At 39.5% G+C, this 72,089-nt stretch overlaps 2 long non-coding RNA genes across 2 annotated transcripts; one reads left to right on the forward strand and one right to left on the reverse strand.

The window, feature by feature from the left end:
• Positions 1-24,746: 24,746 nt before the first annotated feature.
• LOC132680111 (uncharacterized) lies at positions 24,747-26,613 on the reverse strand. Its single transcript, XR_009610521.1, has 2 exons — positions 26,542-26,613; positions 24,747-25,053 (listed from the first exon to the last, which is right to left on the reverse strand). It is a non-coding gene; the product is annotated as an uncharacterized LOC132680111 (long non-coding RNA).
• Positions 26,131-35,783, forward strand: LOC132680110 (uncharacterized). The gene is made up of 3 exons (XR_009610520.3): positions 26,131-26,367; positions 33,636-33,789; positions 34,892-35,783. It is a non-coding gene; the product is annotated as an uncharacterized LOC132680110 (long non-coding RNA).
• The last annotated feature ends 36,306 nt before the right edge of the window (positions 35,784-72,089 follow it).

Raw genomic sequence — 72,089 nt, forward strand, 5'->3', positions numbered from 1 at the left:
TGTGACAGAGTCTCCTCAAGGAGACCTCACCTCTCCTTTGAAAGAAGAACCCTCATTTGAAAATCGGGGATGTCACTGTTAGCAATTTAAAGGAGATCTGGGTCTCAGACCAATTGCCATCACGGTGATTCACCACCTAGAAAATGGCTACCCAGAACTCTGGATCATGTGACATACAGGTTACCCCACACTTATCATGTAAGTCTTTCAGAATTACCAGGGAGAGGCTGGAGTGGACACGACACTAGCTACTTTGTTTGCTGGCCTCGTGAGAAGTGACTACACAATGTTCAAAATGTTCAAAATTCTGAGATATTCAAAAATTATTGAGAATTTCAAGAGGGCAAGAGAAGAGCATTAAACCAACAAACATTCAGCCCTTCTAAACACAGGGTTCTGTGTGACTGCCTTGGCTTTATCTATAAAAGGAGATAGTTGTTAAGTAACCAATCTCGATGCAATCTTCTAAATTCAACATTTTATCATTCTCATTATAGCTTCTTATTTGATCTGGCTGTTTACAATTCCAAGATTAAGAGATGATTTTCCCTAAAGCCATTTCTCCCATCCACTCCCTACTGTATTTCCTTCATGGGTACTACTGTCCTCATACTTTTCTGGCGTCATCTTGGTTTATTTGTTTCCCTCAACTCCTTTTGTCAGTAAACCCCTAAGTCTTGTCCCTTATAATCTATCGGGTTTATTCATTCCTTAGCATTCTCATGGCCAGGGCCACATTCCAAGTCCTAGGTTATGACAACTTTTTTTTTTTTTTAAGGCTACCCTTTCCGTCTGCACTAATTTTATAATTTTGTGTAACAAGTCATTCCTGAGCTTCTCTTTGCAGTTTTTCTGTCTCAGAAATTCAGACTAAGTTAACTGAGGGGTCTGGCTCAGGATCTGACTCATAAAGCTGCAATCAGGAGATCCCCAGGGATGCAGTCATCGGAAGGCTGGATGACCTGGAGGATGTTTTTCCACCGTGGCTCATGCATGTGGTTGGCAGGTGGATGCTAACTCTTGGTAAAAGGGCTCATTTTCCTCCCTGGATAGGCCCTTCCAGTGGGCAGCTTGAGTGTCCCCAACATAGGGGCTGATTTCCCCAAAGCGAGGGGTCCAAGAGAGACTGTCAGGCAGAAACTACAATTTTGATAACCTCACCTCAGAAGTCACACACTGTTCTTTCTGCCATATTCCAGTTGTTAGCAGCGAGCCACTTAATTCAGACCAAATTCAAGGGGAGAGAATTAGGCTTCACTTTGTGAAGAAAGGAGTGTCAAAAATTTTATGAATGTATCGTAAAGCTATGACATCATCTTTTTTCTCTACTTGCTGTAAGCCGCTTATATGTTCCATCCAAATCCAGCTTCCTAAACCAAGGCTTTCATTGATTTGGTTGATTTAGTTGATACATTTCTGATCAGAAAAATATAAGGGACTTTAAAGTATAAAAGGACAAGTAAAAACATCCCTTATCATTCTGTTCGGCAAATCTGTGATCCATCGTATTTCTGGACCTTGTCGTCTTCTCCGGCCAGGCCTGCCCACTCCAGCCCTATACACACCTGGATCGTTGTCAGGTGTGGACATCGTACTTTTGTCTCACTATTCCTCCCAGTTTGAATGCTCTGTGCTTCAGCATCTTCAGGTTCAGAATAAAACCCATTCAGCCATTCTTTCAAATTTTCTGTGGCAAGTCTTCCAGTATCAAGGAACACACAGTGTTTCTTCTCCCTTTGCCTTTAGTTTTTAGCCTATCAGTGACAATTTATTGGACATCAATCTTTGAGGATCCAGGCAGTGTGCAGAGAGGTGAACATACAAAGGTGAACTTGTTTTACAGTTTGGAACATTCCTATCTAATGTTCATAGCTGTTTCTTTCAACTTTCCTTTTTGCAGATTTTTTAGGGTTCTTCTTCACTGGGCCCAGTCCAGTACTAGGCCTATGCTGCATTTTCAATAAATATTCACTGATTGAAGAAGCAAATAAAAATTATAGAATTAATAGGGAAGGCTAATTCTCTCTACCGAAGTAAATATTTTGCTTTTGTTTCCTTAAACAAAACTGATAGCTGTTTTGAAGGACTTGAAAGAATTAAACTTTTTTGTCTTAAGCTGGGATTTTAAGACTTGAACATTTAACTGATTACAACAGCAAAACAAGTAATGGCTTCAAACTGATAATGGGTTTCCTGCTCCTTCTTCAGCTCATTTACTAATCTCATATCTGGTTGTAATATTGTTACTCCAACTTGAACTTTGTTTGATACTCAGAGTAGTCCGTTATGAATTCAGAATTATCATACAGTATAGTCAATATTATAAGGAAGAAGGACCTTTGTGAAAGTTTTGTGGGACCGCACCACAACCCTCTATGTAAACATTCTTGTAATTGACTGCCAAATGGCCCAATGACTCTTGTTTTGATTTTCTATACGTACTTAATATGACTTAAGAACAAATTGTTGTAGTGAAATATTTCAGCTGGCAGAACTCTGCCTTCACAAATGTGCACTAAGAGCTTAGAAGCTAATCATGAGTCTGACTCCAGGAAAAACTTTGGCCACATGGGTGTGAATCACTCCTCTTGAGAGAGAAAACAAGGTGCTAAACATAACTGCCTGATGAAGAGCTTACAAGGGATTTTCTGTTGGGTAATCCCAACAGAACCCAATTTTCTGTTGGGTTTTTTTTTTTTTTAAATCCATACCTCCTGTAGGCAGCAATAAATGGGGGAAGTTGACATTGACATTACTTGACCTATAGGAAAAAATCTGACCAGCTAAAATCAAGACTGGATCCTCTATGCTATTGTGGAAGGAATCTTGTTGGGCACACTGTATGCACAGGCTGAATGAACTAATTATGAACCCTTATTGTTAAAATAAATAAATATAGAGATCAGAACTGTGGATATTTCTGAAATTAAGGCTTCTCCACCATAATCAAAGACAACAACTGTGTCTTCGGATTTCCTCCCTGGGAAGTGTTGCATGGCTATTTGGTCCTTACTAAAGTTCATCTTGTTAAAAAAATCAACCATCGATTAAGAAATGACTTGATATTCTCTTAATGTCTTACCTACACAAAGGCAGTGTGGAGTTGAATGATATGGTTTCAAAGGCATACTTTCAAGCTTAAGCTGCCTTGGGGTTGGGTATGGAGTAAAATTCTTGACTGTGTATGAGCTAAATCTTATGGAAATTAGTAAGTTGGTCTTTAAAACCTTAAAAATATAGCAAACAAACAAAACCAGGATAGATAATCATTAAACCGGGAAGGAAACAATATAGTTCTTTCTGCGGTAGAGGGAAACACTCAAAACTTGTTTTAGAACATGACTTGATGACCAGCCTTACTGCATTTGTAAGAATGCTCTGTGGACTTTCTCTTTCTCCAAAAATGGATTGCCACCTTCCAGTTCTGTTCTGAGTTGTCTAAAGATTCCTATGCCCATATAACCAAACTTAGGTAGCGCTACGGTAATATGATGAGGCAGGCATGAAATAACCAATCTTGTAACACTAGGACAGCAGGACATCCTGCGTTGGCCATTCGTAGCTGGAGAAACAGGAGGTTGGCCTCTTTGGAGGGCATGCCCATGGTGCTTCTGTAGGGCTAGCTCACTCTGACTTCTGACCTCAGGCTCCACTTATGACTCCTTCCTTCCCACACAGTGATTTGGCCAGAGAGGCAATATGCGCTAGGGACAAGCCAGGTTCTCAAAACTTTTTCTGGGGAGATCCAACTAATGGATGAAAGGAAGGTCACCTGTAAGGACAACTTCTCATGGGGACTCATGATTTAAAAGTGTTTTTAAATCAGTAGCACATATAAGAGTTTGTGGGAAATTTGAGGTGTAGTCTAGTTGTTACCTCATTCCTCTCTCACCCACTGATCTGGGTCACAGTTATCTTCTTGAGAATCCTCACTAAGCAATACATTGGCATTTGTGACTGTTTATGTCACTGCATGTATCCTGGAGACATGGGTTGATGCAATAAACTGAGGTTCTGAGACTCCTCTGGCTTTAATAATCACTACTTATTACTACTAATAATCTTGAAGAGAATAGTAAAAGAATATAACAAATGAGCCTACTGGGACCTGCCCATCTGGGGGGCTTACTACCATCTCTGTCACCAGCTAACTGTGACATCAGGTCTAATTTAATCTACACCTCATTTTCCTCCTTTGTAAAATTAGGGCACTGGACTAAATGTCCTCAAAAGTCCCTTCACTCTATTTTTACTTTTATAGCCTTTGTTCTTCATGATTATTAAAAGAATATTTTCCATGAAGAAACTTCCCAATATTAAATTTTAATTCACTTATTTCTACCATAAAGCAGTCTGGACCATCACTTTCTAGAAAGGCTATAATGAAAAGAAAATTGACTCCAGGAGACTGTTGCCCCATGGAATATACAGAGGTTACATAAGGGAATTCACATAAAGGTTTGGCACTGTCTTCAGCATTTAGTAAGTCCTCAATAAGTGGAAGCAATTCTTATTGTGGGTATCATAATCACTAATTCGTTCAATACATGTTAGTGCATATATGACCTAATGGAGCTAGATAAAATGTCAAGTAAGACACAAGTTTATAATCTTCACTATTAATATGATGGAGCCATAGCAATTCCCAAGCTGACCCAGGAGGGTTTAGAACCTGATGAACATGTGTTCATGACTCCCCGTGCCCTCTTTTCTTTGGTCCTACCCTGTGGTGGGCCAGGGAGCAGCTCCATAGATGGAATGAATCTGGGGAACTGCATCAAGGGAAAGAACCTTGTCTTTTTTGCTGAAGAGTCATATGGAAGTTTCTTATGTTCTTAACAAAGTCCACTGCAGGCTTATGTTAACAAGTCTTTGGTTTTCTCTTCCTCCTTTCAGAGTATAGGGGCACTGGGCTTGCCTAAGGTTATGTGACTATCCTTTCCTCAAATCACTTATGATTTTTATCCCTCTTTAAAAAGTCATTTATTATTTATTTATTTTGAAAAAGAGAGTGAGCAGGAGAAGGGCAGAGAAAGGGAGAGAGAGAGAATCCCAAGTAGGCTCCATGCTGCCAGCACAGAGCCCAAAGTGGGGCTTGAACTCACCAACTGTGAGATCATAACCTGAGCCAAAACCAGGAGTTGGACCCTTAACCAACTGAGTGATCCAGGTGCTTCATGGCTTTTTGTTTTGTTTTGTTTTTTGTTTTTACCATTTTTAAGAGCTAAGAAATCATAATGAAGTGTAGCAAATATTGCCGGTAAGTTCCATGGATGCATGCTAGTTAATCATTCTATACTTCCTGGATTCAAGTCATATGTGAAAACAAAGTGATCCTCTGACCTACGCATTTAGAAAAACTTTAATTTGGTCACATCAATGATGGAAAACTTGACAGTGAGAAATCATTAGTGACAAAGTTGACTAAGTTTCTGTTCAGTTTTTATTGAGGTTTTTGAAAGTTCAAAAGGACACATTTATCTTTTATTTCCTGGTGAGATTCTTATTTAAAAGTCTTCCTGGCCTTTAAAATATATTGACTAACACTTAATAAAACACTTGCTTTTCACTTTCCTTCCCTCAACATATGCACATGTTTGGCCATAGATGATGAAATTCAGTTCCTAGGAACAACCTAATAAAGGAGTTTGAGACTTTGTGATGCACAGATACTCAAATGGGCTCCAAATCACATGTAACGCTGAGATTTTTTTCTACTCTTCTTTTCCTCCCCTACTCTTTCTAGTCACACCCCAGGGAGGAATAGAAAGTTGGCAAGTGGGTGGGAGAGAAGTTTTCTTTCTTTGCTGCAAATGCCAGTGCAAGGTAAGAAAGGGAGCATCTGTGATGACATTGGATGCTTTCATGAACAGGAAGAAACAAGAAAAGTTTTCCTAGTGTTGTACAGAGACACCCTTAGGGATTTTAAACACCTTTCCTTCAAAAGAGCAGACATAATGAGTTATGACCATTTTAGAAAAAGTACAAAAGTCATACTTTTATTGTTAGCATGTTTTGGCTCCCATGGAAATATGTGCGCTTCTCTCTCAGAGCTCCCATGGAAATACGTGGTCTCATGGTGGGACCAAACCATGCTTAGGACCTTTATTCTCCTGTTGCCAAGCTCTGACTTTCTCTTAAAGTCAACTATTAATTTTGCTGCTTGCTAGGCTCACTTCTCCCTCTTGCATAAGGGTCTGAGGAATTTAAAAAGGGACAAAGAGGAGTTATCACTTTCTTAGCAGAGTGATAGAAAAAAAGAGTTGAAAGACAGTGACAAAGTTCCTTGAACTTGGGCCAACTTTTGCTTCTTTGCCCACATCACTACCTATTTTGTCATTGATCATTATTTATTGAGATAACAGTTTGCCACGAGCTGTGGGGGACCCAAAGATGAAACAAGGAAAGAAAGATATGTAAACAATATAATGAAATATAATATATTCTTTCAATCAAGCATTTATTTTGAAACTTCTATTGAATTCTGACTACAAGCTATTTTCAGCTCTAGGTGTTCGTGATGCAATGATTACACACTGTCTTGACTCTCTGTCATAAAAATATTAAAAATAATACAGCTAAAGTGCCTTAGAATTTTAGGAGTGAAAAAGTATAAAAAATTAGAGAATTTTTTTTAAGGCAGATTGAATGCTGATAAGGGAAATAAAATTATAAAGATGTGAATTCAAAAATTATGTCCAGGGCCATAGATATTGAAAACAAAGGCATTAACTATCATTTTAATTTTGATTATATTTGTTCTTCAGCAGAAGATAGAATTATTTCAAAAATTCATTAACTGTAAAGCAGCTCTGGGTAATAGTTCCCGGATGTGTATTAACTAATAAAGGACATAACAAGTAGACATGAGTAGGGAAGAAAAGTACTTGTAAATCTCAATAAATCTCTGGGAAATGAGGCAAGTACTAAAGTTTCATCCTGAAAATTTCATAATGAAAATTTGGGGCTTGGCAGTAGGAGGAAATAAACTGGATTGCCTACCCAGTTCTACTGGGTCCTACCATGACCTTACCTATTTAATACTAGAAGAAAACCTAATTCTAATGCTCTGTATATCAAGAAGGGGAAAATTCCAATTAAAAGGGATAATTACTTTCTGGCACAAATGTAGTTTTGATTCTGACTGTCCAAAGATTGATGACCACAGTCCGTCATGCCTGGCCTTTTTCCCCAGTAGCTTGCACACTGTGCCTTTATAAATCTCTTTTCCTATCCAAATAGGAAACTGTGAGATTCAGCAGACCTCATGGCTCTTGGCTTCTTGCTGTCTGGGCAATAGATCTCTTGGCATTAGCAACAGGAAAAGCTAATTAAGTCTTTCTCCAACTCTCAGGCCAGAATGGAATTACTCTTTTAGATCACAGCATTGTTAAGGGCTTCATTACATCTTTGCACTACAGAAATAATATTTCAACTGCTAATTTTGCCCTAAATCCACAACCCAGGAAATCTGTCTTTCTCCAAAGTAGGGAATAGATATCTAGAAGCGTGCACATGAGCCCTATATCTCTTGATCTCTGTGCTCCCTTTATTTTTCTCTACGAGAGAGAAGCTGTTCAAATGACCATAGAAATTAGGAATAACCTGGACTGAAGAAAAGACAGTGGACAAATTGATGTCTGAGCTTCTGAAATTGCACTTTGACTTTGAACAATGAATGTAAAAATATTCCATCAAAATTGGTTTTGTCTTCCAGGCTTAATGTGGCTGGAACTTAGAAGGTAGCATTTGTATCCAGCAGCCAAAATATTTTGGCCATTAAGACATCTGTGCATTAATATTTGGAAGCATCTCAATTGACCCATAAATGTATGGTCACTGAAATGGATTTAAAATGGGAAATAGGAAAGATCATACTCTTATCAAAATCTGATCTGTTTGTTTTTAAATTAGGCTTACATGTAGATCCCATTTTCTCCCTGTTGTATAATTTTTTTCTATTAAGGTGATGAATCTAAGAGTTTTCCGGAAAACTCTTAGAGGAGCTTACCACTTTAGCAGTCAGGTAGTTTTCTGGTACACCTCTCTTAAAACAGATGTTATTTATGAAGTCTAGATTTTTAGAAAATTTAAATAGATGTTATATACTTTACAAGAGACCCCACTATATTATCCTATTAAACATCAGTCTCCTCTTATGTATTAAAAGTATTCTTCAGACTTTCAGCATGAATCTATAGTTTAAAACTTGATTCACCAGAAACCAACTAAACAGGACTTTAAACTATTTATTTTTTTTCTCTCTTTTTTTCCTCCCTGTTCTTCTACTATCACAACAAGACACTTATTTACTTACACATTTATTCACATTTACATACTTATTTACACATTTGCAAAGCAGAGTGATTGTGCTCTAACTTCCTCGTTCCCCTACTCTCCTTCTTCCCTTCCTCTCCGAGCACATAAATATTTGCCAACACCACCTGTTTCCCAACCTTGTGCTCCTGGCAGCAAGGCAATGGTGACCAAGGCAAGCTGGATCCCAGGGCTGTTGGAGGTTGCATTCTGCTGGAAGTATAAACCAGCAAGCGAGACATTCCAGTACCTCCCAGGGACCACAAAGGAGGGTAACCGTCCTCAGACTGGGAATCAGGGCAGGGACATCAAAGTCAAGATCTCCGGGATCAGTCGCAGGTGCCAGCCAGGGAGGGTACAGCTCGTGGGAAGGCCCAGCTGTAAGGGAAAGAAAGAAGACAATCTTTGAGGAATTATAAAAACCTAGATACAATTGAAAGGCCCTTCTGGAGGGGTGGCAGGGGAAGGGCAGGGATAGAGACCAAAAGACTAAGAACAGCCATCCAAGTTAGCGATGATAGGACTTGAACTGTGTGGTGGCAGTGGGGATGAAGCATAGGATTTGACTTCAGAGATATTTGAAAGGTAGTCAGTAGGTGGCTTTGGAGAAGTGAGTGAGTGAGTGAGAGTGTGTGTGTGTGTGTGTGTGTGTATGAGCATAGGTGCATGTGTGTGTTTGTGTGTGTGTGAGTGCCTGGGTGTGGTGAGTTGATGAGAAAGAGGGAGAGGGAGAGAGAGAGAGGTAAAGCTCACTATAGAATTTCTGGTTCTTTTTTTTTAATTTTTTTTAATGTTTATTTATTTTTGAGACAGAGAGAGACAGAACATGAATGGGGGAGGGTCAGAGAGAGAGGGAGACACAGAATCTGAAGCAGGTTCCAGGCTCTGAGCTGTCAGCACAGAGCCCGACGAGGGACTCGAACTCACGGACCGTGAGATCATGACCTGAGCTGGAGTTGGATGCTTAACCGACTGAGCCACCCAGGCGCCCCTAGAATTTCTGGTTCTGACAACTATGGCAGTATGATGATACCTGAGATACAGACCCCAGAAGGAGGAGCAGGTGTAGGAGAGATTGTGAATTCAATTCAGTGAGAAGTCAGAGTCAAAATGACTGGTAGAGAGGCCAGTGGTAGGAGACGCAGAATTGGGGTCATCAGCACAGCAATGTTGATTATAGCTAGGAGAGGGAGGGAGGCCACAAGAAGCATGTGAGGCTAAGGTGAGAATTTAGTGGGATACTCGTCCATTCTGCTCATCAGCAGACAATCCCTGAGCTATTAATGTTCCTCTCTTGGGCCTCTTCTCCTCTGCAGAGATGTCTGATTATGATTCCCCCTAGGGCCTTCCGCAATGTAGTATAGGGGGAGCTACTTTGGAGACCGTCCAGATATCCAGGCGGGGTATCCACCCCAGAGTCCTGGCTCCATCGTGGTTGGCTCAAGGGCACACAAAAAGTGTTGACCCATTTCTCCAACAAATTTGTTCCTGTGTTCCACAGAGGTGCAGGCGGTTGTGGAAAGAGTCACATCATTTGGATGCAAGGTACTTTAAAAACAGCCACTTTTCTTTGTGCATAATCACATCAGTTACATTTAGGTAACAAGTTTCAAACTGAGGAGAGAAGGTAGGATTGTTTCCCGTTCCAATCCATACAGAACTGTGGGTCTGTTTTCTGTAGAATTCCTTCTCATGTTGGCCATCCTTTAGTTCACACAGAGCTCTAGACTTTTCATTTTTAAACTAGACATCAGGTTGCTCCAGAAAAAAAGCTAATGGCAGATATGTTTGTATATGGTGGTGACTCTCTGTGTTTAATAAGGTGCAGGAAGGGAACAGCACTCACAAACTATAAAACCAAGCAATTTCATACCGAATAGTAAATAGAATTATGTGCCTTTATTTCTCTACAACCTGTGTACTCTTTGAGAATGCCCAAAACTATTGAAAAGAAAAAATGGGTCCATTAGAAGCACATTGGAAAATGTTAACTATAAGAAAGGGCAGCCATCTTCATTCAATAAGATTTTCAGACAAATTTCAGGTAAAATTTACAATGATTCCCTTAGGACTTTTGTCCAAACTGCAGTCCAGAAATTCATTTGGGGGAAAATGGCTTTGAAATAATGGGAGCACTACAAACGTGGCAAAGCTATATAATTCAGGTTAGTGAAATAAGTATTTAGAAAGATACATACTAAATTGAAAGTAAAAGCATGTGGTGAAATGCCTTGAGGATATCTAAAGGCAAAGAGGAAAAAAAAAAAACAAACAGAAAAATTGGTTATGCCGGAAAATGGTCAGGAAACTAGGACTTGGCTTGTCTGATACTGAACATCAACACTTAAACTACACTGTTAAATTCCTGTCTGAGGAATAAAGAAGTACATGCGTACAATGAATGACATGCCTACAATGCTGTGAGGATTAATGAGTATGTATTTAAAGCCTCAGAAAGAGCCCTGATGAAAGACACTGTACATAAACAAAGCATCTGTATTGTTTAATGTAACCAGGGCTGAAAGCTCAGCAATATCACAAAAAAGTATCTGTCGACATGAAAGAACTTGAACTTCAAAGAAAGGGAGACAAGGGCTTAGCATAACTGACACATCCTAAATTTCCCTCTTCCAGATTTCCTTGAAGGCTATGGCTTTTTCTTTTACAACTCCCTGGATTTGAAACAATTGAAGAACATTCTCTCCTTATTAAATAAAGCTGGTTTGTTCTGAAATCACAGAACAGGGTCCAACCTCTTCCTTCGCTTCTGTATGATGCAACAGCACACTCCTTTGGAGCTGTGGAGGGAATGCACTGTATCGCCCAGACCATTCTCAGGCATATCCAAGACACTCAGGTTTTCACATGAGAATAATTAACAGTGAAATACTAAAGAGAAGACTTCAGGCATTTTGGTGGAGACCTAGAGTGTTAGTGTCGTAATAACTCGTAACCTAGTAACATGAGTTACTACAACACTAAAGCCTTTTAATTTGTAATTTGGCCAATTTCAAGATTGTAAATGTGGAATCATGGATGAACCTGTTGCCCACCTGCTCTACGAGCACAAAGTGATAAACCTGGACCTTTGTTCTTCAAGAGCAGGTATTTGTGCTGGCTGATGGTCTCAGTTTGGGTTCCACACAGGAACCAAAGAAGTGGAGAACCAGAGAAGTGGAGAAACTAAAGAGAATATGCCACCAAAGAAGACACAAGTAGAAAAACATTTAGGCAAGAGAGAAGCAGAGAGCTACAGTATCACATGAACATTTCTGCTCACCAGGAAAGGCAGCAGCCAGTCTTGTCCAGAATGAATTAGAGGAAAACAGAACCTTCCACAGAAACTACTGATGCACTGCCTGAATGCAAAATATTGAAGAATGGTGGGTGATTTTAAGTTTTCTGAGGCAAGAAGCAGAGGTCCCCAGAAGAGGCATGGGAGTGGGGAGACCATGAGGAGGTTTGAAACGCATCAGAGGCCAGGTTCTTCTCTTCAACACAGTGGATAAGGGACATCGCTCGATTCTTAGGGGAGAGAAGAGTAAATGTATATAAAACTCCCTTAAACCTTTATAAACCATCACATATATAAGTGTAGATCTCAATAGAGAGTGTGGTCCAGGCATTCTCACAAATCTGTGAAGATCCTGTTAAAGTTCAAGGACACATGGACTGAATTATTCAAAGAAGTTTATGGTGGCCAGTGGGGGATTCATCCAGGTAGGAAACACTCTTATAAAATTCTGTGTTAGTGAGGTACGCTTATGCCTGTAAGAGCTGATTGTTTCAGGAAGGTTCTTCTTTGCCTTTATCACCTGTGAAATAACTATGGAAAGTAGACTCCACTTTGTATGAGTGTTGTGAAGACAAGAGGAGAAGGGCACATCAAGCCTGGCAAACAGAGAGTGTTCGATAAATGTTTGTTACAATTATTCGCCATCACCCCTCATACATATGCGTGTTTGCACACACCCCGGTACATAGACATGCAAACAAACCATAATACAGTTTTTACAAAACAAGAGTCTTGGAAAAGAAAATGCAGATCAGAATGAAAGCCGTGTGTTTCCAAGGCTTTGGAAGAGTAAGGGATCATTTTTTTTTCTTCTCCTAACATACAACAGATTGCATTACCTGATTCAGTGATCCATAAAGATAAATACAATGATAATAACAAACTGGCTGGTTTTTTCTTTCCATTTTGAAGAGAAAGCTTCTGCCTTTGAATGATGGTATCTGGTTAATTTGCGGGGGGGGGGGAGGGGAATAAAAGCATTTTTATTCCCTTAATGTGCATTTTTCATTTATGTTGATTCAATCTCATGCTAAACTGCATAAAAAAGCTAGTAAACGTTCCTGTAAGAGAATTCAATTCTAACATTCATATCCTGGTTATGTTGGCAGTGATAAAATATTTTCCAGAGTATGTTACTCACATCACACATGACTCTTAGAAGGCTATGCCCATTTGCAGCAAGAAAACTTGGTAGCAATTTGAGTTGGAGTTAGTTTGGAAATGTTTTGCTTTCATTTGACTTTTTACCTAAGCTACGCCCACTGGGAAAATCTTTTCTTTGCTCCTGTATTTTCTAACCCTTATCTTCCCTGACTCTTTTCCAAATATGTAGTCGGTTACATTAGAGATTTAGGCAATTACAGTCCACATGTTTCTCCCTAAAGTGGCTGAGAAAAGGGTTAGGGCAGGAGGGTGGCTGCTTTGTCCTAACAAATAGCTTCCCATTTTTGTTCCCTTTAACAGCAAGGATTCATAGGTGGTTGCTCGGGGCACACAAAGTTAATGGTGTTAAGGCTATTCCTGACAGCACAATATTTCTACACAGCATATTTTGCCAGTCTTTTACAAATACCTGCTGGCAATGCAGAATTTGTAAAGGTTGCTGGCAGCCATTACCAGGTCTGAGTCAAAAGGACAGTTGCAGGTTGCTATTCGTGGACCATGGTCTGACGTGGGCCTCAGGGAAACGTGAAGGTGCCAGGCAGTTTCGTGTATCTGTAATTGAATACCCAATAATCCAAGCGACAGAGGATGTCTGAGTTCATAGTCTTTGCGTGCTTTTTCAGCTGGGTAAGAAAACTGGCCAGCTTACTTAAATTAAAAGCACAGCAGGTGGTAAAAAGAAGTTTATTGGAACCCTACAGAATCCGTGTCTCCAACAGCAATAATTGATTTAGTCTACAGTCGACCTGTTTGTTGTTTCTCACTGTGAGTGTCACATAGTTTTCTGATTTTCTTTCAAGATTTGTACAGATTTTATAATGTTTAATTAAAAGAGCATTATATTCCTATGGTGTGCATACCCACAGGTGCCCGGGCATAAAGAGGGTTCCAAATATTCTAGTGCTACAATAATTATTTGATTCTACAGAGCTTTGCCTAAGCAAAATTAAATGGAGGTAAATCCAAGGACGGGCTGTTTTTGATTTTTAAGGAGAGACCACTCACAGCCTCTACTATTAAAGATGGTCTATAAATATATTGTCATAATATAACAAAACATGATGACAATGAACATTTACGATTCAGAATAAATGCCAAGCACTTCAGTGCATTCAGTCATGTAAACCTTCAACACGTCCGTGATGGGGGTACTTTGATTATCCTCATTTTATATATTAGGAAACAGGCCGGCAAGGGGCAGAGGAAGAAAACAAAGTTAAGTGTGCTTCGCTTAGACCTATAGACTTAAACGCTAGTTATACTGCCACTACCTAGCCCCAGAGAAAGTTCTAGAGGGCTGGGGAGATGACACAAGTAACCATTGTAGTATCTTGTGCTGAGTCCTGCTTAAGAACCATGGCAGTTGTTGGCAGTAATTCAATACCAATATTTTCTCAGCATTGAATTGACTTGCCGTCACCTTGATGCTGGGTTTGAGGGAACAATGATTTGTTAACCCCTCAGATTTACAGGTGACAGGTAAGCACACACAGCTATCTCTGTCAAAGAGGAAAAATAGTGAAGAACATAGAGTGATGGACTGTGGGTCATGAGATAGGGATTTTGACTCACTTTTCTGCTAATTAACTGTGTGCCTTTGGTCAAATCACTCTACCCCCCCTTTTTTAAAACCTCACTTTCAGTTACACTTGTCTGCAGGTGTAACTGCAGTCCACAGGACAGGACTACCCGTGATTGCATTTTTACTTGGAAGCAGAGATGACGTGACTTTCTACTTCCAGAAGCTCTTGGTAGGAATTTGGGGACATGGGAATTTAGCCAGCTTAACCTGTGGTGTTTGCTGGATTCTGGCCACATCAGGCTTCAAGTCCTCCAAGGCAGGGTCTAGGCCTGCTTAATTATCCTTTGGCAGCATGCACAAGGCCATCTTTTTAGTAATGTTATTGGATAATGACAGAAATAAATTGTGCGGGTAGAGGGCAGTAAAGTATGTACGGAATACCAGTTTTAGACATTGGACATCAGGTACACATGACAGTAATTCGTGAGAAAAGGGAAACAAATGCGGTGAAACCCATGTTTACAGGGCTGGTTTCATTCTGAGGCTTCTTGGCTTGTAGATGTCATTTCACCATGGCCTTACACAGTCTTTCCTTTGTGCGTGTTTATGTCCTTATCTCCTCTTCTTATAAGGACATCAGATATATTGGATTAGGGCCTGCCCTAGTGACTCATTTTAACTTAATTGCCTCCTGAAGTAACTTATCTCCAAATATGCTTACATTCTGAGGTCCTGAGGGTTAAGACTTCAACATATGAATTGGAGACACAATTTGGCCCATAACACAGGTTAATGATGTATCAGGTGGGATTTGGAAGAGTATTGAATGAAGGGAGACTTATGTAGGTGTGGGCAGTGTTACAAGATGAACAGGGATGATGAGGACCAACCTGAAGCTGTTTGTCTCCTACAGACCTGCTGTTAGTATGTGAAATTAGAGCTGGTTTTGTGAACTAGTGGCTTCATGATAGGAGCTGTGGTCAGAGGAGGCCTGAGATGTAGCATCCTGTGGGGAGAAAATACCTTGATCTTCCTCTCTCACCTATGAATTTCTTGTTCACATCAGCTAAACTCAATATGTAGCTGAGGGTAAGGGCACTTAGATAATGCAGTTCTTAGGGCCTGGCCCCGCCTAGAACACAGATCCTGGGAGAGACAGGCAGACAACAAGTCTAGATGACAAGAAAACAAACACAAAACACAAAACAAAAAGTGAAAAAAAAAAAAAAAACAAGAAAAAAGATGAGCACATCTCCAATTCTTAATGCTGAGAGATTTTATTTTGAATGGATTTCCATTTTATCGAATCTTTTTTCTGCGTATGTTGAAAAACAATCATGCTTTGTTTCTTCAATGCAGTGAATTACAAAATAGTTTCCTGTTTTTCTAGGCTAAATCCAACATGGTCGTAACATATTACCTGTTATATTTATTGCTGGTTTTGGTGTGCTAATGTTTTACATAGCATTTTCCATCTGTATTCATGAGTGAGATTGGTCCTGTGATTTTCTTTGTTGTACTTCACGATTAAATTTGATAACAAGGTGAGGTTGGCCTCTATGAGTTTGGGCATTCTCTCTCTCTCTCTCTCTCTCTCTCTCTCTCTGTCTCTCTCTTTCTCTCTTCATTATCAGGAAGAACTTGTATAAGCTTGGAATAATCTGTCTCTTGAATGATGCGATTCTCTAGTAAAGCTATGTGGGTCCAGTAATTTTGTGATAGGGAGATTTTATATATGGATTTAATTCAAGGATATAGAAATATTTCTTTTTGAAGAAACTTTAACAAGTTGTATTTTTCATAGAATTCACCCATTTCCCTCAAAGTTTTCAAATATATTGACAAAGTCATTCACTCTGGTTTTTAATTTGTGTTGATTTAGGATTTTTATATAATTCTTCAGTAAATGTCTACATTCCTAGGAATGCTTTTAGCCTTGAACTACATTTTTTTCTAATGATTTAATTACTAATTACCTGATCACTTTTTCCATCTTTTATCTTTAATTTTTCTGTTTTCTTACGTGATGGGTAGGTCTCTCACAAACAACATGTACCTGGATTTATGAAACGACTTACTGAAATTTAATATACATGCAGAAATATGTATGAACCGTGAGTAGATTGCTCATTGGATTTTTACAAAGTAGACTCAGTTGTGTAACCAATACCCAGATGCTTCATCAGATGCCCACCTGTCTCCTTTCTAGTCTTGCCTTCCTCTTCCTCTCACCAAGGGCAACCACCGTTCTCACCTCTAACCTCATGGACTAGTTTTGCCTGTTTTTGTGCTTTCTGTATATGGAACTCTACATTGTCTTATCTTTCATGTCCATTGAGTGAAAGACTCAATATGGTTGAGAGATCTATCCATCTTGTCATATAGAATTGTGGATTGTTCATCCTCATCACTGTATAGGATTCCATTGTGTAAAATATGCCAACATTAATTTCTTCACTCTACTGTAAAATGAGTGAGAAGTTTCTGGGTTTTGACTGTTATGAATGTGTTGCTAAGAAAACTTCAATTCATGACTTTCTGTGAAGTAGCATTTCCATTGGGTGTATACCAAGGCTTTAATTCATGTAATTTCTTCTAAATATTGATATCTTTGGGTTAATTTTTGCTACCTTATTACGTGCCTCATATTTGTACCATTTTGATTTCTTTTTCTTTTCTTTCTTTGTGTTAATTGATTGAGATTGTGTTTTCTTTGTCCATTTTCTCTTCTCTGCTTGTTGGGAAGTTATATATTATATTCTATAACCATTCTTCTCGCGGCTACCCTGGCTATTTTTAAAAAGTATTTATTTGTTTATTTTGAGGTGGGGGGAGAGCAAGCATGTGAGCAGGGGAGTGGCAGAGAGAGAAGAAGAAAGAGAATCCCAAGAAGGCTCTGTGCTGTCAGAGCTGAACCTTGAGATCATGACCTGAGCTGAAATCAAGAATTGGATTCTTAACCAACTGAACCACCCAGGTCCCCCACCCTGGCTATTTTAACATATATGCTTAATATAATAAATTTTATCTCTACCCTTCTCTTGAATAATACGGAGACCAATTTTGTTCATATCCCCAAGCAATTTATAAGCTCTTACTGTCCAGTATTTTCATTTTGGCCTATTAGCTACCATACATTGGAAATTTTGATTGCTTTGTATTCCATCAATATTTGGTTAGTATTATCTATATTTACCAATATATTTGCATATTATTTCTTTTATTGCATCATAGACCTTCCATCTAGGGTAGTTTCCTTGTGCTAAAGTACACCCCTTAAAATTTCCTTGTAAGAGGTATTTTGGCAGTGAACTCGCTAGGTTTACATCATTTAAAAATGCTTTTATTTTCCCCTCAGTTTTAACAGTTTGCTGGTGCCCAATTCTTAGAATTTTTTTTCTAAGCAGGATAAATATGTTTCCACTTCCTTCCAGCTTTTATTATTACTGTTGAGAGTAAGCTGACAGTGCGGCTTGTTGGCAGGGAGCTGTTAATTATCTCTGGCTGCTTTTAAGATCTCTTTTTCTTTGGTATTGTGCAGTTTCACTATGATGCATCTGAGACTAGATTTATGTGTATTCATCCTGCTTGAAAATCAAGTGGCTTCCAGGTTCTTAGGATTGGTGTATTTCAATAATTCTTGAACATTCTGTAATTACTTCCTTGGATGTTGGTTTTTGAAGATTCTATTCTCTCTCTCTGAAACTCTAATTAAATCTATGTTCATCTCACTCACTTGTGTGCCTCTTAACCTCCCTTTCATATTCTCCTGAATGGCATTTTGGATTATTTATTTAGAGCTAGGGGCGCCTGGTGGCTCAGTCGGTTGAGCGTCCGACTTCGGCTCAGGTCATGATTTCGTGGTCTGTGAGTTCAAGCCCTGCGTCGGGGCTGTGCTGACAGCTCAGAGCCTGGAGCCTGCTTCGGATTCTGTATCTCCCTCTCTCTCTGCCCCTCCTGCACTCATGCTCTGTCTCTCTCTGTCAAAAATAAGTCAACATTAAAAAAATTATTTAGATCTATATTCAGTTTTATCAATTACCTTCGCAGCTCTAACCTTCTGTTTAATCCGTTGAGTATTTAACTTTAATTATATATTTCATTCCTCATACTTCTATTTAATTCATTTTTAATCTTCCTAGCATTTATAGTGTCTTGTTCCCTGCTTGTATTTTCAAATTATTCTTTAGTTTCTTTAAATATGATAATAATGTTATTCTGTATTTTGTATTTTATATTTCAAATATTGGAAGTTTTTGAGGACTCTTATTCAAGATTTCAATCATTGTGTCTTTTGTGTGTGTGTGTTTTATGAATTTTGACTATGGGTTATTCGTGTTCTTTATTTTTTCCTGTGGTACTTCTTTGAGTCCTGGCGTAGAGTTCCTTATGAGATTATTTGTATGTGCTTCTGTTAGTCCTCTGGCAGTCGTACTTTACCAGACAGGGTAGGCTAGATTAGGTAGGATAACAAACTTGCCCCAAATCTCTGTTTCTTAATATAGCTTAGGTTGATTTCCTATTTATGCAAAGTCGGTTGTAAATTCAGGGAGCTTCCCAAGGCATGTGATCTCCATCCTGGCTAACTGAGTTTCCAATATCTTGTAGATGCTTTATCTGGAACACATATCCACCTTGGTAAACACTGCTAGCGAAGACAGTGCTAGACATGTCTCAGCAGCCTTACTTTCCTTTTGTCCAGAAGTAACCTGTGTCTCATCTGCTTATGGCCGATTGGCCAAAATTAGTCATGAGACCTTGCCCAGTTGCCAAGAAGCTGAGAAATGTGGGGAAGCTCTTGGGATATCAGGTGGACACCATAATTTTCCGCCACAACAAAATCCAGCAACACCTGATTTAAATTCTCCACTTGAAACTTCTGGATAAAAAAGGTAAATCCTAGGGTGCCTGGGTGGCTCAGTCAGTTAAGCAGTGTTGACTCTTGGTTTCCGCTCAGGCCATGATCTAGCAGTTTGTGGGACCAAGCCCTGCCTTGAGCCTCATGCTGACAGCTTGGAGCCTGCTTGGGATTCTGTCTCCCCTCTTTCTGCTATCCCCCCTGTGCACACATACCTGTCTCTCTGAAAATAACAAATAAACATTAAAATTTCTTTAAAGGGGCACCTGGGTGGCTCTAAACATCCTACTTTGGCTTGGGTCATGATCTCGTGGTCCCTGCATGTAAGCCCCAGGTAGGGGTCTGTGCTGACAGCTCAGAGCCTGGAGCCTGCTTCAGATTCTCTCTCTCTCTCTCTCTCTCTCTCTGCCCCTACCCTGCTCTCACTCTGTCTTTCTCTCTTTCAAAAACATTTTTTTTAATAAGTAGATAAATAAATATAATTTCTTAAAAAAAAAAAGTAAATCCCAACCAAAATTTGTGTGATAGTCATCTTGGAAAAATGAATTCTTACAGGAGATTTTTCCTTCATCTGGTACTCAGATGGAGACAAGCATGTTCTCATGCTGTGCTTTTTGGCATGTAAACATTTATTATTTGTTTAACACTTAGAAAGTACTACCTTTTGCAGTTCCAGGTTTATGTGGAACTCTTCTATTAGATTCCCTAGAGATCTCCTGTCTCCTCTACCATGTGCAGGCAACCGACTCCAAGTGGAAGCCCCAGATCTTTATGGTTTGGCAGATACCCTCAGAGCAAAATTGATCTTGCCTTTATCACTTACCCACTAAGGGTCCTGCTTACAATTTGTTTTGTGAGACCAGCAGATTCCTTATGTTTTTGACAGCTCAGCAATGCATTTAAAATGATGCTTTAAATTTCCCTCGGGATTTTAATTGTTACCACTGAGAGGCTAGTTCAGGGTATCTAATCTGCCATATTATCAGAAACAGGAGTCCACTATAGAATTTTGAATTATTTAGTATATTCTTAGTTGTATATTATTTAACTTATACCTATAGGGTTTCCTTAGTTAAAGCCAGGAAGAATTAATGTATTAAATTTGAAATAAAATTGAATGAGTAACATGAAAGTGACCATGTATCTGCAATTTCACTTCAAGATAACTTTTAAAAAATCTTTTTTAAATGTTTATTTGTTCTTGTGAGATAGAGACAGAGCACGAGTGGGGGAGGGGCAGAGAGAGCAGGAGACACAGAATGTGAAGCAGGCTCCAGGTTCTGACCTGTCAGCTCAGAGCCCAACGCGGGTCTCTAACTCATGAACCCTGAGATCATGACCTGAGCTGAAGTCAGACTTTTAACTGACTGAGCCACTCAGGTGCCCCCAAGATGACTTTTAATAGCTCTATAAATTGTATTCTTTTTGTCAATTAGTGTATACATATAAAATCATCTTTAATGTTTCAAAAATCTTTATTAAAGGGAAAACGTATGCAAATTTGGTTTGAATTTCATTTAGTAGTAGCAAATAACTTCCTTATCTTTAATGAGTTATTTACAAAAAAGTGATTGAAAAATTTAAGCCTTTTATCTTATCTAGTCATTTGAAATAAACCAGATGTATAAAAATAGGGCAGTTGATGTTTTTGTAAAACAAAATGAGATAATTAAAGATTGTAGTAACATGTTTTCTCCATTTCAATGCAATAAAGCTACTAAACTTACAGCTACATTTTTATACTCATCAAAACCAAATATAATATCCTTTAAAATAAATTTGTCAATAAATCATGCATTTCTCTTAACTGATTTAAAACACAGTAAATTATATGCATCTCTACATGTGAAAAGTCATGTTTAATGTTTTTTTTAAGGTTTGTTTATTTATTTTGAGAGAGAGCGAGAGCACAAACATGCATAAGTATGTGCCCAGGGGAGGGGCATAGAGAGAGGGAGAGAGAGAGAATCCCAAGCAGGGTCTGTGCTGTCAGCAAAGAGCTTGATGTAGGACTCGATCCCATGACCTTGGGATCATGACCTGAGCTGAAATCCACAGTCTGACACTCAACTGGCTGAGCCACCCAGTCTCAGTAAAGATCAGTTCATTAATCTTTACTTTTACATTTATTTTTCATTTTATTTCAATTTTTTAATTTGAGTATAGTTGACACACAGTGTTGCATTAGTTCAGCGAATGTAGTGATTCAACATCTCTGTACGTCATGCTATGCTCACAATCTAGAATATTTTTATTTCATCATGTTTAATAGTTTTCATTGCAAAAACGACAAATGATTGAAACAACTCCCAATACAGTTCACAGGATTATGGATAACAATGCAAAGGGTCTGAAAACTAAAACAGAATGGAAAACTGCTGTACTTGAGTCCCTGACTGCATCAATTTGATGACATTGAGAAGCAGGGAAGGTGAATGCATGTTGGTCAGGAGCAGCAGGGGGAACAGGGAGAGTAACTGAGTCATCTCAAAGGTGGCAAATGAAATTGTCTTTGCACCCACAGGGATGATGAAATAACTCAGTTGCTGGACATGCCCTGACTGTACTGTATCTTGATTTAGTCTTTTATTTCCCAAAGACTTTATTTTCCATGGTGGGGTGGGGGAGTGGGAAGTATGTATGTGGCAGGGCGGGGGGAGGGGGCATCCAGCTTCTGGCCTGCCTGTCCTCCTTACAGCATTTTATAATTTAAGGTGTAAATTTGACACGCATATATTGCAATATGATTACCACTATAGCATTAGCCAACACATTATCATGTCACATAATTACCATTTCTTTTTTATGATTAGAGCATTTAATATTTACTCTCTTAGCAGCTCTCTGGTATGACAGAGTACAGTTAACTATAATCACAATGTTGTGCATTATGAGACACTCAGAGCTTCTTCCAACTGGAAGTGTTTTCTCTTTGACCAACATCTCTGCAATTCTTCCATCCCTCAGCCCCCTGGTAACTACCATTCTATTGTCTGTTTCTACAAGTCCATTTATAAGTGAGATCATACAGTATTCGTCTTTCTCTGTTTGACTTATTTCACTTAGCATAATACACTCAAGGTCTATCCATGTTAGGCCCCCATTTCTTTAATTTAAGCCAAATGTGTCTTACTTTTTTTTTTTTTTTTTTTTTTTTTTTTTTTGGTAAATCTGAGAAAAGCTTAGCAGAGGTTAAAAGAAAAAGATCTCTGCAGGAAGTTTAAAGGAGCCCACATAAAAGAAAAATCACAAGTGAACAGCCTTGCTTGTTTCACGTATTGTTTAATGCTTTGCTTAATAGATTGTTTAAACAAAAGAAAGGACTTTTCTTCAGGAGTTATTGGCCACTCAGCATGGAAACTGGCAGCCATTATAGACTTGGGAAGGATGTTTAGATGACACCCCAAGGGAAAAGAAAGGCCTATTAAGTCTTGTACTCCATATTGCAGAAGTAATCACTTCCAGATTTCTGTAAATAATACAGATTTATTAAAACTTATCAACTCTATCATGTACATACAGTCTGGTAAAGCTGCCTACCTAAACTTCCTTTATTTGTTTCCAAATTTTCTACCAAACGTTCAGTTGTTTGCTAATCTGAGAAGGAGTCATGGTTCATCAGGGGATCCCCATACATTTTGTAAAGGCTTTGTTCATGTTTTCAGGATAGAGTAGTCAAGGAAAAGAGAATTGTCTTCCTTTAAAAAAAAAAAGCGTTATTATTTAAATTTTTTCTACACTCCTTACCCTGTTGTATTACATGTAAGGGCACATTTTTTATGCTAACAGGAGATATAGCTTTAGGACAGACTGCAATGAATATTTAGTCAAGTCAATGAGAAAAGCCAATATAAAAAGTGTCTCCTACTATTTTCCCAGTGTCTCTAAATCAAATAGATTTTTCAACTTTCAGTGGTTAAAACTGCCTTATAACACTTACAGGAGATCAAGAATTTGGTCAAAAATTATCTCTTCAGGAGAGAAAGGGCACAGAATCCCATTGCCATGGCTGAGTGTATACATTAACCAAAATATTTGGGCTTATCAAGCAAGAAAGGAAAGGAAATGATTGGACTTAAATTGGCTATATGCTACTCTGGGGATGAGAGGCGACTCAGGTATCAGATGTCTGCACTCTGAACCTTCTCTCACCTGGGAAAACAAAAGTTCCATCCAGGTATTAGAAACCCAGGGTCTAGACCAGCCCTATTCAATAGAAATATAATGTGAGCTACAGATGTAATTTTGCATTTTTTGGAAGTCCCATATAAAATAAAGTAAAAAGAAATAGGAGGAATTATTTTTTTTAAAGTTTCTTTATTTTTGAGAAAGAGAGTGAGAAAAAGTGCAAGTGGGGGAGGGGCAGAGAGAGAGGGAGACAGAAGATCTAAAGCAGGCTCCTTGCTGAAGCAGAGATCCCGATAGGGGGCTGGAACTCACTAACCGTGAGATCATGACCTGAGCCGAAGCCCGAGGGTCAACTGACTGAGCCATTCAGGTACCCCAGGAGGAGTTAATTTTAATAATATAGTCCATTTAGGGGCGCCTGGGTGGCTCAGTCGGTTAAGCGGCCGACTTCACCTCAGGTCATGATCTCGCGGTCCGTGAGTTCGAGCCCCGCGTCCGGCTCTGTGCTGACAGCTCAGAGCCTGGAGCCTGTTTCAGATTTTGTGTCTCCCTCTCTCTGACCCTTCCCCGTTCATGCTCTGTCTCTCTCTGTCTCAAAAATAAATAAATGTTAAAAAAAATTAAAAAAAATAATACAGTCCATTTAATCTAATATATCCAAAACACCATTTCTACATGTAATCAATATAAAAATATTAATGAGATATTTTGCACTCTATTTTTGCTCTGTCTTCAAAATCCATTGTTCGTTTTATATTTACAGCATGTCTCAATTCTGACTAGCCACACTTCAAGTATTTAGTAGACACATGTGGCTGATGGCTACCATATTAGATAGTGCAGTTTAAGCCCTGAGCTCAAGTCTTTCTCTCCCATTGGTTCCAGAGGAATCCTTATGGTCTAGGTTTCTATCAGTGAGGCCTCCAATTCACTGTGAAGATTACAACCTGCCTTCCTGATATCAGCAGTGAGTTTCCTGCTTGGATGTAGGCCACGTGCTTTTAAGACCAGAGAACCATGAGATGCACCTACATCAGTAAGCCTGGACCACTTCAGTATAAAAGGTATCAGAAGCCTATAGCCAGTGGGCAGAGAAAATGTTTGCACATTTCACTTTGTAGCTATGGTCTTTGAAGCTTTTGGAATTCCTCTGCCCAGCCTCCTGACACTACCTGTCAAGGCCACTGTGCTAGTTTTCCCATATGTCTGATAAAACATGTATACTCTCTTTGGGACTCTTTTTGTGTGATTATCAGATTTGGCTTCCCTTATCTTAATTGCCTATATTTGGGGGACTGTTATCTTCGTGTCTTGCATTACAACCTCACCTCTTGCTAATTTTTGACATCTTGGGTCAGATTTCTGGCACCCTGAGGCAGTCTCTGACAAATTCCCATAGAATCTGCACTGCTGCAGACCCCCCAAGTTTTCTAGCCAGGTTGGTAAAATACAGGAAATAAATGTAGATGGATAAACATGTTTATTAGATTTAGCAGCGTGAAAGCAGCCAATATACCACTGGCTTAAACAAAATACAAGTTCATTTCCTTCAAATGTAACATCCAGAATTATGTGGTTCAGGGCTGGTAGAGTGGCTGTTTTCCATGAGAGTATCGGAAACTTTTCTGTTGCTCCGTCACCTCTAGGATATTGACTGCCCCATGGTCTAAACATGGCTTAGCACCAGCATGATGTGGGAGAGGAAGTAGGAATGGCTTATTCTTCAAGGACACGAGTTGGAAAGTGCTTTCATAATTTCTTCTCACATTCCTGTGATCAGATTTTAGTAACAGGGCTGTAACTAGCCAAACAGGAAGATGGGATAAATGATATTTACTCTAGGAGGACTTGTGCCCAATTAGAAATGGAAAGTTCTATAAAGAAGGGAAGAATGACTGTTCAGGAACAAGTAGCGGCTTCTGTCTTACATAGGAGATGTATTCTGCCATACGTTAGCACTTTTCAATAATTACAGAACAGTGACCTTCTCAGACAGATGGGGAAATTCATGAAGAGATGCCAGATACAGATGAAGGCAGTGGGCCCTTATGATCACTCAAGTTTGAATGGGTGGGATAGAAAAGGATTAAAATGAAGACCAAAGGGACTTAAATGTGACATAAGAAAAAACTCATTGAGGGGCGCCTGGGTGGCTCAGTCGGTTAAGCATCCGACTTCGGCTCAGGTCATGATCTCACCGTTCATGGGTTTGAGCCCCACGTTGGGCTCTGTGCTGACAACTCAGAGCCTGGAGCCTGCTTCGGATTCTGTGACTCCCTCTCTGCCCCTCCCCTGCTCACATTCCCTCTCTCTCTCTCTCTCTCTCTCTCTCTCTCTCTCTCGGATAAATGGGCATTGAAAAAAAAATTTTTTTTAAAAGAAAAATTTCATTGACAATTGAGAGACACTGCAGTGGACTAACAAAGAGTCCAGTCAACCATTTGTTCTTGCACCTTTGGCCTTCCTGAGTTAAACCCTTTTTCATGGAATCAATTAGCTATTTATTCTATTCCGGCCAGTGAAATTTATATATCATTGTCCCCACCTTAAGCTTAGTGAGGAGAGATGGCAGTGGCAACATGGTGAGACAAAAGAGAGGAGGGACGAAGTTGGTGGATGTGAAGAGTTGAGAGAAAATATATGAAAACTTTTCATCTTAAAGAAAAGCTGCAACAGACTCTCATGCTAGTGTTTGGCGTGTGGGGGAGGCGGTCCCGTAGAATGTTTCTTTCTTTTTTTTTTTTTTTTTAAATGTTTTTATTTATTTTTGAGACAGAGAGAGACAGAGCATGAGCAGGGGAGGGGCAGAGAGAGAGGGAAACACAGAATCCGAGGCAGGCTCCCGGCTCCGAGCTGTCAGCACACAGCCCGATGCGTGGCTCGAACTCACAGACCACAAGATCATGACCTGAGCCTAAGTCGGAGGCCCAACCGACTGAGCCAATCAGGCACCCCTCCCGTAGAATGTTTCTGAATAAAGGTCCTGAAGTGTGTCACTGTCACATAGCAGCGTCGCTTGCTGCTCCATCTCCATCTCAGGCTGGACGGTCACATGAAGGGACATGTGAAAAAGAGGCCACAAAGGTACTCCTCTGCCCTCTCACCCTGGGTTGTGTGCGTATCCAAGCCGCAGGTAGGACTGTTTTCCTAAGGGGAGGAAAGCCTGTCTTCCCCAATGGGCGTTGCCACTGGGGAAAAGTGACGTCCCAGGGACTGGGGTCAGACTGGGTCCTGAGGGTCCCCTTCACCAGAATGTACCTTCTCAATCTGCCATCAGGTAGGCCTGTGGGGCCCTCCTCCCGTCCTGCAGGCTGTGGTTGCCATAGCACCGCAGGACTCTTTCCACTTCCGGTTAGATTGATTCCACAGCAGCGCCGGAAATAACAGCCCACCTTGCCAAGGCTGAGACCCTTAAAAGCAGCTCTTTTCCTTTTCTCAATGTAATGGGTTGGAATGATGCCCAAAGGACTCTTCCCTGGGTGTTCTTTTTGTTTTTTTTCTCCCACTAAATTGCATTTAGTGGACTCAGGTGCCTTTGATATGTTGGTCTGCTCATCTGCTGATTATCTTGGCTTACACCAGGTTGGCCTTCTGATAATGAAAGGAACCAAAAATAGCAGTTGTGAAGCATGGGCTTTTTGATGATTACTTGTGTTCTGCAGCAGATCGCAGATTGAATGGAGCCCAGCATAAAGTAACTATCTTCTTTGTATTACTTAACCACCCACTCAGAAAGCAAAAACTACTGTCACAGTCTCTCTCTGTCCCTGGCATGTGATACAGGAACTGTGGAACTCAGAGAGGCTCAGCGTCTATTTGACTGTGAAGTACATTTTGGATATCATCTCCCTCAAATATGTCTGGAAACTTTCTTCATTTCATCCATTAACCTCTGGAACACTTCTTTAAAGTCCATTCCTCCCTCCACCACCATGCCTGTTATTTACACACCATTTAGTAAGATGACGTCAGCTATTAGCCTGGCTCAATACCGTTTAGATATTTCTAATGAATGCGTGAGCTCATTTGGAGTATTCTTTGGTTTAGGTTGTGTATTATCCCGTTCTGAATATTATGACTCTGTTTAGCGCATTTCTATACAAACAGACTTAAATATTCAAGGTATTGCCCCTGGAATAGGTTCTCTTTCGTATGTGGTTTGTCAGGTTCGGTAAAAGGGAGCATATCCTTCAGATTGGCAAATTCAGATATCCACAGAACAAGTGGTAGAGTGTTCAGATAACTGACTCATCTTTCCAAAGGACATAAGTCATCAGGTTTGGTCCATTCTTAAAGAGCAAATTGCCCTCGGAATGTCAAAGCTAAAATATATCAGTTAATAATAAATTCCAGTGACTCAGATGGATGACATTATTGTCAGGTTAAAAATAAGTCACTCAAGGGGCGCCTGGGTGGCTCAGTCGGTTAAGTGTCTGACTTCGGCTCAGGTCACGATCTCACAGCTCATGAATTCGAACCCCGCGTTGGGCTCTGTCCTGACAGCTCGGAGCCTGGAGCCTGCTTCAGATTCTGTATCTCCCTCTCTCTCTCTTCCCCTCCTCTGCTCATGCTCTGTCTCTCTTTGTCTCAAAAATAAATAAACATTAAAAAAAAATAAGTTACTCAACCACCACATCTCTCTCAGTTAAATTCTTAGATCATAAGACGTTGAAATGGAACTTACTCTTGAACTATAAAGGTATTTTACGTTACTAGCAATGCTTGGAAACATTCCTATGTGTAACAATATTCTTACTTAATAACAAATAAATCAATGCAGAGATTTTGTTAAGCCCAAGGACCTGTACATCCAAACAGTTTTTTCATTATGTTTTGCATATTTCAGGTAGTTTCTTGGGTTTATAGTGTTCTGCTTTTTCACATTTGTGTCTCTAGTGCCGTGAGGATAGTGTGGAAAGATGCAGCTTTGGGCTGCCAGTGGGAGGACTGGGTTCCCCACCTATCAGTGTAGAGTGTGGCCTTGAGCACTGGACCTTACCAGGTGTCAGGGGCAGAAAGTGTGATGGGAGGTAATTGGAACCATAAACCCAGTGACCTGCATTTTACTTGCTGGGTGACCTTGGGGGAAATCATTTCATTTCTCTGAGACTCAGTTTGTTTTTGCATTTAAGGTTTATAATAAATCCAGAAAACATCAACAAATACAGCAAGAGAATCAACGTAGAAACACAAGTCAAGGTGGCAAAAAACTCACGTTTATGAAGTCAGTGAAGGTAGGAAACAACAGGTAGAAAACATAACCCAGGCAGGAAGAAGATTACATCTGATAAGACAATGTGTCAGAACTTGAGAAATGAAAGTAAATAGGTGTTGGAATCTAGATGAAGGTTCTCAACTAGAAACGAAGTCAAGGCAAACAATATGGAAACCACGGCCAGGCTCTAGGCAAGGGTCCGGGGTTGGGCAGGAGACCCCAGCAGCCTGAAGGAGGCTGACCAGGCTACTGTAAGAAATGGGTTCCTTTATTTGCTTGAAGGAATTCTGGCCTGCCTGCAGGCCTGGTCTTAGACAAGATAAGAGAAGATCAGAGATGATGGGACACAAGACAAGTCCTGCCAGAATGGAATCAAGAATACTTTTCAGATGCTGTGCTCTCTCCTTAGAAACTAAAGTCACTTCTAAAGCAGAGGAAAAAGTGGGTGTTACTCATAAGTAAAATAATGATAAAAGAATGCATTTTAAAAATATATCCCTCCAGCTAAATATTTGGTAAAATCTAGAATCTGTCATTTTTAAAAAGTTCTGTTTTTATAAAGATGTGTGAATTTCTATGACTTTAATCAGAGTTCTTAAAAACAGTGTTATAATTTGGGGACTGCTTTGTCTACCCTTTGGTTTGTTCTCACAGACGAATGAGACAATTAAGTAAGTATTTAGTTACCTAGAACCATTACAGAACAAGTAAATGGGGTTTGGTAAATAAACATTTATATGTACCATATTTAAAGGAGTGAATGTGATCTTTTTGAAAGCAAGAAATCCTTTTGCAGGGGGAATGGTGCCCCATGAAGATCTAAATTTATACATTCATATATCTGGTGAAATATTACTATCAATGGTTTCACACAGAACGTTTAGTCCTATGGACACCACTTAAATATTAAATTGTGTAAAAGATCAGAGTATTTAAATATGCAGGCACATATCACTCATCTATACAGTAATGTCTTACCTTTGGAAACATGTAAAAATTGAGTGTTTGTCCTTTGTTGATGGCTTTCAAGCTTCCTCTCTGGAGTGAGAGGGGTGAAAAAAGTGCCCCAGGATTTTCTATTGATTGAGAAAGGGAAGCACTAGGACCAAAAACCAGAGTCTTTTTTTTTTTCCACAATGGAGGGCTCACAAATGTTTTGAGCATCTACTTCATAACTAGTGAAATGAGGGAAACAAGGCTATAATTCTAGGGGGAAGGTGGTTTGGATAAAAGCCAGTTTCAGAAACATCAAAGAATGGATGATTTAGCACTAACCACATCTCTATACCTCTCAAGTCCTCTCCAGGACATATGAGAGGGTGTCCTAAATCACACATAGGAAAATATCATTCAAAGGCACGGGAAAGCCATGCATCTGAGAACCAATCAAAAAGATTTGCCCAGTTTACATGGATGTTGGGACACAGCATATGGACTCAAAACTAGGCATTTCTAGATGGAATCTTATTCCATTTAGTTCTGCTGTGACATTTTCAGCTTCAAAATGCTTCTAGTTCAAAAGACCAAATGGGCTAATTCATGAGACTCTTTTTGTGCTGTCCAATATGGTAGCCAAATTTAAATTAATTAAAATGACACAAAATTAGAAGAAACTCTTCTTCAGTCTAGCCATATTTCAAATGTCCAAAAGTCACATGTGGTTAGTGTCTACTGTGCTGGACAGTGCAGGTGTGGAATATTTCTATCATTGCAGATGAGTCCATTGGATGGTGCTTTGAGTCTAGTTTCAGGGGCACATATGAGCACATTTTAGATCAGAACTCTCATCCTTAAAAGTGTGTGGATCTTTGATAAGATTTTCATCATTAATATGTCATTTTTGAAGATTGAGTCCTTGGGGCTCATTAGGATTAGATTAGTGAAACTTTAAGGGCAATTAACTTTCTGAGGAACAAGCTATTAAAAATCTGAATAAGATGACCTATGCTCAGAAATTAGATGGAAAATGAATAAATAAGTTCTAGGGGAAAGTTGCAAAAAGTATCAAGCATAAAATTAAGGTAAAAAAACAACCTAGATTTTAAATACTTGAAGCTCTGTAGGATAAACCCGCTGATGGCTATTGTCTTCCATTAGAGACGTTAGAGACTGTTGAAGGCATAAGCGTGCCTTTCCTTCTTTATTTGGTCACAGGGTGTACTGGCATTGCATGTGGAGGCCATTAACCCGTTTGGACATGTCTCTTTTTGTCTTAGATGCTGAAATGTCAGCTCAGATTTGTGGCATTCCTTCCTTTCTCTCTCTTTGACTCTTTCATTAGGCAAAAAGAAAATTATGAATAGAAGTGTTACACATAACTTATTCTGGTTACTGGCATTTTTAATTAAAAAAAAGAAGCCTGTAAATAAGTTGGCTTTTTTTCTTATCTTCCTTTCAGTGATACAGCCATCTATTTTCATTTGCAAACTATTTCACAAAGTCGCAAAAAAGCTTAACACTGGTTATTTATGTGTATCCACTTTGTTTCTAGTAAACAGCCTAGAATCACAGAAAGATTCTCACTGGTTAAGAGATGCTTGGACTGTCAAGGTGATAAATTTGGCTTGGTCATGGAGAGGATTTCAAGGTAAAATACAGCACAGAGGATTAAAAATTGGAGGCCCAGGGCCATGCCTCTCAACTGAGGATATCTTAAGTCAATGGGAATATGGTATTACCAACATGTTGGGAAAATACCGCAAGATTCAGGAGCAGATTTTCAACCACAGAATCTTTCTTGAGAGTCAGCTGATTTACCAGGGAAACATGGGGGTGAATGAGTCGTGCTCAAACTGTTTGTGTCTTAGATAAGAAGAAAACTGACACTCAAAAATGCTTCAGAAACTTAATTTTTAAAGTGCTAACTCTAACAATCTATGGAGGAGAAGGTAGAGGTTTTTCTATTTTAAATAAGCAAAGCATTAAAAGGAATTTCTTGAGGTGATTTTTAGTGGATGAAGCATTTAAAGTGACTTCCATTGCCTTTCATTCTTACCTTAATCACAATTTAGCATCTTGATTATATTTATATCAGCAAAATAAGTGTTTTTCAGTCATATATTTGTGTGACTCAATCCTCAAAGAAAAGCCTTGTGGGACAATCTCTATAGCTAAGGAGACTGAAGGCTTTTTCAGCATAAAGCCTTGGAATAAGATCTTACATTTTATTTAAATTGATTAAAGAAATTCCTGAACTTGCACTTTTAGAGGACATAAGAAGTAACTTTGGACTATATAGGTTTAGAGAAATAAATGATAAAGCATCAATCTTAAATCATTTAAGACCAGAAAGGAGAGTACATTAGTTGTTACTGCATAACAAGTTTCCCCAAAACCTACTGGCTGAAAACAATATACATTTATTATCTTATAATTTCCATGAGTCAGGCATTAAGGAGAAGCTCAGTGGGTTGATTCTAGTTCAGGGTCTGTCATGAGATTGTGAATGAGATTTTGGCCAAGACTGCAGCCACCCGAGGCTTGACCAGGTGAGAGGATTCTGCCTCCAAGTTCACTACTGTGGCTGTTGGCAGGACTTTTCAGTTCCTCACTGGCTGTTGGCCTCAGTTGCTCTTCATACACGGACCTCTCTGTAAGGAAGTTTGAGTGTTCTCACAAAATGGTAGCTAGCATCTCCCAGAGTGAGCAATCCAAGAGAAAGAACATGAGGCAGAAATCACAAGGTCTTTTATGACCTATTCTGAGAAATAATATACCATCACTCCTGCCATGTCCTATGGGGTTAACCCTGGTAAAACATGGAAGAGAAATACACAAGGGTGTGAACACATGTACATAAGGATCTTTGGGGCCATGTTGGAGGCTGGCTACCATAGAAGGAGTGATCTAGAGAAGCAGCAAACTTGATTTTAATAGATGTGGGTGGTCCAAAATATTTACCTATAGGGCTATGACTTCAATGAAGGGTCAAATTTTTATTGTGTTTTTATATTCCCAGTAATAAAAATATCCCTGTACCTAAACCAAAGGATTTGTAAATATTACCATTCTGTTCCACTACCTTGTAGGAATGATGTTGTAAGAAATGGTCATACTAGTATATGTTGGTGTTACATAGGAAGGGAGATATTTTATTTTCCTTTGAAAACCTACACGTACAGAAAGTTCAGGTACCTCTGCTGAATTGGCATGTACTGGCTCAACAATACCTTATCTAGAAGCTTAGGTCTCTGCTTCACTCTGAATAACTGCTTTATGGGTCCCTTGAGGCTTGGTGACAGTATTGGAGTAGCCTTGGAGGTTGGATAGATTGATTTATTATTTAGCCCTTAGCTTTATTTTTGAAAATTCATATAATATGGGAATGGCAGTGAACTACACAAAACTGAAAGCTATGTCTTGCTCTAAGTGCAGAGTTACGTCAATTGATTTATGTGTCTGGAACCATTCTCATAATTTCCAATGCTGGAAAATTAGATGGATATAACTTCCAAATAATTGGTTGTATATAAAAGACAAAACAAAAATAAATAAGAATACAGGTAAGCATCAAAGACCAAACTGGGGTAGTTTACTTTGTATTTTTACCTGTCACTAGTTCATGGGAACATACATCCTAACATTCTACCTTGTTCCACATTGTTTTGGATGCATTCAGCAAGAGGCCCCAAGATCCACATTTCTCATCTTCAGGGCCTCTTTCCATCTCAACACAGCAGATTTTTCAGGCAGAGTGTAGATGTGATCCAGTAGTGATTACAGGTTATCAAACAAAATCTGAGTTTTAGGCTTGTCCGCAGGGCACCCTCCTTTTTCCTGTGCTCACATTAGCCTTGCTGAAAATTTCCAGGGGCCCCTCCACTTTCTTTCTTTCATGTTCTTTCTGAGGAAACTACCCTACCCATGGCAGCTGCCATGTTCATTGGGAACATATTCCATATCCCAAATCTAATGCCTCTGTCTGTTTGGGGGGGACAAAATGATGTTTTTATCTTCAGTTGATTAAGTGACAAACTGAGGCGAAAGAAGTTAGAAGAGTCAGTCTACCTCATTACTATGGTACCTCTAGGAGGACAGTGAGCTAAACCACTGAACTTCCTTATAGAGGGGGACAGGTTACCCACCAATCACCGCTCTGCCCCAAGAACAGTGATTTTTACTTTCTTATTTACTACAGAATCCGCTTCAAGTTGAAACTTTTAAACCACAGCTCAAAACAATGACTACTTTAGAAAACTTACCAAGGTCAAGAGAGGCCTCAGTGCAGCCTAAAAAGAGGAACTGAGAATTCACCTGGCAAGTCTCTCTAGGTCATTCTTGGAAAACCCCAGGTGGGTGCTGTTCGTATCACTTTATATTCAGAATCTTAAACACCAAACCATTAGGGGAAAGGTTTTGAATTTTCAGGAGCACTAATGTACCGGAAATATACCCTGGGGTCAGGGTGTAATGTACCTTGGGGTCAGGAAACTGGTAGAACGGAAAACCCCACCAAATGCTTAAGAATAAGAAGATGGCCTGCAGAATTGAAGAGAAGATATAGAAGTCATTGGGGACATTTGAGTTATATTTGTTATTACACGATTTAGATATTTTCTATACATCCTTCAGATGAGCAAAATATTTTTTTGCTTACTCCCAATGGTAGGAAAAAACTACCAGCTGTTATTCCTCAAAGATGCACTGAGAGAACAGCTGTCTCATCAAAGACCCCCAGCAAAGGATTATTCTAGATGAGCACCTTAGCTAGTACTGAAGGTAACACACACTTGAGGAAAAGATTGCCCATCCTTTTTTTAAAACAATTTTTTAATGTTTATTTATTTTTGAGAGACAGAGTGTAGTAAGCAGGAGAGGGGCAGAGAGAAAGTGAGACACAGAATCTGAAACAGGCTCCAGGCTCTGAGATGTCAGCACAGAACCTGATGCAGGGCCCGAGCCCATGAACCACGATATCATGACCTGAGCTGAAGTCGAGCGCTTAACCGACTGAGCCACCCAGGTGCCCGAAAGATGGCCCATTCTTTACAAGTCCTGCTAATTAAAGCTTTCTGCAATGACAAGATAGTATTATGGAATGACTTTGTTTATCCAAGCAACTGCCAAGTTTTAATTAGGCTTCAGCTAACAGACTTTAAGTTCAGACAAATGGCTCTGCTGTGGCAAATTGTCAGCATATGCTGATCTGGGAGCATCTGACTAGAGTGGGAGTCTGCTCCTGGTGCATTATGCTGCAGGTGGCTGGGATGACCCAGACGGGCCAGCCTGTCCCTGCTTGCAAGCACCCAAACCACCTGTTGGGGTTGAGTAATCCCCTCACCACATTGCCTGAGTTTACCCCTTCAGAGTTCAAGCCACAGTGGTATGGATCGAAAACCTAGAATCTTATTATCAAATGAATCAACAATAACAACTTTTATTTGTCAAAAACAGGCTTACATCCATTACGTCAGAAGGCCTTCGAAAAGATACCACATTAGAGCTGGAACGAATCTCAGAGAATGTTCCAACAGTCACAGTTTGATATGAAGGAACGAAGGGGCAGAGAGGAGGAATGACTTGGCCAAAGCCACCAGATTTTAGAACTGGGGCTAAAACCCAGGCCTTGCAATTTTGAATCTTCTGCTTGTGTCTCCCCCCGCCCCCCCACCCCTTCTGCCCCCTTTCCATTCAACACATTGCATTAAATCTACCAATTAACTCCAACTCTTTCAGGCTAGGATGTAAAGAAGGCTTCCGGTGAGCAGGTGGGCATGACCCTTTCCGAAGGGCTGACAGGTGTGGCCTCTTAATAACGCCTGATAACACTGGCTGCGGGTGGCCTGTCTCCTGCCACTTGCCACTGAGGCTCAGTGGAGCCTGTGACTGGAGATCCAGGTCAGGCTCACCACTGTCTGGGTGTCCTTGGACACAGAGCAGGGCCAGACGTGTGGGAGGGGACAGGGAGAGAACTTTGGCATAATTCAACACAATAAAGGGACACTCTCATGTTTGCTGTAATGTTGTGCTTCGAACTCCTTCAGTCCTCTCAAGCCTCCCCTCCCTGTTTCCTCAAAGAAACAACTCTGACTTTCTTATTTCCAGTCATTTCCTGTCACTAACGGCCTTCCCTTCAGATTCCTTCTGCTTCCCTCCCTCCGTCCATTCCCTCCGGTTCCTTCACCTTTGCTTCTTGGTTGTGTCTCTCACTTCCTTCACTGTGTTTCAACACCTTCTGCACTTGTAGCTCAAACTGACAAGTTTTCTGATCGCCATGAGTTGGTATCATGATTAAGTGTGTTGAAATACGTCAACATTTGAGAAGAATGTCTGATGTATAATAAACATCCCCTAAGGTCTTTTTTTTTTTACTTATTATTATTACTATTCCATTTGTTCTCTTATCTTTCTCTTGTTCTGCCATTGGTTCTATTTTATTTTATGCTCATTTAATAAATTTTGTCCTGTCCCTGAGTTCTCCATTCCATTTTGAATGCTCCCTCCATGTCTACCCTTCCTGTAGACCCAACAGAACTGGGCACAAGCTGCTTTTCCAAGAGGTCTTGCACCCCCTTGATGCAAAAGTGAAAGCATATGACTTTAAGATATTAGTTCAGGGATGCCTGGGTGGCTCAGCTGGTTAAGCATCTGATGCTAGATTTCGGCTCAGGTCATGTTTGTGAGTTCCAGCCCCACATTGGGCTCCACCCTAAGTGTGGAGCTTGCTTGGGATTCTCTCTCTCCTTCTGTCCTCCTCCCCAACTCTCTCTCTCTGAAAGTAAATAAATAACCTTAGGAAAAAAAAGATATTAGTTCCAAAATTTGCATTGTATGTTAAAAAACCCCTGTATTTTAGAAAGGTGTGTTATACAAACCATGCACTTTGCTCCGCAATGTTACTATTATAAACAGCAATTCTAGCTTCTTTGAAAAAATTTCAGTTTACAGAATATTTATTTCTAAAGCCCTTGAAAGTATAAATCTTGAAAAACAAAAAAACAATACACATATTTGGGAAAGATAAAAGATATTCAGAGCAAAATTTGATAAAAAGGGAATAATCAAAATGAATAATATTTTTAGTTTAAATATATATATATATATATATATATATATATATATATACACAAATTAATTATAGACAGTAATTTCAAGCATTTGTCAGAATGGGAAGATAGACTGATGGCCAGTTATCCTAAAAACTCATGAGGTAAGAAATATTAAAAAAAAAACTCTTTGGGGCACAAGTCTGGCTCAGTGAGAAGAACATGTGACTCTTGATCTCAGGGTCATGAGTTCGAGGCCCACATTGGGTGTAGAGATTACTAAAAGAATTAATTAATTAATTAATTAATTAAAAATAAATACAACTTTAAAAAGTCTTCATGAATATTAAGTGTGTTTTTAGTATACAAATGAGATTGACATTAAAAGAAAAAATTTGTGATTTGGGGGCATATATAAGAAAACATTACAAATAGCTAAAGCATGTACTGATTGTATTTAGTTGAGTGTTTATTATATTTTACAATAATTTTATTTTCACTGGTCCTGGTTTACCAACCTATGTGTTATTGGAAATGAGGTAAATGTTCTACATAGATTGCTTGAGGCTGATTAAAGACAGAACTTTCTGTGCAGTCTGCCACAAAGACAGTTTCAATCGAAGACCAGAATAGAAATGGCATGGTTTACAATTTCACAACATTTGTTTTCAAAAGCGATGCAATTTCCTTTTCCAAACTGCAAAGCAAAATAAAACAAAATGGTGTTTCTCTTGCTGAAACGCCTTTGCCCCCTGTCTTTAACCCTTGATTCCTGGCACTATTTTAGATTCCTACTTAATGTCCAGAAAGAAAAAAAAAAAAAAAGATAGGGCACCAAATCAAAGAATAAGTGTATATAAAAGCATTAAATCCAGGGGGACTGGGAATTTAAATGATGTTCCTGGATAGAAGTTTAAAAAAAAAAAAGTTGTGACAAATGAAACTGAGGAGGCTGGAAAGAGAGGTGGAACGACCTCACTCCGAGTGCCATTACAGGCTTGCGTCTGCACCAATCTTTGAGAGGGGAAAGCCTAGGTGTTTTCCCGCAACAAAATTCCAAGGCTGCATCTATTAAGTATTCTGTGGTCATAATGATACCATTCGGTGATTTCTACCCTCCTGATTGATTTATAGAAGTTAAAACCTGTTTGTAATATAAAGACATGAGCATGGCAGCTAAATCCTTTGATTCAACTCTGGGTCAATTAGAATATTAAAATAATTTCTATGCCCTGGCCACAGAAACGTCATAAAATTTGGTTTCTATTTCAGTTTTGAAACATACTTGTTTAGAAATTGTAATAGATTTTATTTATTTTTATTTTTAAAATATTTATTTATTTTGGGGAGAGTGTAAGTAGGGAGGCGTAGAGAAAGGGGGACAGAGGATCTGAATAAGAGTGTGAATGGGAGGCGGTGGGGGAAGAGGATCTGAAGCGGGCTCCGGGCTCCGCACTGACAGCAGCGAGCCGGATGTGGGGCTGGAACTCGCAAATCAGGAGATCGTGACCTGAGCCGAAGTTGGACGCTCAAGCGACTGAGCCACCCAGGTGCCCTGAAGTTGTAATAGATTTTAATTCAAACCAATCATTAGTCTAACCTTTTCTGCCTCACTGGACAAAACTGTGCTAGTTTACCAACCTAAATATCTTAATCTTTTCTTCGGGAAGATTATAATTAACCTACGTGGAAGTCCGCGTGTGTGGGCTTAAGCCAGACTGCCTGGTTAAATTTGGACTATACCTTTCTTTGTGACGTAGATAGATTAGTTAGCATCTCTGTGTCTCATTTTTCTCATACATCGACTACATGGATGAGCAATAGAAAAGATGATATTTGCAAAGCAATGACACAGTGCATACCACGGAGTAAGTGCCCCAGAAGTGTCAGTTGAGCTGGTGGTGATGTGGGGCCTTCAGCAACCCCTCAGTAATAGCCTAGGCCTCATTTACTGAAGTTCTCACTATGCAGTGTCACCATTGCTCACTTAAGTGTTTCCCATCACTGACCCCAGGCTCTTATGAGGGTAGGGACAATGTATTTCTTATTTCTTGACTGATCACCAGTTGATCCCAGCACGTACCTCTGGCATGTGGTGGGTTCTAAAAAATAATTTTTAATAAATGAATTATTGACACATGGTAGTTTAGGGAAGAAGACTTACTCATTGTGGGGGCTCGGGGGAAGCCACCCATCTCTTAGAGACACACATCCCTTAGTTGCAAATGGGGATAAAAGATTTAGGATCACTAGCATACTAGTGCTTTGTAGAGTTGTGTGTGTGTGTGTGTGTGTGTGTGTGTGTGTGTGTGTGTGTTTTCCAAAAGGTAGGTGATTAAAAAGGGAAGTTTGGCAAAGTGAAAATCAATAGTAATGATTCACTTCTAGAAAGATGATGTGATTTATTTATTTTTTCTAATGTTTATTTTTATTTTTGAGAGAGAGAGAGCGCGAGTGGTGGAGGGACAGAGAGAGAGGGAGACAGAATCGGAACCAGGCTTCATCCAGGTTCCGAGCTGTCGGCACAGAGCCCGATGTGGGGCTCAAACTCATGAACTGTGAGATCGTGACCGGAGCCGAAGTCGGACGTTCAACCGACTGAGCCACCCAGGTGCCCTGAAAGGTGATATAATTTAGTAGTAATCAATCTCTGCCTAGTCCTAAAGCTTAGTCCCGTTATGGCCCGTACATAGCCATTTGTCCAAAGACTTGCAAACATCAGGAAAACGGCTTTCTCAACCTTAAAAAAAAAAAAAATCTCAATATTCCCAAATTGGGAGATATCTGGATTCAGATTAGTCTGAAAAACAACTGAAGGTCGTTTGCCACACCCACTGATCATTGTCTAAGAACCCGTGGCTTGTGCACAAACTACTTGGACTTCTCACATGGTGGACACTTGTCAGGCCCCTCAGTGGATGTGCTCGCCTGGCAGGTGCATCCAGCATGCCAGTCATCTTCCGATCGTTTTCTCTGCTGGGCAGTTCCACGTCCATGGCAGGACAGCCAGAATGGTACAGGCCTCTTTGTTCCCCCCACTTCCAATTTCCCTCAGCAAGACAGACAGACTGACACCCCATCTCCGTAGCTGTGTTCCTCTCCAGTGATGTGTACCTCAGGAAAAAAAGTTGCTGGTTATTATAAAGTCACTGACTCTTACAAAATACTATGTTCTGAATGAAACATAAGATTAAAGAGGAAAATCTTAACTAGAAATAAAAGTTCCAGTTAAAACAAGAAGTGTTAGCTCTTCTAGACAACATAAATATTTTAACATTGTTCCGCTTGACAGTTATTTCATAGAATTCATTCTTCGCACAATCTACAAGGAGAGCTATAGACTATGAACACTGTTAATAGTATACCACAGTCTCACAGGAAAAAGAAGATAGCTGTCAAATAAAATAAGCATTTCATAAAAACAAACAAAAGTTAATTGACTTAACACTCGACAGCAACCCACCTAAATGTCCAACTGGAGAAATGACACTATATTGCTTCACTTACATAGTGCAGTTAGAGACTAAATGGAGCACATTTAAGGGAAATAATTAAAATGGTAAATATTCCATCAGTTGCCTTTGCTGTGCAATGTTTTCTGTGCCTTTGTTTCCTTTGCTGTGCAATGGAATACTACTCAGTGATGAAAAAGAATGAAATCTTGACATTTGCAACAACGTGGATGGAACTAGAGTGTATTATGCTAAGCGAAATTAGTCAGAGAAAGACAGATATCATATGATTTCACTTATATGTGGAATTTGAGAAACACAACATATGAACATAAGGGAAAAGGAAGGAAAAATAAGATAAAAGCAGAGGGGGAGGCAAACCATAAAAGACTATTACATAGAGAACAAACTGAGGGTTGCTGGAGGGGAGGCGGGTGGGGGGTGGGCTAAAGGGGTGATGGGCACGAAGGAAGGCGCTTATTGGGATGAGCACTGAGTGTCATATGTAAGAGATGAATCACTGAGTTCTACTCCTAAAACCAAGACTACACTGTATGTTAGCTAACTTGAATTTAAATTTAAGAATTCTTATAAGTATAATCAAAGCAGAAAAAAAATGGCAAACATATTGAAATGCTACATAAGCTACAACAATTTACTAAAATTTACTGTCACGTTATGATAATTTCTGTAAATTCTGACAAAAGCACTTTGCTTCAAACAAGTGAAGGAAAATCTTTCACCTTCTGGTAAGAAAAAATAGTCCCTCAGAGACAAAATGTAAAATACAAACCACAATCTCCTTACTGGATTAAGCATATAATTTTCCTCCTTAGGTGCATGGATTTAAAACAGCTGCCAAGCCTACTTAATTATGGACCCTTAGAGTCAAAATAGAAATGATGGATTTTCATTTTGATAGCAACCACACTGAGTGTTTATTTAGCAAGTGTGACTAATTAGTCCAGTACTCACTTGAAAATTTTCTTCAAAATTGGTTGCATATTGTTCATGAAAGGCTGTGATCTCAGTATTCAGCATTTCAGGGTCTCTTTTTCTTCCCTATTTTTTTTTTTTACATGAGACTTTTCTCCAAATTTAAAAAGTGATTTCTCACCCACTGGTACACAGACACAAATGCCATCTCCAGAGAAAGAGATGTATGAAGGTGTTGATGGAAAAACTTTTGTTTTAGGGCAGAAGTCTGAAAGCAAAATGTCCTGGTCATCATGTCAGGGGGTCACTTTTATGGCCAACATTTCTCATTCTAATTCTTTAGCCTTCTATGGTGAAGCACGGAAGCCAGGGCAGTGGTTCTCCAAGGAGACCATTCATTTACTAGCGGTAGGAGGGGAGGCGCCCACACGAGCTGCTGATCTGTACAATTGGCTTTCAGAGCACAGAATAAGGCAGAACTTCAGGCTCCTAAATTCAAGGCTAGAAAAATAACAACTTAGGAAAGCACCTGAATAGTTGAGAAGCATTTTCATGTCATTTATCTTGTTTGAGCATCGCGATGATAATCTAAGGTAGGTAAGAAAGATATTCTTATTTCATTTTTAACTGGAGAAGAAACTGAGTCATAGAGATGTGGACTGTTCGGTCAAATCAAACACCTGTGGCACATCAGGTGTTGGAATCCAAGGCTTCGAACTGCCAGGGCTGGGTTCTCTGCAGCATATGCATTGCTTCTGGTGTCTTCTTGGAGTAGAATGGAACCAAGAAGCTACCAGAAGGAGGAAGGCTCCCAAGGGCCTGTTTTAGGGTTGCCAAATAAAATACAGGATACCCTGTGACATGTGGATTTCATACAAATAGCATACATGTTTTAGACATAAGTATGTCTTATAAAATATTTGGAACATACTTCAAGTAAAAATTATGCATCGTTGATCTGCAATTCAAATTTAACTGGGAATCCTATACTCATTTCACTTTTCTACATCCGGCACTCTTATCCCGTTGCACCCCCTGATTGGGTAACTCAGGTTAGAAAGTGGACAGTGCTAACAGCTTGCACCATGACCTGGTGTTATGGGTTGAGTCATGTCCCCCTGAGAGGCTATGTTGAGGTCTTAACTCCCCATTACCTCGGAATGTGACCTCCTTGGAAAAAGGTTCATCACAGAAGTAGTCAGGTTAGTGTGAGGTCATTAGGGCAGCTCTAATCCAGTATGAAGTATCCTTATAAAAAGGGGACATCCGGACCCAGAGACAGATGTTCACAGAGGGAAAGATGGTGTGGAGACACACAGGGAGAAGACAGCCACATGACTGAAGTGATGCCTCTACAAGCCAAGGCACACCAAGATTGTCAGCAAATACCAGAAGCTGGAAGAGGCAAGGAAGGATTCTCCCCTAGAGACTTTAAAGGAAGCGTGGCCCTGGCAGCACCTTGACTTCAGATGTGTGGCCTCCAGAACTGTGAGATAATACATTTCTATTGTTTTAAGCCACCCATTGTTTTGGTACTTTATTAAGGAAGCCCAAGGAAACTAACACACCTAGTATAAGATGGTGTACAACTTACATGTCTTACTTTCACATTCATGCAGGCCGGCAATTCTGAGGTGCTTCCAGCACTTACGGTGCATATATCTTGCATGTATCTTTCCACTTGGGAACATGACTGAATGCTGTAAAGGTCTATGCTGTGCGGTAAGCCCCACGGCCATGATCATGATAATATTATATGATTATTTCAGTCGAGGTCTTACTGGGGCTTCTGATTCTCCCCTTTTTCCGTACTCAGATGTGAATTTTTCTTCCATCTGGGGACCTACCCCACGTGTCACACCACAACGTGCAAACGACAGATTCATCTGGAGAGGATTACTAATGGATTGGTTTGGGCGTTGGTCACAAGTCCAATCAAAATCCCCTCCCAAATTCTAATCGTTTTCAAAATATTTGATATCTTGGACTGGTGTAATCAGAGCCACAAGAGGGTGTGAAATGTGGCAGCAGAAACTAGCACGGATCAAGGTACATCTGGTCTACAGACCCACATTCTGTGTTCCGTGTACTTTCGTTCCTGCTCTGTTGTGAGCCAGTAGTCTGAGCTCAAAAGGGCTGAACAAACTGCACTGTGTGGTGCCCCAGCAGCCAAATAATCACTTGGATTGCTTTGCTCACTAACAGATTGTTCCTCTCTTTTCCTCTCCAGTGAAGCTTAACGGACAGGGAGCTTCCTTTGAGGTTAGCACCTGGCAATAAACTAGACAGACAACGTTCACCTTTTGATGCCCCTTGTCCCCACATCGCCTTGGAATCACGGAATGACAAACATATGAAGCACATTTTATTAAATCTACATGACACGTTGCAGCTAGGGACATCATAATCCTAGAAGACTGCCAAGTGCCATAGGGTCACTGCTCTCCCTAAAGCTGGGACAGATTTGCTCAGAGGGGCAGGCTCCCTTTTAAAGTATTAAGGCTTCAGCTTCCTGATGTGCACCCATGAATGAACAGCCCATGCCCTTGATTTTGCTTTTGCTACTCCCTCTACTTTCCTGCTGTTCTGAAGCTTTTCTGTAACATTCTGGTCACAGCTCAAATGTCCCTGCTTTAGGGGCCTTTCTGAACACACCTCTTTTTTTCCATAGCTTTCTGTTACCCTGTTTTTTTCTTTTCATTACAGTTACTGCTGTTAAAATTCTCATTTGTGTATTGCCCCTTATCATCATTTCTCTCCACTAGAAAGGAAGGCTTAGTGAAGGACCTCGCTGGTCCTCTATACATATTTGTAGGAATGAATGAATAAAGGAATGAATGAAGGAACTCTAGCTCAATGACTATGGTTAATACTCAGTTGTCTTGTCTGGAAAATTGAGGAAAAAGTGGTCTCATATGAATGTTATGAGAATTAAATGAGATAATGATTCTAAAGATAAGACCTTGTATCCTTTACCTAATTTACTTCTCATAAGAGCTTCTGGAGTTAAATACTAGAATGCCATCTACATTTTACAAACGGAAAGCCAAGGTTCAAAGAAGCTAATTAATTTGCCAGAGGTTACAGAGCTGGCAAATGTTAGATCGAATATTTCAACCCAGGATTCCAGATTCTAAAACCTTTAAACTGGTTTTCCAAACTGCTAACAAGCTGTACAGATAAATCCCACATGAAAAGTAGCAAGGGTGCCGAAGTCTGGATTCCATCTCTTCTATCCTGGCCCCTGTCTAGTCTAAGTTTTGTCTTAGTCTACAACTTCTGGGGGCAAGAGAGAGAGAGGTAGAGAGGGAGGGAGACAGAATCTGAAGCAGGCTCCAGGCTCTGAGCTATCAGCACAGAACCTGACACAGGGCTCGAACCCACAAACCATTAGATCGTTACCTGAGCCAAAGTCCAATGCCTAACTGACTGAGCCACCAAAGCACCCCCATTTCACCATTTCTAATTGCATTTATATTTGTCTGCCTTTTAGATTCTTCTTTGAGTGGGTTGTGACTTGTTACCGCTTCCCTTATTAACTAGCAGTTTAAGCAAAATTTTGACAAGTCTTCATTTTGTATTTTATGAGGATTATTTTTTATCATTTCTATACCCTTTAACTAATATATAGTTTCTGCATAAACTATGGATTCAATCTTAAGCAGCAAGTCATTTGGTTGTTTTTATCGACATTCTGTATGTGTGTGCTTCTTTTAATAAATATTCAGAGATGTTTTCGTATGTTAATTTGTGTTAATAAAAATGACTCCGTGCTCCATTTAAAAATATATAAATAGAAGAGAATGGTAGGAGGGGACGTCGGTTAGATGTGTGGTAGGAAACGCCACAGGAAGAGTGGAAGGAACCAAGGTTCTGAAAGGCCTGCCATGCCGAATGGAGGAGTTTGGATTTGGTTCTGACAGCTCTGGACTCCATCTGAACCTGCAGAGCTCCTACTAATTTAAAGATATCAGGGCTCTCAACAGAACATTCTGTTAACAGTTTTCTTTCTGAGCAAATCCAGTGCTGTGGATTTGATAACTTATTTATAATTTAAAGTCTGTTGCAAGTTACTCCCACTGGTGATGACAAAACTCTCAAGTACTTTGCCCTCCTGATTTCATGCCAATCACTGGAGCCCTGCTGTTAATCAGGAGAGATTTGTCAGAGGGAGAAAGAGATAATTGGAGTACATGGACTAGACATCGCTGAGGAAATTAAGATCTAGATGCCCAAGTGGGTAAAGAATAGACTGGACTATTCCAGAACTATTTCCTTAGCTACCCTGGTCATCAACATTTTTTTTTTTTTTTTGTAAGCAGGACTAAAATTGAAATAATAACCTTTTAAGGCTTATAATTTTATGTTTTAAGGTCTTGATTAATACAGTCTTCATATTATGTGATAATTAGATAAGATAATTTAGGTTAAAAGTTTATCATAGTGGCTAGCCTTAATTGTGGCCACTATTTTATCAACCACATCCCTTCCCATCCCTCATGGCAGAAATCTGCCTTATGGGTCTTTTCTCTGAGTGTATTACATGTTACACAAGTAAGATACAAACACATGACTCACAGGAAAGGGGAAGATTTTGAAGCACTTGCTATTAATTAGTTTTACAAGGTTCCACGAGGGCCAGTATATGCCATAAAATTCTTCAGTTCACAGTGCAGGAAGTCCCTGGATGTAAGGTACAGACCACCCTAAAAATGATCCAAACATACGGCTTAAGATGAATGTTTTTTTTTTTCTCAATGACCCTCTAGGATTAAGACTTTGAAATGTCAGCACTGCTCTTGAAATCACGGTTGTGAAATTCATAACCGTATCCTGGTTAAAATCATTGATTTCAATGGACTCAGAAATGGAAGGTAGATGGCAGGCTCCACAGGACATCAAGCCTCCCTGGGGCTTCTGCAATGGTCACCCCGTGACTGTGTTAGGCCTGGGGCATCTACCTGTTCAATAACTCTCCAGTCCCAATTTTAACAAACCAAACCCAGGCACCACTCAGGCACCAAACTCATACCACAGTATGAAGCATTTTGCATACTTTGAAGGAAAACTCTGGAAACATTCCTGAGATAACCATCTGCTTCTTCAAAAGGAGGCAGCCTAAGTAAGGTGCTGTGCAGGAACATGAAAAAGTAGCAAGATGACCCGTGGACAAGTGAAGACAAAACACAGAGTCCCTGGCATCTTATTGAAGTAGTGAGGTAAAAGAATCCTCTAGCAGGAAAAGAGAAATGTGGGCTGTGTCCATTCAAGTTTCCTCCTGCCCACAGAGCACCTTTCCCAGTAGAGATAGCCCATCAATGGAGGCATAACAAGACCAAGAGACTGGAGCCTGGGTCATACTGTTATTACTTAAATATACACTTCTGTATGCACAGTTGAACCCTGTATCTAATTCCACCACGTGAGCAACTTGCAAGGTAGTTCTATAGATTCTAGTGCAAATTGATCCAATAATAACAGTAACAGGCAATTGTGTAATGCTCTCAGTGCTTCCCTCCTTTAAATTTCTCAAGAACCTCATGAGATAAGCAATTATTGTTTCCAATTTATACCTGAGGTTCCTGATGTTTTGGGAGCTCAAGTATTTTGTCCAATGTAGCCATAACACTTAGGAAGTAATAAATGTAGGATTCAAGCCCAGGAGACTAATTCCACACCCCACAGCTTGATCCTTATTCTCTAGTTCTGCTGGCCTTGGGTAAAAACTTAACCAGCAGACATTATAAAACTAAGCCTAAGCATTTAAAAAATAATACTCACTGGGATAAATCCTATACCTCAAATACAAACAAATATACATTAGATACAATGTGTCCTTTAAAATCTTTTTCCTCAATTCACCTACAGGCTATATTTTCTTGGAAGGTGCACAGCAAGAAAGAATCCAGAGTACGTGTTTCAACAAAACTTACCCTAGTAAATGCTCAGAATTTTCACCAGTTGTGTCTAAATACAGCGGTTTGAAACTAATAGTTAACTTACTGAATGTATACTGAGAATAAGCCATTGTCCCAAGCTCTCTGTATGTATCGACTCATTAAGTACTCATAAACTGCCTGTGAGGTGGACATTAGTATCATCCCCATTTTGCAGATGAGGAACTGGAGGCACACAGCTCACTCAGAGCCCCACAGTCGGGCTCCGCCGTCTACGTGCTGGAGTACTATGCTCTGATCTCCTTTAGGAATCTTGAAGGTTATCCCCTAATAGTGTCATTAGCAACTGTTTCTCACAGACTAGCCTCATTCTCAGTACTTACATCTGTGTGTGTATATAGCTCTTTTTGGGTGTTTGCCCAAAGGTTTCGTACAGCATTTGTTATTTGATAGAACATCCGTATAAGGAAGCAGAGTTGTTGTCAGAGCCTCAGTTAAGGAAAACACAAAGCTAGAAAGAGACATTTGCCTGATGTTACACAGCTTAAAAAAAGGCGAGAATAGTTAGAAACCAAGTCAGCCTGCTCCTCGTCTATGTTATGAAACAACTCGAAAGTGCCTAACAGCAATATAGGACAGATGTCCAGTTCTTAGAGTAATAATATTCTAATTCAGGGGAATTGCCTCGTTGCCAAAAACGGGAGCAAGGAATCTGTGCACAGTACTGTTGTGGAGACCCATAGCCAAAAACCAAACCAAACCAAAACAAAACAAAATATATGCCTTCGGTCTAAGTCAAGAGCACACTCTATAGTGATTTACAAATGTATAAAGAAAGTGGGTCTGGGGTGCCTGGGTGGCTCAGTCGGCAAGCGTCTGGCTCTTGACTTCGGCTCAGGTCATGATCTCATGGTTCGTGAGTTCAAGCTCCACATCTGGCTGGCGCAGAGCCTGCTTGGGATTCTGTCTTCCTCTCTTCCCGCCCCTCCCCCGCTTGCTCTCTATTTCTTTCTCAAAATAAATAAAAATAAACTTAAAAAAAGAGTGGGCCTATTTACTGTGTTAGTTTCTAGTTCTTTTCTAACTAGGGAAGTGTTTTCCAAAGTGTAGTCATTCATCCAGCCACCTTCGTGATTTTTGCCATATCAATATATCACCTAGGCTAGTTTACAAAATATACTTTTTCGGTAGGTCCTCTAATTTTATTTAGCCTAAGCAATAAAATCTGAAGCTATAGGTTTGATATGGTAGTATTTTTTTTCCGGTCTGCATTGAAATATATACAAAATTACCAAAAAATATTGATCTGTAAACCACCTACCATCGTCTTGTATAGAAACATTTATTGAGCTCTTACTACGTGCCAGATATCTTTTAACACACTTTACATATATTGGCCAGTTAATTCTCATAACAACAGTATAAGTAGGCATTTGCATTATCTCCGTTTTACAGATGAGGAAACTGAGACACAGAGTTTTGGTCATCTGCATAAGAACGCAGAACTGATCAGTGGCAGAGCTAGAGTTACAAATCCAGGTGGTTTGGAGACACAGTCTGGGCTTTTAGAAACCAGCAGCCTCCATTTTGGAAAAAGCTGGATTATATGAGGGGAAAAAAAGACAGACAACTCCTGGAACTGTGGGACATCCTTGAACAGCATCCAACTGTATTAACCCAGGTTCCTACTTGAGAACTGACAGACGCAGAGTTGCTATGATGGAAGTGCATGAGGAATAACGTATTTTGTGACTGTACAGGTCTAAACTGACTGATGCTTACAACTCATTGTGGGAAGGGATGGAGAATTGCTACTTTACGTCTGTTAGCCAAGAATATACCACTAAGCAAAGTCAAGGAATAAAAAGCTTGAAGTGGACGGGAAAAAGGAGGGTGTGGCAGTGGAGGAATGAACCTTCACATGGTAGGTAGAAAACTCAAGGTTTCCTACATCCCATCCCATCATGCTCTTAATGAGTGTTTGCCTAGATACCAAGAAACAAAGCTTCCTTTCTTCTCTTTAAGAAAAACTTTTAATGTTTATTTATTTTTGAGAGAGACAGAGCGTGAACGGGGGAGGGGCAGAGAGAGAGGGAGACACAGAATCCAAAGCAGGCTCCAGGCTCTGAGCTGTCAGCACAGAGCCCCACACAAGGCTTGAACTCAGGAGCTGCTAGATTACGGCCTGAGCTGAAATGGTATGCTTAACCGACTGAGCCAACCAGGAGCCCCTGAGCCTTCCTTTCTTCTTGAAAAAGCTCAACAAGCTGGAGGGAAAGCTTTAATGGTATAACACTTAATATACAGATGTGGTAGGAATTCATTATGACAAGTAGAGAAGTAGTCTTCTCTATGTGTGTGTATCCCTGTGTCCTCTCCTTTCCTTCTAAGGACACCTGTCACTGGATTTAGGGGCCACTCTAAATCCATGATGATTTCCTCTTGAGATCCTTAACCAAATATATCTGTGAAGATACTATTTCCCACAAGGTTACATACTAATGTTCTAGGTAGATAAGAATTTGGGGGGACACTGTTCGATTGACTACAGGCACCAATCAAGAATTGTACAGTTGAGCTCTTTCGGAAGTTCATCCAAAAATGGTAGTCAGAATGAAATGGTCATTTTCTTCTCGTTCTTTAATTTACATCCAGGTTACTTAGCATACAGTGTGACAATGATTTCAAGAGCAGATTCCTTAAAGTCCCTTATCCATTTAGCCCACCGCCCCTCCTACAACCCCTCCAGCAACCCTCTGTTTGTTCTCCATATTTAAGATCTCTTATGTTCTGTCCCCCTCCTTGTTTTTATATTATTTTTGCTTCCCTTCCCTTGTGTCCATCTGTTTTGTATCTTAAAGTCTTCATATGAGTGAAGTCATATGATATTTATCTTTCTCTGACTAATTTTGTTTAGCGTAATACCCTCTAGTACCATCCACGTGGTTGCAAATGGCAAGATTTCATTCTTTTTGATTGCCAAGTAATACTCCATTGTATATGTATATATACAATATATATACATATGTATATGTATATACAATATACAGTATATATGTATATACAATATACAATATACTATATATATATATATATATATATATATATATATATATATATCAATCACATCTTCTTCATTCATCCATCGACGGACCTTTAGGCTCTTTCCATACCTTGGCTATTGTTGCTAGTGCTGTTATAAACATGGGGGTGCATGGGTACCTTTGAAACAGCATACCTGTATCCCTTGGATAATACCTAGTAGTGCAATTTCTGGGTCTTAGGGTAGTTCTGTTTTTAATTTTTTGAGGAACCTCCAGACTGTTTTCCAGTGTGGCTGACCAGCTTGCATTCCCACCAACAGTGCAAAAGAGACCCCCTTTCTCTGCATCCTCACCAAAATCTGTCATTGCCTGAGTTGTTAATTTTAGCCATTCTTACTGGAGTAAGGTCATATCTCATTGTGGTTTTGATTTGTATTTCCCTGATGATGAGTGATGTTAAGTACGTTTTCATGTGTCTGTTTGCCATCTGGATGTCTTCTTTGGAAAAGTGTCTATTCGTGTCTTTTGCCCATTTCTTCACTGGATTATTTGTTTTTTGGGTGTGGAGTTTGATAAGTTCTTTATAGGTTTTGGATACTAACCCTTTATCTGATATTTCATTTGCAAATATCTTCTCCAATTCTGTCGGTTGCCTTTTAGTTTTGCTGATTGTTTCCTTTGCTGTGCAGAAGCTTTTTGCTTTGATGAGGTCCCAGTAGTTAATTTTTGCTTTTGTTTCCCTTGCCTCCAGAGATGTGTTGAGTAAGAAGTTGCTGCGGGCAAGATCAAAGAGGTTTTTGCCTGCTTTCTCCTCTAGGATTTTGATGGCTTCCTATCTTACATTTAGGTCTTTCACCCATTTTCAGTTTATTTTGTGTATGGTGTAAGAAAGTGGTCCAGGTTCACCTTTCTGCATGTTGCTGTACAGTTTTCCCAGCACGATTTGCTGAAGAGACTGTCTTTATTCCATTGGACATTTTTTCCTGCTTTGTCAAAGATGAGTTGGCCAGACATTTGTGGGTCCGTTTCTGAAATGGTCATTTTAAGCCACTAAGTTTTACAGCAATAGAAGACCGTGTCTTTCCACTTTACTACACTGCTTCTTTTCAGAGAACCTGCAACATGGAAGACTTGCAATAGATATAATAGGTAATAGCTCCTTTAAAAACTGTACTTAAAGTTTGCAAACACTTGAAGTTTTTATTTACCTTACAGAAAAGTAGATTTGTGAACTGCCAAGTACCTCATGCATATAGGCATCAACATATGTTAGCTTTTTTGTACGATTAATGTTACTAGAGCCACAAAGATGTATTTAAATGTCTCTTCTCAAACAGAAGGTCTTAATCTTGTCTCTATACATTGACAAGTGTATAAGCATCTAAATATAAACATATTTTTTCCTTTACATTTGTTGTCTATAGTTTCTTGGGACCACTCCAAAAATTTGGCCTGGTCCTAGGCATGGAGTATGAGAACACACCCTGAACTATGGAAGGATATAGTTAACTTGGCATCAGTAACATACATGCTGCCAGTTTCCCAGAAGAAAGTTATCTTTGGTGTATGTGGGTGTATGTGCAGGTGCACACACTGTGTTATAGCCAATCACGTCCATTATTGCAGCAACTGTGTTTACTACTATAGTTTACTGAACTAGGGCAGAGGTTGAGTAAATGATCATCCTACTGGATATACCGGTCTTGGATTTGGTATTCAGTGGGTTGATCTAAAATCTAACCCAACGGAGGATGTTAGCTGAGACGTTGTTTTCAGACATATCATATAATTTTCCCAACTTCATGGTTAGATGATTTAGAACAGAGCATCTCAAGGGTTAGGGCTAAAGAGAATGCAGAACAATGAGTATGTTGCTTATTTCAAATCAGAGAAAATAAAGGGTGAACACTTTCTAAACACCCTCTTCCCTCCCCCAGAGAAGAGCAATGCTTAGTGAAAGTCTAGTAACATCTAAAAATTGTTCAATTGCTTCCTTCATGTCCAACTTCTCTTTCATTCTCTTTGTTTATGTCTCCCTTTTCTCTTCAGTGCAGTGTCTCCCCATTGTCTCTTTTTTTCATCCTATCTTATTCTTGGTCTGCTAACATTTTCCCAGTGATTTTTGTCCCTTCCAGTTTTCATCTGAACCCGGTGGCAATTCACAGGGTAGTAGTTGTTTAAATGTAGTATTGTTTAAATGCATATAGATTTACTGAATGAAAACTTTTCTAACTCTTAATTTTTCAATGGCTATCCCAAAGAAAAAAGTAAAATCAGTAAACTAAATTCTACTACTAATTACTTCTCTATGTCTGATAATTCTGATTATTTTTGACTATTACTCACATAATGTCTTAAGTTATATGCTTAATTATATCTCATTTTTAAAAGAATTTTTTTAATGCAAGAGTACATTAAATACTTTATCCTTTCTAGGAAGAGAAGAAACTTCATTAATTGTTAATAATTTGGGAAGACTTATTTCGAATTAGCAAAGAGCTTCAATTAAGTGTGTACACAATCTTTTTCACGACGTTCAAAATTTTTACCCTAAGAGAAGAGTTAAGATGGCAGAGGAGTAAGGGGACCCTGGCCTTGTCTCATCCTTAAACATATCTAGATCAATATCAAACCACTTTGAACACCTGAAACTGATCTGAGGATAAACAGAACAATGTGCATAATTTGAAGGAGAGAACACAGCAGGTACACGGTGTGGAAAGGTGAACTGGGGGAGAAAAGAGCCACGGTGCCACAGAGGGGAGGGAGCCATTTTTACAGAGAGAGAACCACAGGGTAGGGGAGTGAGAGCAGTGCATGCGGTTTGCACAAGAAAGCACCCTCCCCGAAAGCAGCTAGAGAGAAAGAGTGAGAACGACTTACAGTGGACTGCACAAGATAACTGTTCCCCAAAACCACTGACACGGAAAAAGAGGAGAAGATTTCAATACTGCCAGTGTTTTATAAACAGTGGAGCACAGGGGCGCCTGGGTGGCTCAGTCGGTTGGGCGTCCGACTTCAGCTCAGGTCAAGATCTTGCAGTTTGCGAGCTCGAGCCCTGCATCGGGCTCTGGGCTGATGGCTCAGAGCCTGGAGCCTGCTTCCGATTCTGTGTCTCCCTCTCTCTCTGCCCCTCCCCCGTTCATGCTCTGTCTCTCTCTGTCTCAAAAATAAATAAACGTTAAAAAAAAATTAAAAAAAAAAACAAACAGTGGACTACAGAGTGCACAGAGAGCACAGAGAGCAGCGTGATTTGAGGATCCCCAGGGTCACACAGGGAGAAGCTGTTTCCCTGCTTGGAGTGCATTTGGCAGAAGCAATATGGCCTCTCTGCAGGCAAAAGATGTGAGGGGTGCCATCAAGGAAAAAAGATGCCAGCTGAAGGCAGCAAACCCTGGTGCCACATCTGTGCTGCAATTTACTATGAACTCTGAGCCACTGCCACTGGGTGGTGGCACAACTGTTTTCTGGGACAAGCTGGCCTTGGCCATAGCATTGAGACCTGCCCCCCAAAATCACCGTGGGTCCAAACCGTGGGGTTTTGAAACATAGCCATGCCTGGGATAAAACCCTGAAGATAGGCACTGCCTGGTAGACGGATGGCTCAGGCACAGACAGGAATAAGGCAGGGAGCTGATGGAGGTGGGGGACACAGAAGGGGTGACTGCGCATCAGTGAGGGCTTAAGCTCCCTACTCTGGACACTAGAGAGTGGGGTGAAGCCATTTTTCCAGTAGCCTACCAACACTGATTGACTCCAGTGAGCTAACCAGCTCCACCAAGCAGGAAAGGGAGCCATTATACCAAGTCCCACCCCCCTGGTGCCCTCTAGGCACACCTCCTCTAGGGTGAATCAGCCTGAGAAACAGAGCTGCAGGCTCTCACCTCAGAAGATCAACACAAATTCCTTTCAGGAGCTTAGTCTACTGACAAAAGACTGCGGCAAAATTTCAGCTCTAGGGGAAAATGGATCTGGCTCCATCTGGGTTTTTTTGATTGTTCCTTTGTTCTTTGGTCATTGTTGTTGCTTCTGTTGTTGTTGTTGTTGTCCTTCTCTTCTTTTGTTTCTTGGATACAGAAAGAGCAACATTTTATTTTTATTTTATTTTATTAATTTTTATTTTTTTAATTTTTAAAATTTTTCAATTTGTTAATCTTTTCTTTTCTCTTCCTTTTTCTATCAAGTTTCTCTTAAGCAGACCAAAACACACCTATGATCTAGCTTCCTTTATTCGAGTTTTAAAAAATTTAAAAGTTTTTATTTCATTCTATTATTATTATTATTATTATTCCTCCCAAATAACAAGATGGAGGAATTCACCTCAAAAGAAAGAACAGGATAAAATGACAGCCAGGGATTTAGTCAAAGCACATACAAGTAAGATGTCTGAATTAGAATTTAAAATGATTAAAGGATTAAAAGGACAATAGCTGGGCTAGAGAATCCCTTTTTGCAGAGATGAAAGACCTAAATTTTAGTCAGACTGAAATTTAAAAATGCTGTAACCAAGAGGCAAACCTAAATGAAGGCCATAAAAACGAAGATAGATGAGGCAGAGGAGCAAATGAGGAATATAGAAGATAAAATTATGGGAAATAATGATGCTGAAAACAAGAGAGAAACAAAGTCAGGGATCACAAAGACAGACTTGGGGAACTCAGTGATTTATTAAAAGATAATGCCATTCATTTAAAAAAATGTTTTTAATGCTTATTTTTTGAAAGAGAGAGAGATAGAATGTGAATGAGGGAGGGACAGAGAAAGAGAAAGAGAAAGAGAGAGAGGGAGAGGGAGACACAGAATTTGAAGCAGGCTGCAGGCTCCAAGCTGTCACCTAGGAGCCCAGTCCAGGGCTCGAACCCATGGACCATGAAATCATGACCTGAGCTGATGAAGTCTGATACCCAACTGAGCCACCCAGGTGCCCCAGAACATAATGACATTCGTATTATAGGAGTTCCAGAAGATGAAAAGAGAGGAAAAGTGGCAGAAGGTATATGGGAGCAAATTATAGCTGAAAACTTTCCTCATCTGGGGAAGGACACAGACATCAAAATCCAAGAAGCACAGCAGAGGAGCCAAGATGGCAGAACAGCACAAAAGCTTTTTGTGTGTCTCGCGTCCATGAAATACAGCTAGACCAACACGAAACCATCCTACACACCTAGAAAACTGACTGGAAGGTTAACACAACAATCTGCACAACCTGAACCACAGAATTCAGCAGGTACACGACCCGAAGAGCTGAACTTGGGGAGCAAGAAGCCGCAAAAGGTAGGGGACCCCTTTTGTGGGCAGAGAGAGGAGGGAGACTGGGGAGGGGAGAGCATATGGGAAAAGCACCCCTCCCCAAAAGCAGCTGGAGAGAAAGTGGAAATTGAAAACAGCGGCAGGGACTAAACCAAAAAGGGAGAAAGGGGAAAGGAGAGGGTTTAAATTCCATTAAGACTGTAAACAAGGGGGGCGCAAAGGCTGCATCTCCGCAGCTCCATACCTGGTGGTGCTCTGGTGGGAAAGGTGAATCCCCAGGAATAGAGTGGGGTCTGGGAGGTTCTCAGGCCACACAGGGAAAAGCGGTTCCACTGCTGGAAGGACATTTGGTAGAGACTGTTGAAGCCACCTTGTCCCAGCAGACCTCAGAAGGCAGCCACATTCACTGGTGTTGGGGCAAGGTCGTTGAGGGTGAATCCTGGTGCCCGATGTGTGTTGCGATTTTCCATAATCCCTGAAATGCTGAGGCTACACTGTCTCGCGATCGTTTTTGGGGGCAGGCTGGCACCTGGCTGCAGTCTCGGGGCACCGGCAACAGCAGGGTCCAGCAGGCATTCCTGGGTGCAGCCGACATTCGGCCATTGCTCATTCAGCCGTGGCTCAGTGAGACCCTCAAAGCTGCAGTCCTTCGGAAATAAGGGGTGGAGGAAAACAGCCGCATCTGAGACAAAACTCGGGAGAGAGGTAGTGCCTGGGGCCTGGTCACGGAGAGTGGAAAAGCGGGGAGTGGATGAGAGCTGAAGACAGAGGACCAGTGCAGGATTGCTGATCTGGGAGAACAGACTGGGTAGCTGGGTGGTGCCATTTTCATCGCTCCCGTGTATGCGCATGCACACCTATGAGCACCACAGCAATGCACCCCAGTAGTCTAGCAGCGCCATCTAGTGGAGAGCGTAGCTGTTACACTAAGCCTACCCAACTGGGTCAACTTCGCTCTTCAAGAACACAAACCTCACCGCCGGCTTAATTTATGGACTATAAAGAGCTACATGGACTGACCTCTAGGGGAAAAAGAAGCAATTTCAGTCCCACTTCAATCTGTGAGCAGGTTCATCTATTCAATTTTTTTCTTTCTTTTTTTTCTCTTTTTCCTTTGTCTCTTTTACAATTCTTTTCTTTTTCTTGGATACAAAAAGAGAAAAAACTCATTTTTATTTTCAATTTTTATTAAAAATATCTGTCTTTAATTTTTATTACTATATTTTTTACTTTTGTGTAAATTTTTTCAAATTCTACTTTACTTCCATCATTTTATTTTAGTCTACTTCAGTGTACTCACCTTTTCAAATTTTCAAACAATTTCCTTTCTTTTCTTTCTTTTTCATTTCTTTTCTTTTTCTTGAATGCAGAAAGAGAAAAACTTCATTTTTACTTTCAATTTCTTTTTTTTTAATTTTTTTTAAAATTTTTTTTTAACGTTTATTTATTTTTGAGACAGAGAGAGACAGAGTATGAACGGGGGAGGGGCAGAGAGAGAGGGACACAGAATTGGAAGCAGGCTCCAGGCTCCGAGCCATCAGCCCAGAGCCCGACGCGGGGCTCGAACTCACGGACCGTGAGATTGTGACCTGAGCCGAAGTCGGACGCTTAACTGACTGAGCCACCCAGGCGCCCCAACTTCCAATTTCTTTTAAAAATATTTTTATTTAATCCTTATTACTATATTTTTTGCTTTTATTTAAATTTTTTCAAATTCTATCTTACTCCCATCATTTTATTTCAGTATACTACAGTGTATTCACTTTTTCAAATTTTGAAATTATTTCTTTTTTCTTTTCTCTTCTCTGTTTCTTTTTTTATCTTTTTTCTTTTTTTCTTTTCTTTTCTTTATTCTTAAATACAGAAAACAAAAAAATTCATATTTCTTTTTAATTTTTATTAAAAATCTTTTTCTTTAATTTTTTCCTACTATATTCTCTACTTTTGTGTATATTTTCTCAAATTCTATTTTACCCACATAATCTCATTTTAGTCTACTTTAGTGTATTCATTTTTTCAAATTCTCAAGTGATTTCCTTTTTTGTCCCTCCCCCCCCCCCCTTTTTTTTTGTTTCTCTAATCTGTCAAACCACTTTCAACACCCAGACCAAAACACACCTAGGATCTAGCATCATCTATTCGATTTGTGTGTGTGTGTGTTTTTAATTTTTAATTCTTAATTTTAATATTTTTTTAATTTTAACATTTTTAATTTGAATTTCTCTACCTCATTAATTCCTTATCTCCCTTCAAAATGACAAAACAAAGGAATTCACCCCAAAAGAAAGAGCACGAAGAAACGACAGCCAGGGATTTAACCAACATAGATACAAGCAAGATGTCTGAACCAGAATTTAGAATCACGATAATAAGAATACTAGCTGGAGTCAAAAATAGATTAGAATCCCTTTCTGCAGAGATAAAAGAAGTAAAAAATAGCCAGAATGAAATTAAAAATGCTATAACTGAGCTGCAATCACGGATGGATGCAGTGGCGGCAAGGATGGATGAGGGAGAACAGAGAATCAGTGATACAGAGGACAAATTTATAGAGAATAATGAAGCAGAAAAAAAAGAGGGAAATTAAAACAAAAGAGCACGATTTAAGAATTAGAGAAATCAGTGACTCATTAAAAAGGAACAACATCAGAATCATAGGATTCCCAGAGGAGGAAGAGAGAGAAAAAGGGGTAGAAGGGTTATGTGAGCAAATAATAGCAGAAAACTTTCCTAACCTGGAGAAAGACACAGACATCAAAATCCAGTAAGTACAGAGGACTCCCATTAGATTCAACAAAAACCGACCGTCAGCAAGGCATATTATAGTGAAATTCACAAAATACTCAAGCAAGGAGAGAATCATGAAAGCAACAAGGGAAAAAAAAGTCCCTAACCTACAAGGGAAGACAGATCAGGTTTGCAGCAGACCTATCCACAGAAACTTGGCAGGCCAGAAAGGAGTGGTGGGATATATTTAGTGTGCTGAATCAGAAAAATATGCAGCCAAGAATTCTTTATCCAGCAAGGCTGTCATTCAAAATAGAAGAAGAGATGAAAAGTTTCCCAGACAAACAAAAATTAAAGGAGTTTGTGACCACTAAACCACCCTGCAAGAAATTTTAAGGGGGACTCTCTCAGGGGGAGAAAAGATGAAAATACATACATATATATATATATATATATATATATATATATATACACACACATATATACACACACACACACACACACACACAAAGCAACAAAAGATTAAAAAGGACCAGAGAACACCACCAGAAACTCCAACTCTAAAAGCATCATAATGGCAATAAATTCATATCTTTCAGTACTCACTCTAAATGTCAATGGACTCAACGCTCCAATCAAAAGACATAGGGTAACAGAATAGATAAGAAAACAAGATCCATCTATATGCTGTTTACAAGAGACCCACTTTAGACCTAAAGTCACCTACAGATTGAAAATAAGGGGATGGAGAACCATCTATCATGCTAATGGTCAACAAAAGGAAGCCAGAGTAGTCATACTTATATCAGAAAATCTAGACTTTAAAATAAAGACTGTATCAAGATATGCAGAAGGGCATTATATCATGATCAAGGGGGCTAAAGACCAAGAAGACCTAACAATTGTAAACATTTATGCACCAAATGTGGAAGCACCCAAATATATAAATCAATTAATCACAAACATAAAGAAACTCATCAATAGTAATACCATAATGGTAGGAGACTTCAACACCCCCTCACAACAATGGACAGATCATCTAATAAAAAAATCAACAAGGAAACAATGGCTTTGAATGACACATTGGACCAGAGGGACTTCACAGAAATATTCAGAACATTTCATCCCAAAGCAGCAGAATATACATTCTTCTCCAGTGCACATGGAACGTTCTCCAGAATAGACAATATACTGGGACAAAAATCAGCCCTAAGTAAGTACAAAAAGATTGAGATCATACTGTGCATATTTTCAGACCACAATGCTATGAAACTTGAAATCAACCACAGGAAAAAATTTGGAAAGGTAACAAATACTTGGAGACTGAAAAACATCCTACTAAAGAATGAATGGGCTAACCAAGAAGATAAGAGGAAATTAAAAAGTGTATGGAAGTCAATTAAAATGATAGCACCACAACCCAAAACCTCTGGGACGCAGCAAAGGCGGTCATAAGAGGAAAGTATATAGCAATCCAGGCCTTCCTAAAGAAGGAAGAAAGATCTCAGATACACAACCTAACCTTATGCCTTAAGGAGCTGGAAAAGGAACAGCAAATAAAACCCAAAACCAGCAGAAGACAGGAAATAATAAAGATTAGAGCAGAAATTAATGCTATCAAAACCAAAAAAACCCAGTAGAACAGATCAATGAAACCAGAAGCTGATTCTTTGAAAGAATTAACAAAATTGATAAACCACTAGCCAGTTTTATCAAAAAGAAAAAGGAAAGGACCCAAATAAGTAAAATCAAGAATGAAAGAGGAGAGATCACAACCAACACAACAGAAATAAAAACAATTATAAGAGAACATCATGAACAATTATATGCCAATAAAACGGGCGATCTGGAAGAAATGGACAAATTCCTAGAAACATATACACTACCAAAACTGAAACAGGAAGAAATAGAAAATTTGAACAGACCCATAACCAGTAAGGAAATCGAATTAGTAATCAAAAATCTGCCAAAAAACAAGAGTCCAGGACCAGAGGGCTTTCCAGGGGAATTCTACCAAACATTTAAGGAAGAATTAACACCTATTCTCCTGAAACTGTTCCAAAAAATAGAAATGGAAGGAAAACTTCCAAACTCTTTTTGTGAAGCCAGCATTACCTTGATTGCAAAACCAGACAAAGACCCCACTAAAAAGGAGAACTATAGACCAATTTCCCTGATGAACATGGATGCAAAAATCCTCAACAAGATATTAGCCAACTGGATCCAACAATACATTAAAAAAATTATTCACCACGACCAAGTGGGATTTATACCTGGGATGCAGGGCTGGTTCAATATCTGCAAAACAATTAACGTGATTCATCACATCAATAAAAGAAAATAAATAAATAAATACCATTGCAAATTGAAAAAAAAAAATCCAAGAAGCACAAAGAACTCCCAAAAGCTGGCCATTGCCAAGACATATCATAGTCAAAATCACAAAATACGTAGACAAAGAAAAAATCCTGAAAACAGCAAGGGCCAAAATATCCTTAATGCATGAGGGAAGACAGATCAGTTTCAAAACAGATATGCCCACAGAAACTTGGCAGGACAGAAAAGAGTAGCAAGAGACATTCAATGTGCTAAATGGAAAAAAAAATTCAGTGAAGAATATTCTATACAGCAGGGCTGTCACTCAAAATAGAGAGATAAAGAGTTTCCCAGACAAACAGAAGCCAGAGGAGTTTGTGACCACGAAACCAGCCATATAAGAAATTTTAAGTGGGACTCTTTAAGTGTAGAAAAAAATAAAGACCAAAAGCAACAGAGACTAGAAAGGACCAGAAAAGACCAAACCCCAAAGACTAGAGCATCACCAGAAGCACTAACTCTACAGGTAACAGAATGTCACTAAATTCATATCTTTCAAGAATCATTCTGAATGCAAATAGACTAAGTGTTCCAATCAAAAGACATAGGGTATCAAAATGGATTTCAAAAAAAAGATCCATCTATATGCTGCCTACAAGAGACTCATTTTAGACTTAAAAACACTTGCAGATTGAAAGTAAGGGGATGGAGAACCATCTATCATACTAATGGATGTCAAAAGAATGCCAGAGTAGCCATGCTTATATCAGACAAACTAGATTTTAAAACAAAGACTGTAACAAGAGATGAGGAAGGGTATTATATCAAAGTTAAGGGGTCTATCCATCAAGAAGTTCTAACAATTATCAATATTTACTCCCCAAACTTGGAAGCCCAAATATATAAATCAACTAATAACAAACAAAGAAACTCATCAATAATAATACAATAGCAGTAGAGGACTTTAACATCCCACTTACAGCAATAACAAAGAGACAGAAAAAGAATTCAAAAAATCAATCCCATTTGCTTATTGCAAAAACAGTAAGATACCTAGGAATAAACCTAAGTAAAAAGGTAAAAGATCTATATTCTGAAAACTATAAAACACTTATGAAGAAATTGAAGAGGACACAAAAAATGGAAAAGTGTTCCATGCTCATGGATTGGAAGAACACACATTGTTTAAATGTCTACACCACTCAAAGCAATCTGCACATTTTTAAAAAAATATTTATTTATTTATTTATTTATTTATTTATTTAGAGTGAGAGAGAGAAAGTGTGCACACACAAGTGGGGGGGTGGGGAGAGAGGGTGAGAGAAACTCCCAAGTGGGCACAGGGCTCATGCCCATGAAATGTAAGATCATGACCTGAACTGAAACCAAGAGTTGGTTGCTTAACTGACCGAGCCACGTAAGCACCCCAGAAATCTACACATTTAATGCAATACCTAATAAAATACCACCAGCATTTTTCACAGAGCTAGAACAAATAATCCTAAAATTTGCATGAAACCACAAAAAAACCTGAATAGCCAACGCAATCCTGAAAAAGGAAAACAAAATGAAGCATCACAATTCTGAATTTCAAGCCATATTACAAAACTTTAGTCATCAAGACAGTATGGTAAGGGCACAAAAACAGACACATAGACCAGTGGAACAGAGTAGAAAACCTAGAAATGGACCCACAACTATACAGTCAAGTAATCTTCAACAAGGCAGGAAAGAATATCTGATGGAAAAAAGACAGTCTCTTTAGCAAACGGTGCTGTGAACACTGGGCGGCAACATGTAGAAGAATGAAACTGGACCTCTTTCTTACACCACACACAAAAATAAATTCAAAATGGATGAAAGACCTAAATATGAGACAGAAAATCATCAAAATCCTAGAGGAGAAAGCAGGCAGAAACATCTTTGACCTCTGTCACAGCAACCTCTTACAAGACAGGTCCCTGAAGGCAAGGGAAGTAATAGCAAGCATAAACTACTGGGACTTCATCAAGAAAAAAAACTTCTGCACAGAGGACAAAACAATCTCCAAAACTAAAAGGAAGCTTACGGAATGGGAGAAGATATTTACAAATGATATATCTGATAAAGGGCTAGTATCCAAAATCTATAAAGAACTTAGCAAATTCAACACCCATAAAACAAATAATCCAGTGTGAAATGGGCAGAAGGCATGAATAGACACTTTTCCAAAGAAGATATCCAGATCGCTAACAGGCACATGAAAAGGTGCTCAGCATCACCCATCATCAGCGAAATACAAATCAAAACTATGATGAGATATCACCTCATACCTGTCATAATGGCTACTATTAACAACACAAGAAACAATAGTTGTTGGCAAAGATGTGGAGAAAGGGGAACCCTCTTGCACTGTTGGTGGTAATGCACACTAGTGCACCTACTCTGAAAACATTATGGAGGTTCCTCAAGAAACTAGAAATAGAACTACCCTATGATCCAGCAATTGCACTGCTAGGTATTTACCCAAAGGATACAAAAATAAAGATTTGAAGGGATACCTGAACCCTAACGTTTATGGCAGCATTATCAATAATAGCCAAACCATAGCCCAAATATCCATCAACTGATGAATGGATAAAGAGGATATGGTATATATATATATACAATAGAATATTACTTGTCCATCAAAAAGAATGAAATCTTGCTATTGCAACAACATGGATGGAGCTGGAATTATGCTAAGTGAAATAAGTCAATTAGAGAAAGACAAATACGATATTATTTCACTCATAAGGGGAATTTAAGAAACAAAACAGATGAACATATGGGAAAGGAGGGAATAAAAAGAAGAGAGGGAAACAAACCCCAAGAGACTTTAATGATAAAGAACAAACTGAGGGTTGACAGAGGGATGTGGGTGGGAGTTGGGCTATGTGCGTGATGGGTATTAAGGAGGGCACTTGTTGTGACGAGCACTGGGTGTTGTATGTAAGTGATGAATCACTGAATTTTACTCCTGAAACCAATATGGCACTGTATACTAACCAAAATTTAAATTAAAAACAAAAAAAGGAAAAAATTTTTACCCTAAGAAGAGAAAATTGTCATTTGGCCAACACTGTCACTTAGTAGAGGTCTTTAGAGACCTAATTTGTGGAAAGAATAACGTGTATGAAGGGATGTAATAAACTATAAGAATAAGAATAAAGAATAAGAAACTTTCCTCAAAGATATCTCAAAATAAAAAGTATTCAGAAGGAGAGAACTATACTTCCCAGTGTAGTATAGACTTATACGCTGACAAGTTAGAAGGGAACATGATAAAGATAGGGAGCATAGAACTGCTGGGTCCTCCAGCTGTCCTAGAGTGACCCCAGATAGGCTTTATGTGTGAGCAGAGAGCAGGAAGTTACTTGCAGCAGGGAGGTGAGGCTGGCATGGTGAGTAGTTTCTACCTCCCTGACATAAATGGGAAAACAAAAGGCACATAAGTAACATAAAGCAACAACTAAAATGGGGAAAATCAGTAAAGGAAGCCAATGCACATTGAGATGTAAGAAAATAGGACAAAGACCTAATGCCCATCATGTGGGCTAAACACCGTGTTTTTTATTCAGCCACACATTTGTAAACTACACAGTTGTCCGAAGGGAGGAAGGCTTTAGGATAATCCTTCAGACAGATTCCTTTCATCTCAGTGGTAAAGCCGGGTTTAAATGTAAATCCTGTTTTGCACTTGAGCTTTTTGTTTGTTTGTTTCTTTGTTTTTGCTTTTAAGAAGTGGAATATTCTGACCAACTTCATAATTTATACCACAAATTCAGATTATTTCTGAGTTTAACCTTGTCTCTCCACTAAAAACGAGGGCACGTCAATGAATGATCATCACAAAAACAAAATTAAAGATGATTCAACCCCCAGATGAAACAAAACAGCTCTCCTTGGCATTTAAAGAACTACCATGTGGCAAAAATAATCCCAATTTAGGTTTCTCACATGTGCTCAATAAATATTAGTTAATTTTAGAAATCTAAATTAGTTAATTAGAAATGTAAATATTCAGAAAATGTTCTCAAAATTTGGTTTTCTTTTGTGAGCAATTACAACTTCATTTATAGTACATGAAAGGGACTCTTCCCTACCCAACAATTTAATGTGCCTCAGGGAAGTTGTCTTTAGGAAGTCAAACAAAAAGTAAGCCGCAGAGAGTTGTAACAAGGAAGAGTGAATAACAGTACATTTCAAACTCAAAATGTCCAAACCTGAGTTTTCCATGCTCTCCTCACCCCTTCTTCCAAATCTGGCTCTTGAATCCACCCACTGACTGGCCAGGGCACTTGAAGTCTCATAATGAGTTTCTCGGTTTATATACAATCAGGTTAATCATGACACCCTTTTTTCCTTTAATTTTACCTATTTCTATTTCCATAATTTAGATCCTCATCCTCTCGTACATAGATACTTCAGACAGATTCTTCTAGTCCAGTTTTATTGTCTGTCAATCAAATCTACCTCCTGCTTTTTAGAATCTTAATTTCATCATGTCATATCTTTACAACCTTCTGTGGCTCCCTATTTCCCAGCCCATTAAGTCTTAGTTCCCTGTATAGCTTTCAGGAATCTCCATCGTGTTTCCATGTATAACATCTCTGTTGCATGTATCACTTCTCCTGGGCTTAGAATCCTGTAGACTAGTAAGGTCAGGCATCTGCTTTTTCTATAAGCACATTATTCTTCTTCCTTCTGCTGTATCTGAGATCATTTTATTTCCCTGGTGTGACCATGGTTTCTTCAGGTGAACTTGTTTCTTAAATTTAAACGTCACTTCCTCGAGAAAGCATTTCCCAACTACACTTTGTACCTCCAATTCAGGTGAGACCTCCAAATTATATGTTCCCATTACACCCCGGGGTTTCCATTGCAACACTCTCCACACTTACGATGGTTTGTCTCTTTCCCTCTGTGACCATGAACTCTTCTAATGGCATCAGCCTAATCCATCCACACTGTGCATCCTGGTAGCCCATAGTCCCTGGCACATAGCAGCTGCTTCAAAAACATCTTTTGGCTTATTATTAAATTGAAGGCAAGGACAATGTCTCCAGGTGTTTGTTTTTTTTTTGTTTTTTTTTTGTAACTTTTAAAAGTCATAAAACCTGGGGCGCTTGGGTGGCTCAGTTGGTTAAGCATGGGCTCTTGATTTCGACTCAGGTCATGATCTCACAGTGGTGAGATCAAGCCCCGCAATGGGCTCCGTGTTGAGAGTGGAGCCTACTTAAGACTCTTTCTCTCCCTCTTCGCCTCCCCACTCTCAAAAAATAATACATATATAAAAACTTACCTTTAAAAATGGGAAAGTTATTAACGACAGTTGACTTTATTTTTCATGGAACTAGGAGGGTGGTGTCGAGTTTGCTTTGAGAAACAAGTTATCAATACTAATTTTTAAAAGTCTCCTCAGTAGGGGCTTCTGGGTGGCTCAGTCAGTTAAGTGCCCTACTCTTGGTTTCATCTCTGGACATGGCCTCATGGCTTGTGAGTTTAAGCCCCACATCGCTCTCTGTGCTGACAGTGCAGAGCCTGCTTGGGATTCTGTCTCTTCTGCTCTCTCTGCCCCTTCCCTGTACACTCTCTCTCTCTCAAAATAAATAAACTGAAAAAACAAAATCTCCTCAGTAAACTACAGTGAAAACTAAGACAGGAAACCCTGAGGGAACTTGACTCATCTGAGGTGGGCCTGAGCCTTCTCCAGCCTGGAAGGGTGAAGGCAGGGAGGTAGATACTGGCAGTTCCTCTCCCGTGTGGTTTACAGAAAAGGACTTGTTCTTCCTGTGATCCTTAGCTGAGCATAGAGTCTTAGGAAAAGAGTGAGAGCAGGGCGTGAGCACTGCAGGGAGAACTTGTGACATACCCAGTACCTGTAACTCCAATTTATAGATCCTTCTGGGCCTGGAACCCATCACTTAAAATAATGACATCAGGAGGAGGTGCACTCATTTGTGGCTGGAATCCTTCAGGCACCCCCCGTCCTGACCTTAACTTTCCTTCCAAGTACTCATCCTAACAGCACACCTGGATGCAAGACGAGCCACCTTCTCAATTCTGGAGCTCCCTTGTGCAAAATCTGAGTTTCTGTGTCTTTTTTCTTAAAATGATTTGTAGCCTGTCATCCCTCCTACAGTCCTTCTTTTAACTCTGATCTCTGAGATCTCACTCTTGGGTTTTTGTTTTACAACTGCCTGACTTAAACCATATGTATGTGCATGGGGAGAGTGGCTCCCCAGGTCTTTCTGATGCCTATCTAGCCTCTCATTCTCTTTGATCTTCCTAAATTCCCGAGCAGAAGTTCTTAACATGAGGGTCCACAATCAGAGGATTCAACCTCAGTAACAAAACCTATGCTTTGGTAGCTGCTGTGAAACAAGGCCATTCATTCATTGGTTCAACAAATAAAGAGTGTCTACTATGTGCTATGAATTATTCTTGGTGAGAAAACTGAGGCAATAACTTATCCGGGTTCTCACGGCTCAGAGGTAATGGCTCTAGGGGCTGGAGCCGTTTCTCTAAGAGACCTCTTAAAATTATTTGAGGGATACAGTGGAAGTCTGAAGTCAACCAAGCCTCCAAAGCCCAGTACATGAGAATGACCATTCGACAAAATACTTTTTGTTCCTGGTCAGGCAAGGCATGTGTGATACAACTCTGAATAGTGCACGGTCCTTCCCTCAAAGTTCAGGGTGTTGGGGAATTGTGGCTCCTTTCTGAAAAAGGAGAACTGATGTAGGACAGTGGGATGACAGAAGTTCTTCCTGATCAAAACTTGAGGCGTAGGCGGGAGGCAGAACAAGGTGAGATGTGGGGTTGGTGAGCCTCTGTGACCTGTGTGAAAATTGCAGACATGTCACATAGTGCCCATGGACTCTGATCACTTATCAGCTCTCTCTCATTTATTTCCACCTCCTCCTGTAGGTTTCATCCTTCCTTACAGAATAACAGGTCCTACAAGCATAACAGCAGCTGATTGAATCGGCAACAGTATTTTTAGCCAAGCTTTGTTAAAGATTCAACACAAAGCCAAACTGTGTTAGTCATAACATATGAGCAAAACTGCAGACTCCCTCCTCATTCATTTTAATCAAATGTATTTACATATATTTACAGCTGTCTCTGTTTCCTCAGAAATGATCTTTTCTGCAGCTTAGTCTTGAAGCCTCAGTTCAATGTCTATGTGTTCAAATAAGCTTTAGCTCTTATTTACTTATAAACACCTATAATGGGCTTTCCTCCTTTTCTTCGTCTGTCTACTCGTCCTCTTCTTCCTTCTCTCTCTTGACATGAACAGATCCCATTTGTATATTTCTTCCTGTTGTTTCCAGAAGGTTCAAAATGTTGTATATTTATGTATCGGCTAGATTTCCTGTAGACCCATCCATAAAAATATTTTGGAATAATCACCAGTTTCTTTAACAGCCACTAGCCAAGAGTCATCTGAGAGGTCTGGTGATTTGAAAATCAGACAATTGGGATCTGTTCTGTGCAATATGGTGGCCCCAGCCACATTGAGCTATTGAGCACTTCATGTGAAATGATGTGTTTAGATATATTGGATTATTTAAAATTAATTTTACCTGTTTTTTTTTCTTTTTAATGTGGCTGCCAAAATTTTTAAATTATATAAATGGCTGATACTATATTTCATCACCTACACAGACTAGTCTAAGATGGAAAATGATGACCTACACAGACCAGTTTCTCTATCATTTTGCATAGCAACACAAGAGGGTCCCAAACTGAGAGAGCTCAGGGCATTAACACTGCAGTGAGAATTTATGACAGTTTCATTTCTTATTAACTTGGTGATCTTAGGCATGTTACTTATCTAATCTCAGACTTAGTTTCTTCCTTTGTAAAATGAAGATAATTATAATTCTTATCTTTAACAGTTGTTGTAAGGATGAAATGAGATGATGCCTGTATATTAATTAGTTTTGCAGGGAATCTAGCTCAAGATAAATGCTAATTAAGGAAAAAATATTATTACATGAGTTATTAAGTTCTGAGATAAGAGTCTTCCTTGTATAAACCAACTGGTTTTAATAAAACAATGGAAACTCAGCAACATCACTGTTCTGTTTAGACTGGGCTACACCATGAGGTCCTTATGATCAGATATTCATCTTAGATCACATTTCAGGGGCTACCTTTGAAAGATTTTCTTTACCTATGACTTTTGTTTCTTTTACCTTCTATCTCTTATCTTTGTGATTTTTAAAAAATAAATACATATAAAAAATAAATTATTTTTAAAAATAATTATTTAAATTATTTAAAAAATATTTAAAAAATAATTATTTTAAAAAATAAATACATATAAAACTGAGTTATGGTTAGCCATGTCTCTTAAGGACATTCAATTAAAAACTGATATCTTACTTTCTTTAAGTGATTTGAACATTGATTTGAATATTATGAATTTCCTCTGAAAGTACAAATATAGTGCAGTCATAACATTCTTATAAAGTAAGCAGCAAATATTCAATAGCTCTGTGTGACTGTATGTGTATAATGTATTACACAGTGAATAAACACACGAGGGTACCCAACAGCATTGCACAATATGGGACTCCTTATGAGTCCAGATATATTTTCAGTTTCAAGGGTTTTAAGATTTCCAGGATATCCTCCTCCCTGCCTCCCACCCATCCACTCAGTTTCTTTTGGCCATCTTTAGATGATACGTGTTTTAAGTAAGTGAAACAGGGAAAGAGTACAAGTAATTATCCCTTTTTATACAAGAATTGAATGGGTTAACCTGCTTTCCAGTTACAGTAGAATTTTTTAGGCTCAAACAAATGGTTGTTATAAGATAACATGTTTGGTAAGCATAACTATATTTTACACTATAAATAATTTAGCACACACATACACACACATGCACATTTAACATGAATTGGCATATTTCTCTAACACTAATCTTACGTGGTCTACTTCCTTGGCTGGGTTCTTTCTTATCTTTTCTCATCACCAGAAATGATCTTATCTAAAAAGGTTTAGAACAAAGCCCTATGCTACCTCAAGTCTTCCCAGCTGAGCATTTTGCAGCCAGTGTGTTCTTTTTTTACTATAAGAACTGTAGGCAGAAAGAGGCCTCTAAAATCATTCTAAATTTAAATGGACAGTCAACACTCTGACAGATATTTTTTAATGGTCTTTCAGCTGATCAGTGTAACACACTGAAATCTCATTAGCATGTTGTCACTGCTTGCTGTATGGTTGTGTCTGGTGGCTTGCAAATGAACTGGGAATACTGAAACTTCAAATTTAATTCCCTTCCAACACTGTTTCCTAAGAGGGTTTATAATAGTTTTGGCAGTTACTATAACCAAAAAGAAACCGTCTGAGGCTCTTTAGAATCATCACATCCAGCAAATTTCACATGCCCTGGGATTGAATTAAGAGCCTTTACCATTTTCCAGGGCACTTGGGTGCAGAGTATTTTGCAGAAGAGTGAAATCTGAAGAGGCAAAGCCTTGACATTTGACAAACAAGCAGCTTCATCTGGCAAGATGACATTAGTCTGTTGCTCCTTTCAGTCACTGTTTCTTTGTCATGCTGGAAATGTCAGCAGGGGGCCAAGAACTGGGTCACAAAGTGACCAGAGAATTGGGGCTTGTGTGGTATCAGCAGAGACAGTAGCAGCAGCTACATAATTGTTGCCATTTCCTGGTGATACTTTCAACTGTCTATCTTCTTAGATGCCATCCAGCAGAAGAGTGGGGCATAGTGGCCTCCAAAGTGGACTATCAAACATGCCATCTCCAACCCCCAAAATGAGAGAAAGACATCCAGATGGTGAAAGGATATAACTAGCTGTGGAGTAGATATGGTGGCAAAGATTGGTCAACTGGCTCAACAGAGCCAAATGGCAAAAGGCAGTGCCGCAGGCAGGAGGTGCGTTCCAGAGCCTGGCTCAGTTTGGTGAACAGCAGGCTGACAATGAACTCAAGGAGGTGGAATAGAGCCACAGTGGAGGGCACCAGGCAGACTAATTGCTGAGTCAATGAAACTGCCACCTGTGACCTGGGCCTTTTGCCTGCCAGGGTCATGCTACCCTGAAGAGCACAGAAACCTGGGAGGACAAACAGTAAGCCTGAACTAGGAAGATTTCAAAAGCACCATCTTGAGGGAATGGGGAGAAGGGAGCAAATATTGAGGGAATGATGAAGGATGCAGCCCATAGCAGATACGTGCTTACTTGCAGACAGACGATACATGTTGAAAGTATGCAAATGGCTATGACCTCTAACGACAGAGCTAAGCAAACAGACTCTCCAAATGTTTAACTCTTCACCAGTCTCCTAGTCAAATCTCTCCTTTCTGCTACATTCTAGAAACATGCACTTGCTTGGGCAGTTTTTAGGATTTAGCAGTATAAACCCTCCCCTCCCTTAACTTCCCTTGCCTGGTTTGAGTTCAGTTTATTTCTACATTTTCCATTTTTGCTTTTTCATACATTTTTTTGGCCACCAACCTAGTTCATCTAATTGAACTCCACATATGGCCTGTTACCTCTCCTTGGAATTTGACACCCTAGATTCGAGCTTCAGCTTGGCTGTTGGGATCCAGAGCATACTCATCCTTCCTTTCTCCACTCATTCTTACTCATTCTTTCTTTCTCTATAGATAATGCTTTCTTATAGTAGGAGTTCATTACAGTTATTCATTTAAGTTTGGGGAAATTTTCTTTAATAACTGTAAACATCATTGTGAGGAAACTCAGCTGCATTTTGTTTTATTTTGTCTGCTTAGTTCAAAAAAAGCTAATGGCTCTAAAAAATTGGTTTTGCCCATGCTTGGTGAATCCACTAGTCTGAAAATTCCATAAAATCGTGAACATAGTATGTTTGTTCATCACTATATTTCTGTACCTACTGAAAAAAAAAATGTGTCGAATGAATATCTTGGAATCAGTATGCCCATATGAGGGTAGGCTTATCTTAAACAAATATTTGAGAACCATAGGCCATGACATAAAGGTATGATATGGTCTTAAAAGAATTTAATTCTAAATGCATGAAGCTGAACCATTTAGAGCAGAGAAACCAGGATGTCCTCTTTGCCATGGGCATTTGACTTTGGACTTGACACCTGCTACTGATGCCTTAGCAAAGGACACTCAAGGTTATTTACTCTCAACATGCAACCTTCTTCAGTGAGCAGAACAACTGATTTTGCCATACTTTGGATGACATTACTGTACATTCATTTTTCAATTCTCTGGTGATAGCCACATCAAATAGCATTCTCCCTGTTGTTTTCTTTGAAATATTAATACCTGAACAGATGATACAAACACAATGATCACTGAAAATTCCATCAGCGCTTCTTAAACTGGTGTCCATGGGTGGTCTCTAAAGGTCCTATAAACACTTGAATATTGTCTACAAAATATTGAAAGTATGTGCATTACATTTTCTGGAGAGAAAGATTTATGGTGTTAAAATATTCCCTGTATTTATGGGTTTGTTTCTGCTTTTGTTTGTTTGTTTGTTTGTTTTGTTTTTTAGACTCCACACATGAGTAAAATCATACAGTGGTTGCCAGAAGGGAGGGAGGTGGGGGGATGGGCAAAATGGATGAAGAGGAGTGGGAAGTAAAGGTACAGCATAGGGAATATAGTGAATGGTGTTGTAATAGCGTTGTGTGGTGACAGGTGGTAGCTACCCTTGTGATGAGCACAGCAGAACATATAGACTTGTGTGTCGTAGACTCTGGGTCTAGAGTTCTCTCTTGTCCAGTAAGAGAGCAGGACACAAGATTGAAAATGCGAGAGGGGCTAATGTCCGGGAGGAGACAAGAGCCCTGAGTAAGGGTCGTTGCTCCATTTTTATTAGGATCAGAAGGCTTACAAGCGTGATGGATGTTCACAAAGAGACAATGAAATCTTGAACATTAACTCATGGGCGTGGGGGAATGGGGGTTTTGAAGATATGCGATGTTGG

Source organism: Panthera onca, chromosome A1 (genome assembly GCF_046562875.1).
Source record: "Panthera onca isolate mPanOnc1 chromosome A1, mPanOnc1 haplotype 2, whole genome shotgun sequence".
In the NCBI taxonomy this organism is placed as follows: Eukaryota; Metazoa; Chordata; class Mammalia; order Carnivora; family Felidae; genus Panthera; species Panthera onca.